The following is a 72,089-nucleotide window of genomic DNA, read 5'->3' on the forward strand; positions in this document are numbered from 1 at the left end:
AAGTGTGTTGTCTTTAACACAATAAATGAATAAGTTAAAGTACAATATGCTGTAACATGCTCCGTTCAAAGACCCACTTGAACAAATGCTATTAGCATATGCTGTGCATTCAACAAAAGAATGGTCTATAAAAGACCATTGTACATTAGTGGTTGGGACAATGCTCTGGTAGCTATCTTTATCTTAAAGAGTTGGTGGGCGGGTAAATGGGTAACTAGCTTAGCATTAAGAACGTCATTGAAAGAACCCACAAGAGAAGAGGCAATTCTTGATTTAGCCCTAAGTGGAACACAGGATCTGGTCCAAGAGATAACTGTAGCTGAACCACTCAGTAGTAGTGACAATAATTTAATTAAATTTAACATCCTTGTAGGGAGGATAATACACACACACACACACACACACACCCATCACAGTAACATGTAATTTAAAAAGGGGAAATTCCCAAAACTGAGGACACTTGTTAGATGCAAATTAAAGGAGCTGTCGCAAGGGTTAAATGCCTGCAAGCAATATGAAGACTATTTAAAAACAGCATAATAGAGGCTAAGGCTAAATATATACCCCTGTGAAGCTCTGTACTTTGGGGGTGGGGGATGACACCCTTCACCCCCAAGTTCATCCTTATAATATGATTGTGTGGTAGCCAATGCAAAGTTGATCATGTTGGGTGTCTTCGGAAGGCTCATGATGCACTGAGCATTGTTGTTACAGTAGTTGTTACTGTAATTGTTACAGTAATTTTATAGTAATGTTATAGGTTGTAATTTCATGTATATAGTTATGAGGCTGAAAATGTGTCCTCATAGCCTAAAACAAGCCCAGGAAAAACCTCTGCAAAAGCAGAGGGGCAGTTCACACCTCATCAGGGCATGTATGGGACAAACCCAGCCCAGCCTCACAGGCGCAAACGACACTGGCCTAGGCAGCAACAAAGGATCTGTTGGAATCTTGAGTGAGTCACCCCCCACCTCCTCCCCTGGTCCTTTGGTCACTTTGGGACTGTGATGAGGTAATGCTCACCGACTTTGAAGGTGGGGGGAAGGGTAAAACCGAGAGTGAAGAAAGAACCTGATAAAAGGGAGAGACATTTGCCATGCTGTCCCTCTCTTCCACCTCCATCACCCTACACACACCACCACCAAGCAACTGAAGCGCTAATCAAAGGGGAGAGCTTTGCTGAAGGGTGGGCAACCAGTCAACCTGTGGTGAGAAGCATCTAAGTTTGTAAGGGCATTGAAAGTGTGAAGATCAGCTTAGAATATGTTTTGCTTTTATTTCATTTGACCAAATCTGACCTGTTATTCTTTGACTTATAATCACTTAAAATCTACCTTCTGTAGTTAATAAATTTGTTTGTTTATTCTACCCGAAGCAGTGCATTTGGCTTGAAGCGTGTCAGAGACTCACCTTGGGATAACAAACTTGATACATATCAATTTCTTTGTTAAATTGACAAACTCATATAAGCTTGCAGCATCCAGCAGGCACAACTGGACACTGCAAGACAGAGGTTCCGAGGGTTGTGTCTGGGACAAAGAGATATTGGCTAGTGTCATTCGGTTGCACAATTCAAACAGCTTACATGCCAGAGGCTGTGCATGGACAGCCCAGGAGTGGGGGTTCTCACAGCAGAGCAGGGTAAGCCTGGCTCCCAGAGTCGAGAATTGCAGTGACTATTAGATCACCAGTCCAGATAACACCAGGGGAACGTCACACCCCTCAAATCAGAAAAGACAGTAAGAGGACCAAAAGAATGTCACCATGACTAAACAGCAGAATAATGGAGGCCATTGGGGGCAAAACAGCATCCTTTCAAAATTTGGAAGTCAAATCCTAGTGAGAATAATAGGAAGGTGTGCAGACCTTTTACACTTCACCTGTAAAAAAACAAAAAGCAGGCCAAGAAAGAATTTGAGAAGACACTAGTTAAAGACAACAAAAAATAGTAGGAATTTTCTTAAAGTACATCAGAAGCAGCAAGCCTGGCAAACAGGTAGTGAGGCCAGCTGCTAGATGACTATGGTGTTAAGGAAACACTCAAGGAAGACATGGCTGTTGCAGAAAAGCTAAATGAATTCTTTGCATTGGTCTTTACTACAGAGGATGTCAGGGAGATCCCCTCATCTGAGCCATACTTTTTAGGTGGCAAATCTCCAGAACTGTCCCAGATTGAGGTGTCAATAGAGGTGGTTTTGGAAAAAATTGATAAATAGTAATAAGTGACCAGGACCAGCTGGTATTCACCCAAGAGTTGTGAAGGAACTCAAATATGAAACTGCGGAATTACTAACTGTGGTATGCAACCTATTGCTGAAACAAGCCACTCTAGCAGATGACTGGAAGGGAACTAATGTAACACCAATTTTTTAAAAGGGCATCAGATGAGATCACAGCAAGAACAGACTGGTGAGCCTACCTTGTGTACCTGGCAAACTGGTAGAAACTATAGCAAAGAGCATAATTATCAGACACACACATTAACATGATTTGTTAGGAAGAGTCAACAAGGGTTTTGCAAAGGGAAGCCATGCCTTGTCAATCTATTCGAATTCTCTGTGGATGTCAATAAGGGTGATCCAGTCAATATAGTGTACTTGGATTTTTAAAAAGCTTTTGACAAGGTCCCTCACAAAAGGCTCTTAAGGAAACTAAGTAGTAATGGGGTAACAGAGAAAGTTCTCTCCTGAATCAGTAAGTGGTTAAAAACAGGAAACAAATGGTTGGAATAAATGGTCAGTTTTCACAATGAAGAGAAGTAAACAGGATATATACTGGGACCTGTACTGTTCAATTATCTGGAAAAGGGCATAAATAGTGAAGTGGCAAAGTTTGCAGATGATACAAAATTATTCAAGATAGTTACGTCTAAATCTCACTGCAAAGAGTTAAAAGGGATCTCATAAAACTCGGTGACTGGGCAACAAAATGGCAATTGGAATTCAACATTGATAAGTGCAAAGTAGTGCACACTGGAAGAAATAATCCCAATTTTACACACACAGTGAGGGGTTCTAAATGAGCTGTTCCACTCAAGAAAGAGATGTTGGAATTGCTGTGTATAGTTCTTTGAAAACTTTGGCTCAATGCTCAGCAGCAATCAAAAAGGTGAACAGAATGTTATGAACTATGAGAAAAGGGATAGAAAATAAGACAGAAAATATTATTATGCCATTGTTCAGTTTACAAAAGAGACAACTAAGTGTACATATGATAGAGGTCTATAAAATCATGAATAGCGTGGAAAAATGCATACAGAAGTGTTTTTACCCTTTCCCACGATATGAAATTCAGGGGTCATCTGATAAAATTAAGAGGCAGCCAGTTTAATATGAAAAAAACAAAGTACTTTTTCACACAGTGCATGCTTAATCTCTGGAACTCATTGTCATGGGATGTCCAAAAGTGCCCCTGGGTTCAAAAAAGAACTACATATAGTCATGGAAGATGGATCCATCAATGGCTATCAGCCAAGATGATCAGGGATGCAACTACATGCTCAGAGTGACCCTAAATGTCTGACTGCCAGAAGCTGTGTGGGGAGGGGTCACTCCAACTATATGCTCCCCCGAAAGCTCTAGTAGCGGCCACTGTCAGAGAAAGGCTAGTTGGTTTAGCTGGACCATTGGTCTGACCCAGGATGGCTGATCTTATGTAACTGATTGAGTGAATTTTGGAAGAACAAGAAGGATTTAGGAGAGAAGTGAAGGAAAACAATTATTTAGAGTGGATGGAAAAAGGGGAATAACACTTGCTAAAGGCTCGTATATCCAAGTGCTGTCCGAGAGAGACATGAGCTTATTGGAATATGCCATTAAAGAGGCTATTCCAGGAAAGCTATATTTGTATTGGTAGACTCTGTTGCCACAAAACCAACTTTTAAACAAAAAACTGGGACAAAGGACAGTGAAGAAGTCTCCAGTAGAGCTAAAACTCAGGATTTCTTGCTTCATGGGAAATCTCAATATTTCACAATTTGGCTCCATTCTCAGTCAGAACTAAATCACATTTTCCAAAATTTCTCACAAACTGGAAATCCTGGAAAAAAAAAATTCACTTCAGAAACACTGACACATGCTGCAGATCCTGGAAGCTGTCCCAGGCCCTTCTGGCAGGGAGCCTGGAAGCCCTGAGAACACTGCTGCTAAGCCAGAACTCCCAGGACTTTTGGACTCCCAGGTCTGCGGCAGACTGCTTCAGGGTCTCAGATCCTGGAAGTCCAGGGTCCTCTGCCTGGGGGCAGTCCACAGAAGCTTGCAAAATGTAGGTGCCTGTGTATAAAGGAAGCATTCTGAAGGAATGCTAAGTTACGGCAAAAGTTGTTGCATTTATTAGCCCCATCTGGAGACAACGGCTGCTGCTTATAGGACAAAGCACATTTAAAGTTATGTCAGGAACAGTGTGTAAGACCAGCACAAACTTGCTGTCAGAAATAACTCAGCTTTGAGGAAAAAGTCTCTCAAGAGAGAACTTTTAGGAGGGGTTAGGTTTAAAATAATTGCCATTTATAAATGAATTTCACAACCTTTTGGAGCCTGGCTTACTAATGTTTCAAGGCCTGATTGAATCAGTTTCTAAAGGGTGGGCAGTGATTTCCTGGTCTGACTGCCAAAAAAAAAAAAATTGGCAGTGTCAAAAGAACAAAGAAACACTCTTTAGAGATTCAGTTTAGGACAGTGATTGCTCTGTAAGCCATAAACTAATTTTGTGGCTGGCACATCACAGGCCTACTCTTATGTGAGTCCAATCTTCCTAAGTCACCACACTCAAAGGAAAACTTATTGGAAACAAAGCTCCAATTCCTTAAAAAAAACAAAACATAGAAGATTAGGGTTGGAAAGGACCTCAGGATGTCATCTAGTCCAACCCCCTGCTCAAAGCAGGGTTAATCCCCTGGTAGATTGTTCCCTCAGTGGCCCCCTCAAGGATTGAACTCACAACCTTGGGTACTGCTTTGTTACATTTCTATTGAGGCAAATCAAGAAAAGCTTTTATGAGCCTGAACCAAAATCCACTGAAGTCAATGGAAAGACTCCTATTTACTTCAATGAACTTGGATCAGGCCCTGTAAGAACAGATGCTGTATGTCTAAGAGCTTCTCTTAGCTTAAAGTTGTTCTTGTGCATCTGGCAATGCAGGACTATTGCAGTTTTCATTTTTGTGTATCATATTTTAGGATACAATGTTAGCTGGGCTGGTATCTGGGGATCTGATCCTCCTCCCACTGAGGCAAATGGAAAAGCTCCCAGCTGTCAGTGGATGCAGGATTTGGACTTGAAATAAGCTGCTGCTCCTGGTTTGAAAGTAGGGCAAGGGATTGCCAAGGAAGAAAGAGATTTTGCAAGTGTTATGGTGCTGCTGGCCACAGGCTCAGGCTGTGCTATACCATGGCACCAAGTGATTTCTCAAAGAACTTGCCACAGTTCTATGGCTTGGAAATTCTCTGGCCAAGATCTTTCGCCCACCTCTTCCTTGACATTTTATAGCCTGCCTTACTCTGTTGAGTTGCATTAAACCCTTACTTCTATTGCTCATTGGAAATCAGTTTACTACTGATCCTAGAGTTACCTTCACTGGTGGTAATTAATTTTTTTCTGATAAAACTACGTACAAGATTTTGTTACTCTTTTTAAATGCATTGTTCCTTGAATACAAGATGGCAAGGCAGTTCCCTCTTCACTAGAGAAATTCTTGCTACTGATTGTAGGGGGCAGACATATTTAATTTGTTTAATTATCAAGTAAAGTCACAGACTGAAAATTTTTTAGATAGAAAGAGGTTAAAGAAAAACTGTTGGAAACAGATTGCTGATCAGCCTTCTGGGTCTAGGCGAACAGTACTTTCTCCTTACTGGAACCCAGCCATGGTGTAGCAATAGACTGAAGTCATAGAAAAGGGCTGCACAATTGCTTTTACTGTATATTAAAACATTTCTGCTGTGATAACATCTGGGCCTACAGCTAAATTTGCCTTCAGATTATTTTAAAACGTTTCCACTTAAGAGTGAATGGTACACTTACTGTTTTGTGTCAGGAGTGATAATGGGAAAGTGAATTCACTGTCATGGATCTGATTTTCACAAGATCAGGCATGTAACTGAACATGCAAAAATGGGAGTATATTTGCATGTCTAATTTATGCCTATAATACCCTGTTTTAATCTACACTCATAGTAATCTACACACACAATTGATGCTTGGAGCTGCTCACAAGCTGGGGGGTGGCAGCTTTGCAAATGCCAGCTGGTGAAAACGTAGGCACATACGGGCTTAGGTGGCAGCTGGGTTTTGAGACCATCAGTGGTGCCTATGTCAAGTGGATGTAGACACTTACTTATCTTTGGCCCTAACTCTATAATAATGCTCCCTCACCGTGCAGGGGTGTTACAAGGGCAGTTAATCCTCTATCAACACAACTGCAAAGGTACAAATGCCTTGAGTTAAACCATAATTTCTAGGGAAAAGAGATTTTTCAATGCAAACATGAGGATTTAACTAAATGAAGATTTACTTGAAGCCAGATGTTGTCCGCCTTCAATAGAGTTGCAAGTGAAATACAGGTATTTTGACTGTTTTGAAAATTGTATTGGGATTGTATTGGGGGGAAAAGTGAAAAATACACAATAGTTGAGTCATATCTGAGGGCTTTTCTGTCTTTAAAAAAAAAAAGGGATTTGTTAGAGGACTATGTTAATGCAAACCTAGGTGCCAGCAGCGTACTCACAGGGCACTTAGAGGGCAAGTCTTTGGTGTGCTTCGCAGTTCATACCTGTGTAGTCTGCACTACAGTGCAGTGTAGACACTGCCTTACATGCCAATTGCCATCTCTCAACCCAGCAAAGATTAAAAATTGTGCTATGCAATTGGGAGTTAAAGAAATGAAGACATAAAAGAAAGGGGAGCTTTCATCTCTTTAATGCTATCTATTGCTTCTTTCCATCCCATATAACATCAAATTAATTGGCAATCATAATAGTAACATCATGGTAGCAAACCGATCACATAATTCAATTCAGAGAAGATCATTTTTATGGCATTAATATAGCCCCGCAAGGACAGTCTTAAATGTTTCCATCCATCTCATATAATTTGTATAGTCTTTATCAGCAGGATCTGTGTTATCTGCCAGTATACGAGTCCACCTAGTTGTGACCAAGATGGCTTAGTATTTAATTTTTCTTTATGGCTGCCATGGAAAATTCCTCAAAGACCAAAATGCATTAATAAGATTTATTCATCTCTTAACTCGGGTCATTCAAGAAATGTTATAACACTTAAGTGAAGACTTCACAGCATAGCAAATACCCCAATGTGATGTGTCTGAGTCAGATGGAAACAAACCCTGCATGTGTTGTGCTGCCTCTCTCTGGTATCATGCTAGGAAGCCAGGGCTTCTGTGAATCCTCCTTTCATCTCCACTCTGAAGCCTCTTCACTTTCTGTGAGAGCTGAGCTGTTTGCACACCACTCCACTCTTTCAGGAGGAGCTTTCTCTCAGCCATTAGTATTTGTCACTGTATTTGCAGTCAGGGTAGCGGTAGGCAAAATGGGAATCGCAAGATTGCAAAGATTTCAAGAGCTCTATCAACTTGCCAGCGGAATCACTGACTTCCTGGTCTGCTCTGAAGCTGTCTGCACAGAGCCTTAGGAACCTGTCTATTTTCTCCTGAACAGGTTGGAGGAATTTTCCCTTTAGGAGCTTAGGCAGTAGCTCTTGACACACCATGATGAGGCTCTGCTTCTCTGTGACTGAATTGCAGGAGGGAAATGCAGACTGGCAGTCCGAAGCCAAACAGCTAAATATGTCTTTATACTCCTGTTGCCCATCAGTCAGCTGGAGACCTAATAAAGGCAATAAAAACATTTGTTAGAAATGTACAAATCTTTTATAGTCATATATGCTTGTCATTTTGGTAAGAAAATGTCATTTAAAATAGTGTATACCTATGTTAATAATAACCCAGGTTAATTTAGCACCTTTTGTCCCAAAGCACTTTGTAGGCTGTATGTATAGGGTCATTTTCCACACTTCTGAAATGCATATATGTCTCTGAAAAGTTGAGGTGAAAAGAACTCATTGCTACCCCGCAGTGTTTTATAGACGGAGGAGAAGAATAATGCATTCCATTAAAATAGCAGAGGAACTTGAGTACAACCTAAATACTGAGCTGAAACTTGAAGTCCCTATAGAAATTGCCGCAAGTACTTAAGGCCTCAATTTTTAATTTCATCCCAAACCAGTAAGACTCAACAAGAGGTGATCTGATTGGAGCTGGACCAATAATGCGAAAGAGATAGAACTGAAGGTTTCACTAGAAGATTTTCACAAAATCAGTATAAATTTGTAACTACTTCAGAATTATTCAGATGACTGCATAAGCTGAATACATTTTTTTAAGTATGGGGAAAAAAAGAAAAAAGTGAAATATGTTAAGTTTATTAGACGAATACTATTTGCCCAGCTCTAGTTTTGATGGTGTCTAACTTCACAGTTTGCCTGGTGAAAGGCAGAGCTTGAACTGAAGACAAACTGACAGAAAGGGGTTTTCCTTTGTTAATAATTCTAAAGTCAATGGGATAAAATGGCCTGGAAGGATCTAAGGGATTTGGCCAAATATTTAAAACTGAGATAGGCCTGTGAAGTTTCTGTCTGCAAATTAATTTTTTGTGACACCAGTTTTTAAAGAAAGAAGTGGAAGCTGTTGAATATTAGCATTCAAATATTGCTGTGTCGTCCACTGTCGCTAGGCACAGATATTACCATTGTGTAGCTGTGTAGTGCTACAAAAACTGTTCCAACGCTCTTTAATGTAGTGGTAGTCACAGCACCATTTACAGTACCAGTGAAAGGTCTGTAATATAGAGCTAAGCACTGCAGGAGCTGGTTCTGTTTTTATTGGCAGTAAATTTCTCCTCTTGAACTTCTAATTATCCAATTTACTGAGCAATTTTTGATGTTTTAAATAAAACTAGCATAGCAGGTGAAAGATGTTTTTTCTCCTGTCTTGCTAAATCCTCCTATGACAGATGCTTATTCAGAGATCATACTGAGTACCTTCCTGCTTGTCAATGATTCCCAATGTGCTGGCATCCCGGATGAACAGAAGCCCATTGTTAAAAATGCCAAATGTGCCAGCATCAACACTGACGAAATAAAAGAAATAGTTCATGTCATTGTTCCTCATGGAATTGACAATAGAGAGGAGCTGGAGAGCCAGATCTGCTGCCACCTCAGGAGGAGAGCTGTAGAACTCCTTTAAAGGTCTGGTGCTGGCAGTGACAATCAGCCGGCCACAGGACCCCAAATACTTTGGAAATGGCCATCCCTCCGCTTCTGGGAAAATCTGTGGGAAGAGAAGGAAAATAATGGATCTAGTCACTGTAAATTCTGAGGTGTGTATGCGGTGACGCACACATACAGAGTCTCCAGGAATATGCAGTAAAGTGTGTGTGTGTGTGTGTGTTCGCGCAGTGAGGTAGTCACCCTGCTCCAGTTAGGAATGGGTTAAAAGCAGTCAAGGGAGGCTCTTTGGGGAGTCAGTCATAGGTGTGGTTGCACCAAAGTAGAACACAGCTTGCCCTGATAAAAGAGCAGGCAGAGAGAGTGGGAGACAAGACTCTTGCTCCAGCTGGGGAGCAGGGAGGACCAGGCTGCCTGGGAGACCAAGCAGAGTACCTGAGGAAGAGCAGAGCTGGGGAAAGGCAGGCGGAGCTGAGGAGCTCTGTCCTGGTGAGTCCCTAGGCTGAGGCCTTGCTAAAGGCCAGGGAAGGTACTAGGGCTGCAGCAGAGCTGGCCTTACCATGAGGCAAACTGAGGTGGCCACCTCAGGTGCCAGACTGTTAGGGGTGTGTGCACCACTAGGATCCAGAGTGTAGAAAATTGTCTGCTGCTGGTGCATATGTATTCTCTCTGCTCTAGATGCACAGGGATGGTGGAGTGCTGTGCTGGAGGAAGGAGGACACGAGACATTAACAGACACGCAGGAGAAAAAGTGAGAGGGAATGACAGAAAGCAGCAGGAGCTGCAGGGAGAGAGAAGGGGAGGAGCCTCTTCTGTACCTGAAAAAAGTGTAGATCAGAGAAGAATGTGGTGGAGGAGCAAGAAACAGCTGCTGCTGAGTTTAGACCTTAAGTCTAGATGATCCAGGACTGTGGACCTACTTGGGCAGTAGCCTGAGGGACTTCCTTGTACTGCATGGGCCACAGCAAGTGAAAAACTTCATGTTCCCCAAAGACAATGAAAATAGAAATGTCCATCCAACACATTACTGGTGTGAAATCCCCAATGGTGACAAAGTGGAGAGGCTGTGGCTTATGTACTCAAAAACCCAGAATGCTGCATACTGTTTTTGTTGCAAACTCCTCCTAATGTTCCAGCCATATTGGGTTCTACAGGAACAAAGGACAGGAAAAATCTGGCTAGAAATCTGGCATGCCATGAAAAGGCAGCAAATCACCAGAGAGCATTCCATAGGTGGAAAGAGCTGGAGATGAGATTAGAGTTAAAGGCCACTGTAGATGATCAGCATCAAGAGAAGGTTGCATTAGAGTCTCTTTACTGGCAAAATGTTCTGAAAAGGCTCATTGCCATTGTGAGAATGCTTGCTACCCAAAATCTAGCACTGTGAGGCACTTCAGATCAGCTGTATGTGCCAAACAATGGAAACTTCCTTAAAATTGTGGAGCTGATGACTGAGTTTGATGCTGTACTCCAGGAGCATCTAAGAGGAGTCACCACCCAAGAAATGTACACACATCACTACCTTGGAAAAACAATTCAAAATGAGATCATAGAGTTACTGGCAACAAAAGTCAAACAGAAGATTGTGGCAGATCTGAAGTCAGCAAGATATTACTCTGTTATTCTGGACTGCACACCTGACATCAGCCATATGGAACAAATGACTTTAATGGTGCATTTTGTAACAAAAACAGAACCTAGTGAAAATGTCCCTGCAATGGTGACTGTCAGAGAGCATTTTCTAGAATGTATTGACACTGATGATATTACAGGAGCTGGTACAACAAATGTGCTTCTTAAAAAGCTAGAAGATATGGGAATTGTGATAGCTGACATGAGAGATCAGGGCTACGATAATGGTGCCAACATGAGAGGAAAGAACAGCGGAGTGCAGACAGAGATCTAAGAGTTAAACCCTCAAGCTTTTTTTGTCCCATGCAGTTCTCATTCATTTAATTTGGTGGTCAGTGATGCAGCATCAGCCTCTAGTGAGGCTGCTGAATTTTAAATGTAATTCAAAGCATCTCTGTATTTTTCTCTGCATCAACTCATTGATTGCAAATTTTGAAGCAACATCTGGGAACATCCTCTCTGACACTGAAACCACTGAGTGCCACACCATGGGAAAGTCGAGTGGAGGCGATAAAGCCTATCAAAACACCAAATTGGGAAGATAGATGATGCCATAATTTCCATTGTGGAGGATAATGCTATGACAGGAACTGTTCGTGGGAGAACAGTGGCAGAGGGAAATGGAATCACCAGAAACATACATAACTTCAAATTTCTGTGTGGCTTAGTGTTGTGGCATGACATACTGTTTGAAATAAATGTTGTAAGCAAGAGACTCCAAGGTGTTGATCTTGATATATCTGGAGCAATGGAACAACTGGACAAAGCAAAGTCATATCTACAATCTTACCGGTCAGATGAGAGATTTCAAAATGTTTTGAAGAGTGCACAGAAGTTGGCAGAGGAACTTCACACTGAAGCTATTTTCCCACCCATTCAAGAACACAAGAATCACTGAAGAAGACGACATTTTGATTACGTGGCAAGGGATAATCCCATAAGAGACCCCAAACAACAATTCAAAGTTGAATTCTTTAACCAGGTGCTAGATTGTGCAATACAGTCAGCTGAAGAACGTTTCATGCAGCTCAAGGAACACAGCAGTATATTTGGGAATTAAAATGCAAGTTTTTACTATGCAGACAAGAAAAGTTACATTTGCTATTCAGGCATTTGAAAGTTAAGTGTTACTTAAATTTTTGAACAAGGCATTTTAAGTTATTAGTTCTCTTTTATTGGGGTAGGTAGCAGAGCATTACCGTGAGAGGAGTAGAACAGGAAGAAGGCAGAATTGAGACCTTTCAAAGTTTTGCCCCAAGCGAGGGGACATGGGGGCATCATTTAAGCTGCCTGCCTCAGGTGCCAAAATGTTGTGGGCCAGCCCTGGGCTGCAGGGAGGCAGCTAGGGCTAGAAAGGCAGGTCCAACCCCCCTTGCTGATGATGAGTGGCCACTTCAGACTGCAGTTTGCCCCTGAGTGATGGGGCTAGATGAGGACTGGCAGTGGGTCACTGAGGCAAGGTGGGCTTAGGGGATTGGGGTTCCTTGGGGATGGGAGACCCAGAGTGTGGGAGCATTGCTGTGGGGCAGCACCCCAAAGTAAAGGGGCACCAGGGTCCAGGAGGGACACGGGGCCTGAAGTGTTATAAGTGGGTGGAGACCAGGGAGAAGCAGGCACCGGTAGGAAGACGCCGGTTAGCAGGAGGTGCTGGAACTGAGTTAATTCCCAGATGACCAGCAGGAAGCGCCGTGGTGGTGATTGCCCGCCGTGCTACCGTGTGTGAGAGAGAGGGAGAGAGTTTGTATGGTTTCACGTGGGTGGTGTGGCACGGAGAGGCCAGCGAATGGAAATTGAAAGAGTTTTTGGGTGGTGCACTGTCTTTTGCTAAATTAGCAGCCTCTGCTGTGGGGGCTTTGATTGCATTAAAGGATTATTGGATTCTTTAAGAAATTGTATTCTAAACTCATGATTTTTATCAGGAATCTTGCAATCTGGGGAGTTTTCTTAAAGCCCCTAATTGGTGGGATTGTGTTATTACCTGAAAGTTGACTGACTTGTATTTTTTTAGAAAAGCAATTTCTAGCCCTGATGGCAGCAATGAAATATCTCAAGACAACTAAAAATAACCCCACATTTATTATTTTTAAATATCTCATAAATGTGAAGCCAGTGTAATGTTTGGTGGGGGCGGGGCGTGATTCCATATTATTGAACACTTGAGATTGACAATACTGTGGTCTCATCATAGTGTTGCCAAGTTTTGTTATAAGTGGTGTTTCTTCTTAAAACACCAGCTCCTGGAGTCACGGGAATAGGTGAGGGCCTTGGCTGTCACTTTTTAAAAATAGTTCCTAGTGCTCATGGTTTAATAGAAAAGCATGAAAATATGACTCCACTGCACTTTAAAGACTAAACACTGAGATGCAAATAAGAACCCAAAATGTATTATTTTTTTAATCATGACTTTTGGGGCCTGTCTAATGATTTTTGAACATGTAGCATTTGGATGGCAATACCAGATATATGTCTGATGCTACAATATATAGTCAGCACACGTGCGCATGTACACACATACAATGCTCCTGAGATAAAGAGCAATTGCAGCACTATTTGATAAACGGCGGAAGCCTACAATATATTTATCATGTACCTTTGGCCATATTACTTCACCTCTGCCTGCTGATCCATCTTCCACCCCCAGACCACTTCCACCATTCCAAAGCCGTGAGCTGTTTCAAACCACTGCTCTTGTTCTTTGAAATCAATCTGCTGCTGTTTTCTGTTTTTCATCCCCTAGTGTGGAGTTACTCTTCTAAAATTACCTGGAACTGAGGCCCAGGGATGGGCTTGGACCAGCTGCAATTTTTTGTGTGTCATGAATGTAAAGTCTGAGATCTCATGACCCAGAAGTTTTATACCATTAGGAAAGGGAAACTCAGAACTCTCTGGAAAGGCCAAGATAATGATATACTTTAAAGTCATGACATTTTTAGGCATAGAAAAGCTATTTTTAGGTTATTTTTGGATGGCTCGTGTTGAGCCCCATGCAGTTGGAGCTGTGGTAATTCAGGTAAGGTGAGAGGTGTGGGGAGGGGCAGAAATAGTTAACATTTTTCACAGATTTTCTAAACCTTTTATAAAATAGTTTCCTGTAGCATCCCCAGAATACATGGCTATGTGATATAGCTTAAAGATTCTGTCTGCATTCATGAGGCTGGACTCGCCTCTCACAAGCAATGCAGTTATCATACCACATCACATCAAGAGGGAATCTCTTTCTTTTTTAACCTCACAAACCCAAAGGTTTTGGTTAGATTATTACTTTTCAAAAGTAACTTTCTTTTAGGCTCCCTAATGCATTTTGAAACAGGCACTGCAGAGACAGAACTTCTTCTTTTGATTAAGCAGACGTCCTGGTATGCCAGGTCTGTGTTCCTGAACTTTATTAAAGGCTGCCGTTCCCTTTTCTGGAAAGACATTTAGGAAATGAAATCTATCCAGAAAGATGTAATTTTTCTTTTTGTAAAGTGATTTTTTTAGCTATTAAATTTTGAAGTGGACTAATGAGCATTGTCGAGATAAAAGCTTACCCTAAATGCTCCCTAGTGTACACCATCATAGTGACCTAGCAGGCTGAGGTAAGCAGATCTCCATGATGACATAAGCAAAGTTTGCTGAGAATGTCAGAGATGATCTGAACATACGCCACTGGCAGAGTGAAGAATAAGACAAGTGTCTTTGTGAGTGACCAGGAACCAGATTTCAGAAGAACTTGGCACCCAGTCAACAGCTCCCAGGTAGTTGCAGAGTTTCAAAACTGCCCAATATCTGCCACCTCCCACTGAGAGCAATAGGAGCAGATGGGAACCGAGCATATTTGAAAGTCTGGTCCTGGCGATCAGTCTCAAACCTGCAGTCTACCCAGATTTTAGAGGTCACTTCTGGGCATGAGTGAGAGTGTGGGACAGTGCTGGGAAGGTGTATGGATCTGAGACAACTGACAAGGATGGGGAGTCAAAAAATAGCCTCTCTCGGGAAGGGTGCTGTAGGAAAAGGGACAATATAGGGGTTGATATGAGTTGGCCATGAGGAGTAGGAAAGAGGTGGACAGTGCTGTGGAGGGGGAACAGAGGTTCTCTCTGAAATGGCTCTTAGGAAGAGGAAAGAGGATGATGCTAATCCAAACGTAGCACTCAATTTTGATTCAGTCCTACTGTGTCTGATGTATGTAAAACATGAATATTAATGCAGTATTAAGGCTGAGGAATCACATAGCAGGAATCAACCATAACTCTGACCCCTGGTGCTAATCCATTAGTCTGGGTCTCTCTGTTTAGATGATCAATTATTTGGGATTTAATGCAATATATTAACAATACAAATGGAACATGACCCCCATTTTGTTGTTTTTGTTGCATTCCAATCCACACAGGTTCTGATTCAGAGGTGTTGAGCCACTGCAGCTTTCTCTGCCTTCAAAGGTAGTTTCAAGTGCTCTGCATTTATACAAATCAGGCCCAGATTCTTCAGAGTTGACTTAATTTTTTTGCCTCAGTGAGGTACAAGGAACAATGGCAGTCCATAAAGCTTAGCATGATAGTGAAAGAACCTGCTGGATGTCCTGAGCAACTGGAGAACATCATACTTGAGATTGATTTCAGGATATTTCACCATAGGAAGAGGCACCATACCTGTAACAGGATGGGATGTGCATTCACTGACAGTGTGTAGAGGAGGCGTAGTTTGTCCCGATCTGTGAGGTGATCCATGTAGATACTGCCAGCATCTGGTACCTCAGCATAGCGGCGCACTATTCTGTCTAAGAGCCGCTGTGAGGGACAGCGCAGCATTGGACTAGGTAACCCCTGGGAGGAAAGAACAAAGGTACTTGGGATGACTATACTTGGCAGCTGTAAGAGTTCATAATATTTCAGCCTAGTAGGATCTGCTCTATATGCTATTTGAGAACTCTGCCAGCAGGTTTGTACCAGATCCCCCTTACAGCTATCTTTATAACAGATTCCTCTCAATTACTGTTAGAAACGTGGAGCGGTTTAGGGGTATTTTACAGTAGATTCTTCTTTAAACACTGAACTGTCTTGGCTACAGTCCCATGTTTTAGACTTTCTCTAAGCTGTGTATTCATGAAGATATCTCAAAAAGCGACACAGTTTCTGAAAAATCCAATCCAACCTGGAGGTATCACTCCTGTCTGCCTCTGTGTCAGTATATTGAACTAATTTTGCTTTTAGGGTCTGTGTCCCTCTGTGCAAATCTCTGTAGTGAGTGGTGCTCATTCACTGGTATTCTCCATCTTTCTGGAGCCCACTTCCTTCTTTCAAAGAGCATCTTCCAAGCACATCCTTGTTCACCTTAGCCTATGGCTGATCTTTTTCTATAATATTATTCACTAGGGATGCTAGATAAAATTTAAAAACTCATATATGCATATTGTATGTAGGTGCCTGTATAAGATGTATTCTCTTTCTGATAAGGTTTACATATAGGTTTAAATAATTTGCATATAGGTTTAATGTCTTGCTTATACTTGCAGATACCAGCAACAAATGATTCTCAGATTTATGGATTCATCACATGGTAAGCTGCATTTTCTATATTTGAATATCTGAGTTATAAAAGTACCTAAAAATCTGCAGCTGGTATAAATGTCAATGTTTATTTACACTGATGTACTTCGACATAGCTTAATTTTTAAAACACATGCACTTTACTTTGTCAGTTATGGAGAAATGACACGGAGAATTAACTCTGACAGTATCTAAATGTTACTAGTCCTCTTATATTTCTCTCTTCCAGAACAGCATTAGCAAGAAGATATTTATTCTTTGTCTAACACAAAATTAAGCAGAAAAATGGCAATTCTGTCTTACAGTTCTCTCATGCATGTTATTGCTGACTTCGAGTCACTTTTCCTTTGGAAGAGGAGTGAGGGGGGAAAAAAGAGCCAAGCAGAATTATATTAAATGGTTGATAAGTGGTGACAAAGTTCTCTTGCAGCTGAGAGTGTATGCAAATATTTGCAGCCAAAGTTAGAAATCCTTGCTGCCTGCAGGAGTTTGTAATGCAAACATTGAGACCCATAACTACATGCTGTAGGAGTAAAAATGGTGATACCTTTTTTTTTATTGCTTTAAAGTAACTTCCAACTTCATAGCTCATCCTATTATATGAACTTGGCAAGGTGATCAAGGCTGTTCACTTCCCATGGAATTATTTTTGGGATTTCCTAATTAAAACTGTGACTGGCACTTTTTCCAGTACAAAGATCAGAATCCTATAGCTGTCTTATTCACACCACTCAGGAGGGAGCAGATAAGTGAACCTGAAATATAGGTCAGTATGAACATGCAGGAGTATCCAATGTATGTTTGTCATTAATTTGGGAGCCAGGAACACACCCACTTGAGTTAAATGATCTTCAGACTGTGCTCATTCATACTTTCTGACTTGAGGCAAGTGCTATTATTGGCATAGAAACAGAATGAACAAGAGTGAGGCTGGAAGCTGAATAGGTGAAATCCCTGTTTCCCACATTTATATCAACAATTAATACAATTTCTTTATATTTTACTTACTTACCAAAGACCACAGTCCAGCAAAGCACTATTCAGGTAAATAGGCTTCATTAGCTTCAATAGGTGTACTAACATGCTTAAAGTTTAGCACATCTTAAGTGCTTCACTGGAGTGGGGTCAACATTTTTAGGGGGAAAGAACAGTGCCATCTCTGCTGCTGAAAAGAGAGCCAATTAAAAAATTTAAATCTAAAGTTGTAAAATTGTCAGACAGAATCCACTGACTGGACACACACCTGAAGATCTTGCAATTCAAAGCGCTACAGATAATTGGTTTATGTACAGAATGCTTAAATCCCTTGCAATGTCTTCTCACTCTAGAAACTAAGGCTAAGTCTACACTGGAGGGTGGGGGTCGACCTAAGATATGCAACTTCAGCTTTGCGGATAGCGTAGCTGAAGTCAGCGTATCTTAGGTTAATTTATCTGGCCATGAGGATGGTGGTGAGTCGACCACTGCTGCTCCCCCGGTGACTTTGCTTCCACCTCTCGCCGCGGTGGAGTTCTGGAGTCGATGGCAGAGCAATCGGGGATCGATTTTATCGCGTCTACTGTAGACGCGATAAAATCAATCCCTGATAGATCGATCACTACCCGCCCAGTGATCCAGCGGGTAGTGCAGATGTACCCTAAGGCTACATCTACACTACAGCCTATGTCAGCATAACTTATGGTGCTCAAGATGTGAAAAACCACCTCCCTGAGCGGCATAAGTTACGCTGACATAAGCATTCCTGTGCACAGCGGTATGTAGGTAGGAGAGCTTCTCCCGCTGACATAGCTTCTGCTGCTTGTGGAGGCGGTTTTATTATGCCGATGGGAGAGCTCTCTCCTGTTGGCACAGAGCATCTACATGAGATGCACTGCAGTGGCGCAGCTATATCACTGTACATAAAGCCTTAGACATGCCAAGTCATCTGACAGCATGTTTTGGCGCTGAGTCGCAGTACTTGGTTTGGCTTAAAAAAAAAATCCCATGTTTGTGTCTAATAAAGGACTGACCCAACTATATCAACTTTCACTCAAATGGAATTTTTTCCTAGTCCATGACATGCAGCGGAATACAAATTGGTGTGTGTGTGTGCGCGCATGCTTATTTGTGCAAACAGACTCAGAGCTCTTCCTGACACAGAAGTGACTTCTGCGACACAACCGTCCTGTCTTTATACTGTCACAATCACAAAGTACTACCAAACATTCAAGGAAGGGATAAACTCAATCCTGAATCACTGCCATCTGCAGTTCATACTAAGGATTGACTGCTATGTGTATTATGTGAATTAATACAATTAGAAATGAATCCAGGCTGCAAAAAATTTGAATCTGGATTTCAAACCACCCACAGATTTTGGGTGTTTGAATCTGAGACTTTGGTTCAGCCTATGGTGGAGATGGAGGACTATTGCAAAAATCAGGATCTTGTTCCAGCTTCAGATACCAGCATTATCCTTCTCCAGTTAAAGTTCAGGTCTGTTCAGACCTGGAAGTTTGGTTCAGGCACATCTCTAGTAACAAGGCAATAAGTAAAAAAGAGTTTTTGGTCTGGGAGATGGCTACGGATCAAAAATACTTTCCTACAAAGGACTAGGCATTAGATGAATGAACCACTTGCTGACATTTAATGAGCAAAGTGAGGCTTTAAAGGTTGCTCCTCGGGCCAGATACCCAAATATGGTGGTTATGTGGTGGAAGCTGGATTATCAGGCTGATTAACAGCTTCACATTATAATTTATATGTGCAAAATCGGCAAGTTAAAAAATGAGGGGGTTTTCTTGTACCTATATTGTTCACAACTTTGTGCCTCAAGCCTTTTCTTTGCTGTTCTTGGTTGTTAGAATTAGAAATTTGCCCTGCAGGAGATCTCTGCTGAAACTCATCTACTTTTTTATTGTTCACCTCACACCGAAAAAACCAAGCAGCACGTGGTCTGAACTCTGACGCTGCAAGTGATGAACTCTGGAGCTTGAAACAGACAAAACAGCATGTTGCTATTACTACTGTACAGGCTAATACGTGCAATCCAGTGCTGCACACAAACACAGAGTTAAATCAGGATCGTCTCTGAGGCAAGCAAGATTTCAGTACTGATGCATTTGTAGCTTGCAATAAAGATTTTCACTGTGGCAGATGAAATAATCATTGTGGCAGGCAGCCCAATTGATAGTTGGGTCAGGCAGGGCAGTCAGTGAAAAGTGAAAAATATTATTTCATGGTCTGTCATTTTGATTCAAGTATGTTAAGGTTTGTCATAATTTTCTGTTCTATAAAAGAAAATTACTTAAGCCCAATAGTTTCTGTCAGATCTCGTATATATCCAAAGCTACAGGGAGGCTGGTGCAGCCACCAGCTTAGTGACCATAGTTTGATGGGGAATACTGCTACCTTGACTACATCAGTAGAACCCTGAGCATTACCAAAAATGCCAATCACTGAATAGTTCTTGTGTTAAGTGTTTGCAGTCGTTTATCATCTCACGAAACAAAGCATTCACCCCGACATTAATTTGTACTTCAAATACCATACCACTGAAATCACAGCTCAGAGGGGACACCTCTGGAGCTCTTCCTGTTTAAATCTCAGGAGGGGTATCTGAGAGATCTCCAACCTCCTGCAGCTGAACAGGTCAGAGAAATGCACAGAAAACCCGTCATCCATTTTACAGTAGGACTAAACCAGAAAACCTGGCTCTGAATTTCAAATACCTCACATTTCAGGGATGTTTGGTTCAGCCCATTATAAAGAATGGACATTAGTAAAATTTGGATCCACGTTTGGCTTTTAGGGGAAGTATTTACAATCTGGGGTATTGGTTTGGGCCCACCTTTACTGAGAATTAAAAGTGAGGGGAAAACAACTGCACTTCTAAAGGAGAGCAAGTTTATATTTCATTCAAACCAAGTGATGTCAGTTTATGCTAGTCTGCTTCATTTTCAGATTCAAAGACCCATGCAGCTGTGAAAGCTGCAATCCTAGATCAGTGTGTGAGGTGTGTTTTGTTGATTGCAGAGCACGGTGCCCTGCTTTAACTGACAGGACCAGAAAGGTTTGAAAACTTGCTGAAATTTGCTCAGTGAGTTTGTTCTTGAGTTTGAATGATGCCCTGGCCTTGGCACCAGCAATTTGGCTCTCGGGCACGAGGGAGCCTACATAAGTTCAGCATTCTCAGATGTGCACAGAGGAAATTCTAGACTGTAGGAGGAAGTAGGGTGCAATGCCAGGGGGTGCACAAACAGAATTCACCTTGTGCTGGGATTTTGTTTCATGTGACGTGTGTTTGTGACACAGTCCAGCCCAACTGAAACAGGGTTTCAGAGAAACTGAGGAAGTGTGGGAGGACCAAGGGGGCTTTATGTAGTGGCAAGAGCCTTTGATAAGACAGGGACCCCAGGGAGAGGAGTAGGAGGTGAATAATTAAACATCTCTATAGCAGATCTCAGGAAGAATTTCTCCATTTTGAAACATACAGGTTTCCTGAGTTCAGTAGATAGATATTTTAAGCACGTCAGTTTGTTTAGCCATTGATTTAAAGTAATTCTGCCCCACTGTCATGACAATGCCCAATTTTATACACAACCTCTCATGAAACTTGCTCACCAGATGGGTTTCACCATCTTGCCCAGCTATACTGTTGGGTTTCCCACCTCAGCACCAGTAAAACACTCCACACTGCCATCTTGTGGAGAGAGACTGCATTAATGCACGTGGAAAACCATTCACGACAGGATTTCAAAAGAGACATTCATGTAATGCAGCTGATGAGAAAATGTGAATCTTAGATAAGGAATTTTTTTTGAACATTTGCTGTAACCCCCAGTTGCCTTTCCTTCTCCTCTTTTATACGACTGTTAGATGAAGTACAATATATCTTCCAAAAAGTGTGTAGCCTTTTCCCAAAGAGATGTTCTGTTCTGTCCCGGGTTTATTTTGTCTTCCAGCTCAAATGTGCTCATTTTTCTAGCTGCCAGCTCTGAGAGTCACACTGGGCTCCTTCCACCTTGTTGCCAGTAATAAAGGTTCTGCTCAACCAATTAGTCCCACAGTGACACCTGGGTAACTCTTGTGCTGTCAGTGGTTTGCACAGGTGCCCCTTATCGCAATTTAGTCAACAACCCTGTTACTGATGATGCCTATGGATTTGCAGCTCACGCCGTCTCAGCTGTGCTTGCTCTGCAGACTAGCAGGAGTAAAAAGCAGCAGAAACTCCTTATTGCTAGGAGTCAGCAGAGCTGAGTGAATGTGCCCAGGGAGCGGATCTGGTGGGTTACAGGCTGACATTTTTATGAGGTTCCTTTTCAAAGCAGATCCCCACTTTAGAGAGTGACCCTTTCTAGCACAAACACTCAGCTGAATGATCTTCCTTCCATCATAGTCACCAACCCACTCCTTTCCCTCCTTTTTTAGCAGTCATTACAACCCTTTGCTCATGGGGTGAGTGGTGTCGGTCTCTTGTCTGAAAGCCATCTTCAGCAAAAGGCAGCACCCTGCCCCTTGGCTGGAGTGGGAACGGCGCCTTCCTCACACACACTGCAGCAGGAGCTCAGTGCTTCTCCAGAGCTGGTTTGTTTAAAACCTGCTCCTGCCTTTTCTGCTTCCTGGTTATCAGCTTGCACCATATGCTTTTTATCTCTCTCATCTTCTCCTCCCTCTCCCTAGTGGCAGTAACCACCCAGCGGCTTCCCTGAAGCTGTGACTGACACACCGGTCTCTCCTTGCTTACCCTGTGACATTTAAGGATTCCAATAAAAAGCCTGCAAACTTCCTCTTGCATGACACATGTTGCTATTGATGGCCTAGAGATTAAGAAATAGGAATCCTAGTCCGGTGCCTCTGGGCTACTTCCAGGCCTGTGGAGTGAGTCCTGCAGTGCCCCGGAGTTAGGATGCATGTGCTTTGCCTCTGAGGGAATCTTGGGTCCCCCTTAGTGTGGTGCTTTCCTCTCATGCACTCACAGTGCGCACTGGGATCAGCTGAGAAGGCAGGTGTTTCCTGACCATCCGGGAGGGAGGGAGTTAGTGGTGACAGACAGAGAATGACAGAGAATGATGCTGTCCTCCCCAAGGGCTGCTGAATGCTATAAATCCCCTCTCCAGGAGTGGAGGGAAGGCTGACCTTTCAGAGGAAAGAAATAACTGAATAGGCTTTTTAAAAAAACTGCTTGTCATTTATCCAGTGACAAGGGGAACAGATAAATAATCATTGAAGCAGGGTTCTGTGCTGGCAACTTTCTTAAAGTCCCAGCTCTTAGAGTCAGGTGATTTACATGAGAATCTCTACTTTCATTGGAGAAAACAAAATTTCTAGCCCTCATGGTTAAACAGAAAAGCTTGAAAGTATGCCCTTTAAAGCTCAAACCTGGTGGTGGTGGTTGTGGTGGTAGCTGTTAAAAAACATTATTATTATAATTATTATTATTATTATTTATTTTATTTTAAATCTCAGGATTTTGGGAGGCTTGACTCGTGATTTTTTAATGCATGAGGTTTGACATATTGGAATGTTCAACAAGTAGATGGCTCAGAAAGGATCCCAGTTTGGATCCCAGATTTCCTATTTCTCTAAAAGGTCTAATCTGATCCCTGAATTAAAGCACTCCAAACAGTGGGAAGATTCAGATTTTGAGCCCTTGCAATTAGGGATGTTTGTATCTGGACTTTAGAGTCTGTTCCATTATGGGCCAAGTCACAGCCTGGAGAGTAGAAACTTGTAAAATCAGCATGTTTCTTAAAAGTTTGCTGCACATCTGTGTTCCCTGCTCACTTTTCATAGTCCTGGTGGTGTCCCAACTCTCCTTTACTTTAAAAACAATCCTAGTTTTAAAGTCTTAGTTGGTTCATTCTACCTCTCCTCCCTGGGGCTTAATTTTGTTCTCTCCAGCCATTCTCCACTAGCACTTCCTGGCAATCGTTTCCTGTGGGATGCTTCCTAAGGGGTTGATGGACCAGTAGCAATCAGCAGAGAAGGCAGAATGGAACTGAAGGAGCTTTGTAAAAAGCTACCAGTTCTAGTCTTGATCATTACAAAAGAAAATTAAAATGGACTGGTTTGGATATTAACCTCTGATTAGTTTTTATGTGGGAATCATCCACGTGGTGCTGAAGACACTTTCCCCCTCTTCTTGTGTCCCCACTACAGTGCTCTGAGAGGGTCAAAATCCTATTTCTTGTGGAGCCCCACAAGCTTAGAGCTTACGCAGCTCCAGTGAGTCACAGTCCTTGATTCTTTATGAAGTTTAAAAAATAAACAAAGGAAGCAATCAGAGAGTCCGCACAGACTCTGTTACAGGAGGTAACTGCAGTAGCTGCCAAATTGGTGTGCTCCTCATAAACAGGACCTTGCATACTCACCTGCACAAGGTCTGGTGTGAGGCGCTTTGCTTTCAGCCACTTTTGGAATCTCTCCGTCTTCCTCAAGACATGCTCGATGCTGCAGCTTTTTGCCTTGGAAAGGGAAGCACAGATTCTCTTGTCAGCTTGGTCATGCTGGTATTTGGTAGTTAGCCTGGAGATCTCAACCAGCCGCCAGCTTTTAGCATCATCTGTGTAGTTCCCGGAGTAACTGGGAAGGTAGTTGGGAGGCAGTTTTAAATGAGAAGCGAGCCAGTTGTCAAACCTGTCAAAGCAAAGTAAGTTCCCAGCAGAGACTCTGTTAATAAACCACATGATGCTGGACAATTCAAGCACAATTTCCAGTTTTCTTATTTAAACTCCAGGGGCTAGAAAAAGTATTTGATCATTTCTAAAATGTTTTAAATTGCAGAGGGGAATGGTGAAAAGGACACTAGTAAGTTTAGGGGGCTCCACATTTGTTCTAGTGCTCTCTCCCCACTCCTCAGACCTGTTGGCAAACCTTTCGGAAATTCATGTGTGCTCGCATATTGTGTTTTGTTGAACAACAAAAACTCAACCAGTAGCCTTGTACTTATGAGCAGCCCTACGCTAACAAAAGTGTGCACATTCAATAGAGGAAAGACACTTCTGGTAACTAAGTAGATTCTCATTTCATGCTTACAGCTGGTAGTTACAAACAGTGGAGGAAAATGAGAGTTGTTATAGTGCTAGGAATTGGGTAGTAGCCCTTTAAAATAGTTTAGGAGCACTCTAGTAGCCAACCTGCCCTCTAATGCAGAAGCCACCAGAGCCCTGCCAGAGTAGCAGTGTACATATGTAGTTAGGCCTGGTATGGTTTTGTGTAGTTAGTAAACACTGTTATTTGGAACCCAGCTGGGTCCTTGTAGCTTCATCCTCTCATAATGCTGTGCAGAGAACATAGATGCTACAGTTATAAACGATTAAAAGGTTTAAAGCACCCAAGGATTGCGCTGTACCTCAGTGTATGGTGCTGCTGTGGAAAACAAAAGTAAAACTCTAGAGTCTCAAGGTACCTGTGGAAGAACACGTAAGTCTGTAAGTCTGTGTCACTGTCCAATGGTGTTGATACCAGGGATATGAGAGAGACAAGGTGAGTGAGGTAATACCTGTTACTGGACCGACTTTTGTTGGTGAGAGTAACAGGCTTTTCGAGCTGACACAGAGCTCTTCTTCACGGCTGGCCCAGATCTCTATTATCCCCTCCATTCAAACTTGCTACAGGAGCTTTAATTTGCGCTGAAAAGGCAGCATGGACCTTTCTCTAATATCTCATTAGAAGGATTCAATGTCTCATTAGAAGGATTCAATGTATCAGCCCCCTGTCGTGTTGCGCTTTTGGGCCCAAACTTTCAAAGCTATGTACCCCAGTGCCATGGGTGCATGTGTAAGTCATCTGTTACACACGGCCAGTTAGACCCCTTACTTTTGTATATACACAAATATCTGATTTGCACGTCTAATTGTGTTATGTGTGTTATTAAGCCCCACGTATCTTTGATGTCAGCCTTGGATATGAACCCAAATCTGAGTTCAGGTTGTGAACCCATGATCACTTGTCCAGAAATGAGGAGCATTGCCAATTAAATGCTTTTTTGTGGACTTCCTGCATTATCATTGCATCACCAGTGTCTCGCGGTTGTCTCATCACTACAATTCGTACGGGGAGTAGCGGTTGTCACTGCTGGTAGCAGAATGGATATGTCCAAGTTCCGTTCCAGATATTCCTACTGTTATGATACCATATGATCGGCCATGCTGCATCGGGTGGTGATTTTGTAAAGTGAACAAATACTCGCTGAGGACTGAATTGTGTTTTTCCACCCAGAGGACAAGTGTATTAAACAGCACCAATCAGTTCCTATTTGAATGGCTAATTAACTGTCTTTGCGCCCCTGTTTTCTTTCCCCACAAAACTCTGTGATGGTGTGTGTGAAAATGGATAGTGCAGAGGATTCCCCAGCAATCTTGATCCACGGTGTGTAGAGTGGAGGGAACAAAATCTGCAGCAGATGCCACAGTGGGGCCCTCTAGATGGAGAAAAGGACTATGCAGCAGAGCTGGTCAAAACTCAGAGTTTCCATTCCGTGGGAAATTCTGACATTTTGACCTTTCTTTTCATCCTGAAATGGGAAGAAAAGTCAAAAATTCCCACAAAAAACATTCTGAAATGTTGGGTTGGAAATACAGAAGTGTCTTTATTGAAATCACCTGATGAAGCATGCCTGATCACATGGCATCACTTTTCATTTAGGCATGGTTGAAGCACTTCATTTTTACTATACTTCTGAGGGTTTTTTAAATTTTCGCTGAATGAGTATTTTCCGACAGATAACTGTTCCATTGAAAAATTCCAACCAGCTCTGTTCTGCTCCCTGCTCTGGGTAGCTGTTTTTCTGCCATGAGCCTATGGGTCACCCAAGAAAAATGAACAGCCAGAAGAGGGCAGAGCCATGCTAAGTAGCTGGCTTCCCCACCCTCAAATGAGGAAAGCTTCCTGAAAAATTAATGTTGCTTGGGAAGAAATTAACACAAACTGTGCCCTGGGAGTCTTCTCCACAGCATTACAGGGCACAGCTGGAGTCTGGCAGCCAGTGACAGCATGGCTACTGGTCCTGCTGTGCTATCATAGCCAGGGCAGGGTGCCTCATGGGAGCGTGAAGGGGAATCCTTTCACAAAGTTGGACAGGAGTTGGAGGACTGGGTGCCTGACGTCCCCACTTCTTTGGGAGCAGGGAAGTGAGGGGAAATGTTCTGGGTATGCAGCTTCAGTGTAGCCATGGAGATTTTTCACTAACTTGTTCCCCTACACACAATATTGCACAGGAGGGGAGCATATGGGCTGTGTAATTAGATTCTGGAGATTTTTCTACTATCAGCCCCCTCAGCCCTGCCCACACACACATTTCATATGTAATAATTTAGGGGCACAGCTGAGTATTTTGCAAGTAACACACTCAAATAATGTGGCTTGAACTCTAAATTTTTCCTAGCCTAATATCAAACATGCGGTGCCAATAAAAATGTCCTAATTATAATCAGGCCTGGAAGCATTGGAAAGCATTTCCTAATTGCATTTCCACATAAATTAATGTCAATAATTTGAAGCTAAAATAGGATTGGCAAGAGACTCCATTGAGGGTTGGGTGAAATAGATGAAATGACATTAACAAAATAAAGTAAGTTTGAAAGCTACAGAGGAAACCTTCTTGACTTTCAGTCAGGAAAACAGCACAGAGAAATAATATGGGAATTAATTAGATTGTCTCTGCTCTAGGATCCTACTTCAAATGTTAGTATAATCCATTCCTGGTTGGTGATTTCTAGAGTTGAGAGAATAATTTGCCACATAAAGAATTATACCAGAATATTAGCCTTTTTCTCCAGTAAAATTCCCTCATTTTATTGTTTCAAGCAGTGCCATCTTCCCTCCTTGCCCCCCACAAAATAAAGTTTTGCTTTTGTACAAACTTTTGCAAGAACTCATTTAAACTGAGAATATAGAATGGGAAGGGACCTTCTGGGCCACTGATCTAGTCCCCTGCTGCTGCTACAGGTGTACAATCACAGTCATCAAGCTCCATTTTAAAACTACTTAAGTTGGAGTGTGTGAATGCTCACAAACCAAAGTGTCACTCACCAGCAATGGTTCCATTCAAGATGTGCAAGTCAAATTAGATCACTGCTACTGAGATTGGAGGCTTTTAGGCCTTGGCTTCATACATGTTCACTTGGAGTATATTAGTGCTATATTATTGAACCATAGGGTAGAAGGGAGCACAAGGGTCATCTGGTCTAACCCCCTGCCAAGATGCAGGATTTTGTTGGGTCTAAACCATACACAACAGATGGCTATCCCTATCCAGCCTCCTTTTGAAAACCTCCAGTGAAGGAGCTTTCACAACCTCCATAGGCGTCTGTTCCATTGGCCTACTGTTCTGATAGCTAGGAAGTTTTTCCTGAGATTCAATCTAAATCTGCTGTGCTTTAGTTTGAACCCACTGCCTTTTGTCTTGCCCTCTGTGGCTAGAGTGAACAACTTTTCTCCATCTTTTTTATGGCAGCCTTTCAAGTATTTGAAGACCACTATACATCCCCCCTTAATCTCCTCTTTTCCAAACTAAACATACTCAGTTCCTTCAGCCTTTGCTCACGTGGCTTGTGTTCCATCCCTTTGATCATCTTTGTCATTCACCTCTGGATCCTTTCCAGTTTCTCTGCCTCCTTTCTATACATGGACAATGCACTCCAGCTGAGGCCTGATCAGTGCCGAGTAGAGCGGTACTGTCACCTCTCATGATTTGTATGCTATGCCTCTGTTAATGCAACCTAAAACTGCATTTGCATTTTTATTTATTTTTTTTGCAACAGCATCACATTACTGACTCATGTTGAGATTGTGATCCGCCATAACTCCCAGATCCTTCTCCAAGCCAGTTATCTCCCATTCTGTACTTGTGCATTTGGTTTTTCTTCCCTAAGTGTAACATCTTATATTTGTCTTTGCTGAATTTCATTTTGTTTTCTACAGGCCAGTTCTTCAATTTGTCAAGATCCCTCTGAATTTTAGCTCTATCCTTCTAACTGTTGGCAACCTCTCCCCCTGCCCTATGGCTTTGCATTTTCTGCAAATTTGATCAATGTGCTCTCTATTCCTACACCCAGGTCATTAATAAAGATATTAAAGAACACTGGACCCAGAACACATCCCTGTGGGACCTCACTTGAGACCTCCCTCCAATCTGACATCATTCCATTAATAGTTACTCTTTGTTTGTGGTTGTTGAACCAATTATGTATCCACCTAAAGGTAGTTCCACTGAGCCTGCATTTCTCCAGCTCACTTATAAGAATATTATGTGGGACTGTGTCAAAAGCCTTGCTGAAGTTCAGGTATATTATGTCCATTGCCTCCTATCCAACAAACCAGTTACCCCGCTGAAGAAGGAAATCAAGCTGGTTTGTTCTTAGTAAATCCATGCTAGCTGCAAGAGATTACCCCTTCATCCTCCAGGTACTTGCACACTGAATGTCTTATACATTGCTCGAGTAGCTGACTGGTTTATAGTTTCTGGCTCCTCCTTTCCCCCCTTTTAAAAGATGGGCACTACATTAGCCCTTCTCCAGTCTTCTGGGACCTCTCCTGTCATCCATGAGTTTGAAAATATTATTGACAATGGCTATGAGATTTCTTCAGCTAGTTCCTTCAGTACCCTCAGGTGAATAGAATTAGGCCCCCCAGACTTGAATACATTCAAATTGGTCAGAAGATCTCCGATATGTTCTTTATTTATCCCAATCGGCATCCTTTCCCCTTTATTGCCTATGGTAACTGGATGAGTCATCTGGTCACATGTTTTTTGTGAGAAGACTGAAGCAAAGTAGGTATTGAGCAGCTCTGCCTTCCCATCATCTTCCATTACCAGTTCACCTTCTCCACTGAGCAGCAGACCCACACCATCCCCGATCTTTCTTTTTGTCTGATGTATTTGAAGAACCACTTCTTGTCTCTAATGTTCCTTTCCAACTGTAACTCATTCTTTGCCTTGGTTTTGCTGATTTTGTCCCTACATGCTCACGCTATTCCCATGTATACTTCTTTGGTGACATGCCTCTCCTTCCATTCCCTGTGTCTGGCCTGCCTTGTCAAATGTCATGGCTTAAACAAACACTAGCCTTTTCCCCACAGTTGCTCAGGTGTGGTTAGTTAACACAAGATTCTAACCAGAGGCCTACTTAGAAAGATTAGCATTAGAGGTGGAGTTTGGCTGGAACTTGAGTGTTCTAAACTCTTATGCTTGTAGGGCTTTAGGTTCAGGGAAATGTGGAATCTAAACTTGGTCTATGTTAGGGATTTTTGTCAAATATGAAATCAAATCTCCATCTGTACCTCAAATCCCCAATCAATACGCAGCCCCATTGTGCGAGGCACTGCACAAACACAGACACAAGCCCTGCCTTAGACAGTACACAATAAGTAACTCCTCACTTAAAGTCATCCCGGTTAATGTTGTTTCATTGTTATGTTGCTGATCAATTAGGGAACATGCTCATTGAAAGTTGTGCAATGCTCCCTTCTAACGTAGTTTGGCAGCCGCTTGCTTTGTCTACTGCTTGCAGGAAGAGCAGCCCATTGGAGCTAGCTGGTGGGGCTTGGAACCAGGGTGGGCCGGCAGCCCCCCATTAGCTCCCCGCTACCCTAAGTTCCCTGTGCAGCAGCTGAGCAGCAGGCTAGCAATTGTAGCTGTCCGTCCTCCCACTGCCATGTGCTGCTCCTGCCCTCTGCCTTGGAGATGCTCCCCGAGCCTCCTGCTTGATGGGCGGGGGGGAAGGAGGAGGATAATGTCAGGGTGTCCCCCTTCCCCCTGCTCCTACACCCTGCTCACCTCTTCTTCTCCATATGGATGGAGAGAGATAGAGAGAGCCTGGTGCAGCAGCTGCTGTCTCAACTTCCTGATCCACTTAAAAAGACAATGCACTTAAGAGTGGGTCAGCTTACTTAAAGGGACAGTGTGTATTTCTCTCTCTCTTCCACACACAGGGTGTGTGTCTCTATCTCTGTCTGCTATGCTGTCTCCCCTTCCCTTCACTCCTGCTGCCTCGTCGAGTGTGAGGCTACATTAACAACATGATAACCCTTGAGGGCTCAGCTGAGTGCTAGTTCATCATTTAACACAGTGATTCTCAAACTGGGGGTTGAGACACCTTGGGAGGTCATGAGGTTATTACATGGGGGGTTGTGAGCTGTCAGCCTCCACCCCAAACCCTGCTTTGCCTCCAGCATTTATAATGGTGTTAAATATATTAAAAAAGTATTTTTAATTTATATTGGGGAGGGGGTTGCACTCAGAGGCTTGCTATGTGAAAGGAGTCACCAGTACAAAACTTTGAGAACCACTGATTTAGCAGCAAGGCATTCCCTGGGAAATATCCCACCCTCTTCCACCCTCTAACTTCACCACCTCAACCAAGCTTCACAATCATCATAGCATATTAAATTATTTAATACATATACTGTGTATATATCTATATAATTTATAGTTTTTTGTCTGGTGACAAAAATTTCCCTGGAACCTCACCCCCTCCCCTTTACATTAATTCTTATGGGGAAATTGGATTCGCTTAACATCATTTTGCTTAAAGTCGCATTTTTCAGGAGCATAACTACAACGTTAAGTGAGGAGTTACTGTACATGCTAACACAGCCACAATTGGCAGTAATTTTTTTAAATTTTTGAGCATGGGTGTGGTTTGTGATTTGAATAATTCAAATATGCATGTGCATTGGATCTGGTGCCCAAAGGATCATGCAGATACACCTCTACCCCAATATAACGTGACCCAATAGAACATGAATTTGGATAAAACGCAGTAAAGCAGCACTCCAGGGGGGTGGGGCTGTGCACTCCGGCAGATCAAAGCAAGTTCGAAATAATGCGGTTTCACCTATAACACGGTAAGATTTTTTTGGCTCCCGAGGACAGCGTTATATCAGGGTAGAGATGTATAATTAAATGGCTGCCTCGTCAACTGAGCAATATACAGGCACATGAAGTCCAATACTGATCATTAGTTTGAGTATGAATGAATGAAAGGTTCCTTAGCAAATCTTAAGGCACAGTAACACAATTCTGGGGAATCTGACTTTGTTTTAAGTACTCCTGTATTTGGCATCATGTATAGCCAGCACACTGATGGCATAATGTACTTTCCAGTTATAAAGTTTCATCAGTGCGTGGGGCCACAATAATAATTTGCTTGCCTATAATGCCTTTCTGCTGAGGATCTGAAAGTGCTTGTCAAACTAATTAAGCCTTTCAACATACTTGGCAGGCAGGGATTAGTACGTTCATTACAGACAGATCCATTTAGGCAAAGCTAGGTTTAGTGACTAGCACAAGACCAAGCCGTGAGTCAGTAGCAGTGCTGGGAAGAAAACTCAGGCATCCTGTTTCCCATCCTCACACACAGATCACATTTCCTTGATGGTTAATCCAGCATGCAGGCAGGCAGTAGCTCCCCAGACTGATGGAAAAAATGAACTAAGCATGCTGTAACTGAAATACATACATTGCTTCGCTGATGATGCTGTATAGCTTATATATAGGGGGGGGGATTTTCAGAAGCACCTAAAAGATTTAGGACCACAAGTCCCATCGACAGTCTCCCCCTATTTCTCTTAAGAATAGCATTTCTGTGTTGGGAATTAGTTACAGGACTAGATTGCAGCTAGTTGTTTAAAAAACCTTGTGTCTAGGAAGCCAAGTGGAGTGGCAGTGTTAACCACTGCAGAAAAAAAAATGGTTAAAGCTAACCAGAGTTTTAGATTTAAATGTTTGTTCTTTTCAAAATGCTCCCAGCACAAACATGTCTTGTTACCACTTTGCAGCGCTGAATTGAACAAACTGTAACTGCCCCAGAGAAGTTAGTAATTTTTGCTTTGCTACTTTTAGCGAGACAACCCCGCCCTTGCCAAGCCAGCAATGAACTCCTTTAAAGAATAGCCACCATGCTACTTAGAGATTTGCAGCGGGTTCATAGGAGGAGAGCTCTGACATTATGGATCCTCCATATAGTTCTCAAAGGCAAGGTGGAGAGTGAAAATGCCAGTTACAACTCTGCTTAGGTGCCTCTGTGCTAAACTGTCCAGGAGGAGAGGGTGTGAGCACATTGCCAACCCTCTACTCCTATTACTACTAATAACCCAGAGGAGTAAAGCAAATGTGTAAAACTCCTTTGGCAGGCTGCACAGCTGAGCAATCTTGTACTAAGGTACCAACTGGGCTGTCGCACAAATATCTTGAGCTTACGCCTGCTTAAGCTGCTCCAGGCAGTGCTGGTCTTAAAAGGGGTGCATGGGAAACTGTTCTGGCCCCTCATACCAACATTCTCTGTCCCCTGGGGTAATTACTAATACTCCCACTCCAATGGCTGCAGAGTGCCAATGCTATTACTAACACATAGGTTTAGAGTGTGGGTGCTGGTGGTGGCCTGTGAGCTACAGGTGGTCAGACTAGATTATCCGGTGGTCCCTTCCAGCCTTAAACTCCATGGCTGTATGTGTGGAAAAGGCAGAACAGTCTCCATGTGATTGTCCAGCCTTAGTGCCGGATTAATCATCTGTGCTTCTTGGACATTCTGAGACCTGCTGGTGTTATCCTAGGGGCCATACCCTCAGCTGATGCCAATCAACGTTACTTCATTGAAATCAGTGTGGCCGTGCTGATTTATACCAGCTGTGGATCTAGCCATATGTATTGTACATTCTCTCTGCTTTTGGGGGCAGGGACTGTACTTCATTTGTCAGCTGCCTCCCACAATAGGGTATGGTCCTTGTGGGGGCTGCTCTGCCCTACTTTAGTACAAATAATTGGACAAGAAGGCTCCTTTCTGCTACTCTGACATCGAGTAGAACCTTATTCTGCTTGTGGTCCCACTGACTTGCTGTGTTGGGAGCTAATCAAAGTAGGAATGCCAGACTGATTAGGATTGTAAACTCTTCAGGGCAGGGAGCATCTTTTTGTTATGTGTTTGAACAGCACCTTTCACAGTGGGGCCTTTCACCATTACCACAGGGCAAATAATAATCATCAATGATCTTATAGCATTGCTAAACTTGTCTGAGAAAAATCCTAATGGTTTTACTATAGCACATTTTATAAAATAGCTTAAAAATAAAAATAGTAATTTGTCTAGCATTACTACACTTATATTCCTGTATTAAAACCACAATTTTACTACAATGATTTCCTCCACACCTGGGGCTCTTAGATCTATAAAAGAGACTGTGCTTATAAATCATAATAAAAACAATAAACCTTTCCCCTGTAAATCTTTTTTTTCTCCTCCTCTACCATAATAACATTTTTTCCTAGTGTCATATGGTGTGTTATGCTTTTGAACCTGAAAATTGTAAGATCAATCTGATAACTGCTTGGGTGCATGTTTAATTCATCTAAACATATGTGCAATATCTGCAGTTGTCCTCAAGTTCTTAATGAAAACTCCAGATGCAATTGGCCCTGATGTGCAGAAGTACCTGTTTGTCTTTGTGCTTGCAGATTTAGATCTTGGTTGTACTTAACTAACAGGTGCATGAAATTCTACATATTTCATGTGGTACATATGGTGCTAACATTTCAAATATGTAACTCTTAATGTTTATGTCATGTTTACAGTGACTCAATGCAGTCTACCAGTAGCTTAAATTTGTAAAGACAAATTCTCTTTGGTCAGCTGCTTAGCAGAAAATAATTCCAGAGACAGCTAAGTAAACTGGAATACTATTTCTCCCCCTTCCCCCACTCCCACTATTCTCTTGAATTGATTCAATGCCAACTTATCAGCAGAAAGTTAAAGTTGAGAAATGTTACTTTAAAAATCATATTCAGGGCTCAAATCTGGTGGTGATTGTGTCATCTTAAAAATACTAATATACATTATTTATAATAACTTGACACTGTAATGGAAACCTGGGGATAAGTTACATTTTGAGGAGTTTTTCACTAAAGTACTTGGAATTGTTAACAGTCAGTTTTCATGTTACTAGGCAGAATGTTTTCAAAATTATTGTGCTGAGTTTCTGACCTTATTTCTTCTTTAAAGAATTTCTTGCAAATCGATGTTCCGATACAGGCATTGCATTTATCGAGTCCCAGGAAAGTCCGGCCAAAACTGTAGCTGGGTTTGACATGGGGCACAGAAGAAGGAAAAACTGTTGCTTCTAAGGAAGGACTCCAGTTCAGGGTCAAAAACTGAAGCAGTATCAATAAACCTAGAACATTAGAGCAAAAGTAATACATCCAGCGCCCCATCTATGGTACTTGCAAGCTCTGCCTTCTTTGATGCTATCCCACCCTTCGCTCTTTGTGCTTTAGATGATCTCAGTTTGCAATTGTGAGTCTCTAAACACAGAGAGAGGGTCTTGGTCCATGAGAGCCAGGAACTGTCCCCATCCTGCCAGCTGGTTGCTGATTCTATAAGTTTGTGTTCTGGGTGGGAAAGAATATGGTGTGTGGGGGAATGGGGGGGGGGTGAGGAAATGCATGGAGGATGCAGATAACTTGGGTTGCCATAGTTACCTTTCCTCTGCTTGGTGCAGCTGTTTCAGGCCCCAACACCCCACCCATCACCACATTAGAAAGTAACAGCAAGAAGTTCTCATCTGTACATTATGCAGACAAATGAAGGATATCCGTAGCACAGGCGTAGGGTATACAAAGGACACTTACATTGGAACTGCCTCAGCTGGAACAACAGTGCACCAGAGGCATGAATTTTAACGTGAACAAAAGGTTTAAACATTGTTTTGTTCGTTCAGTGTGTGCGCATGGGGAAGGCACACATCATAGGCCGTTGCCGAGTTCTAGATTGTCGTTTCTTACAAATCCACTCTGCTCACCTTTCCCCTTCTAACAGTGGAGCTTCAGTGGGGGTTGAACAGAAGAATTGCCCTTTTATTGTTTCTCAGTAATTGAAAATCTGCAACCTGGTAATCTTTTAAATGACACAAACTGTCCTAGAAGTGAATGTTTTGTGGTAAGTAGGATAGATGCTTTTGAAAATGTTACCCCTTTTTTTTAAAATTGCCCAGATCCTCAAAGGGCTCTAGGCACCTAACTCCCATTTGGAAAAGGGCCTAAGTTCCTAAGTCACATAGGGTATGTCTACATTTCAATTAAACACGGGTGGCTGGCCCATGTCAGCTGATTCAGGCTTGTGGGGCTCATGCTGTGGGGCTATAAAATTGCAGTGTAGACATTTGGGATTGGCCTGGAGCCCAAGCACTGGGACCCTGCAAGAAGGAGATTCCCAGAGCCCAGGCTCCAGCCCAAGACCACACATCTTCATTGCAATTTTATGGCCCCACAGTCTGAGGCCCATGAGCCTGAACCAGCTGACAAGGGCCAGATGCTGGTGTTTAATTATAGTGTAGACATACCCCTAGATTGTCAATGAGACTTAAGAGCTTAAGTGCCTAATTCAGTTAGATGCTTTTGGAAATTTTACCAATAGCCTCACCCAAAATGGAGAAAGACCAGGGGAAAAATTGGGAACTAGCAATGGTTTTAAAATGCAATTATACTGATTACTTCCGTTTTATCCAAAACCCTATTATCCAAATCACCGCATTATCCGAATTCCTGGCTTGTCCCCCAGAATGAGATAGGTACAAGCCGAAGCATGTACCTCATGCTGGGGGACAACCCAGGGATTCAGATAATGCAGAGACGCCTGGCCAGAATTGCAAGGAAGGAACCCCTGGCTGCAAGGGAGGCTACCCAACTGCTAAACGGCTTCTGCCCCCTGAAGTATCTGAACTCATGATTATCCAAATGAAATCTGTCTCCTGCATGCTTTTCTGATGATTGGGCTGACATTGTAATTCATATTACATACAGTGAGCGATATTACAATAATGCTATTGAAGTTTACTCCACTGCTCAGCTTTTCCCACTACTAGAACTTTACTTCTTCTCCACTTACAGAAAACAGTCCCTTTCACTCCTTCCGGGCAATACCTCTTCAGTGGTACATTGGTCCCGTGTTAGCCTCACCCCTTAACCAGCTATTCCCCATGCTATATACATTAAATCCCATCTCTCTGTCTGTCTTTCATCCTCTAGTTCCTTTTATCATTTTAGTTGCTTGTCTTTGAACCCTAAATTGTCACTGTCCTTTTGACAGTAGAGACTCAAAATTCTTGACTCCCTGGTGCATGCTTTAACCCAGAAACCATTTAGTCTGTGGGAACAGAGAGGATTTCATTTCCCAGGGCTGTCAATTTGGCCTTTTCTGCAAGCGCTATATTCATTTACATTTATTAAGTTAAAATATCTATACACTAATAATATTTCTCTTCTGTGGCTGACTACATTAACATTTGTATTGCTTTTGCACCATTGCCTAGGTTAGGAGTAAAGAGAGCAAAGATTATTTTTGCAAAGTAATATTACATGTATATGTTCTTTATTACTGCATACTACAGTTGCATCACTTTGCAGTGTCATAAAAGCATGAATTCTTTGACTGGGGGAATGGGAAGAATACATCTGCCAGCTTGCTACTGCCATTTTGCATTTACTTCTTGGATTTGTGCCCCTTACGCTGCTTTTAAATTTCCATGGGTTTTTTTGTTCAAACTCATGCTGTACTCGAATGGAGACAATGTGAAGAGGTATCATTAAATTATGCCGACAAAACTGAAAAGTAAACTTTTTAAATTCACGCTTACTCAGGGTAGCTGTAGAATGGCAGCCAGGGATCTCTAGCTCCCCAAAATTCCCTGAAGAGAATTCTCCCTTTTTCAAGATGTAGGAAATGTCAAACATGCTCTTTTTCAGTAATTTGATACTTCAGGTATTGCAATACTTTGGTTTAAAGTCAGTCTCCAGGGATATTTTTAAATGGTTCACATTAGGTCTGATGGTCAGAGGGGCTGTGCGCTCTCATCTCCCATGGACTTCAGTTGCAGCTCCAGGAACCGAATTCTTCAGATCTGGCCTAGTAACTTTACATTGCCTCCACACAACCTGGCCAGACACGTTACATCATAAAATTAACTAAACAAGTGCAAATGCTTCATTGAGTCAGTGGAAAGTCTCATTAAATTAAACATGATAATGAAACCCCAGACAAATCCAAATGCCTGGGTGACAGTATCAAAGTCACACTGAAATGACAGAGGGAATTGTTCGCCCTGCTGCACCCTTTTGGTGTCACTCAGGTGCTGCAAAGGGAGCAGAAACCTCCCACAGTGCCCTCATTGGGGACAACCTCCTTAGCATGGAGGAATCCCCACAGAGTCAGCGGAATAGCTCCTGTGCTGCCCATCAGCCCCTGTGCAGGGAGAGAAGCTTATGAGGCAGTGAGGGTGAGGGGAGCTGCTGGAGCACAGTGTAACCCAGCAGTCCCCAGGATGCTCTAAGTTGTACTGTGGCAGAGCATCACTGAACTCTAATTGGGTCCCTGACTGACTGCTCGGTTGAAGCTGGGTGCAGCAGAGACTCTGCCTTACAATGCTGTGTCTTCCCTGGGGCGGTGGGCAAGAAAGGAGTAAAATAATGTGGTGTTGAATGGTTTGGTGTGCAAGTGAGCACTGACCATTTCAGGTTTTTTTTTACCGTTGTGCCCAGTCTGGCAGCAATTTGTATATGTCAATCAACAGGGAATGCAGTGTGATGACAGCCCTGGAGAGAACATGAATGGTGGATTGTGAACATTGTCCCTCTTTCTTTCCTGTGCGATTTCATCTCAGAGCTGAGTTTTGCTTTTGTTCCTTTACTGAATGCTGGGACAGGTACAATCCACTAGTGTCATCCTTTACTCAGCTGTTATCAGTACGTATTGCAGCAGCCCAGGGCATGGTCTGACCTGCCATCACCAAGTTACACTTTATATGGGAATTCACATCTTCCAAGTACTACAAGCACTAATGTATTATCTCAGCACCCATAGCAGACAAGTAACTATTCTTCCAGACCCCACCTTCCCAAATACCAAAAAATACCAGAGGAGCCCTACAGGCTGTCTTGAAGATCAATAGATTCAGGCTGTTTTGAACTGAGATGTGGCCCATACAGGGTGGCTAGACAGCAAGTGTGAAAAATCAGGATGGGGTTGGGGGAGGGTAACAGGAACCTATATAAGAAAAAGCCCCAAATATCGTGAGTGTCCCTATAAAATTGAGACATCTGGTCACCCCACACCCGTAGTGGAGGGGCCCTCATGGTGTCAGGAATCTCAGATCTGTTCTATCAAAGTGAGCCTGGCTTGAGTGTCATTCGACCCTGCTGCTTTCTGTAGCTCAAGAACTGTGGCAGATAAATGTTCTTCATTTCATCTGTGAATTGGAAATGAAGTTGCATAGCAGGAAATAGACAAATCCCCACCTGCTCTTCATAAACCGCTTGTAAGTAAGGATGGACAATACAAGTTCAGAGTAATAAAGGAGGTTGCTTCCCATACCACAGTCCCTCTCCTTCCAAACAGGAGCAAACACCCTGTCCTTTGATCAGATCAATCAACTATATTTCTAGGAAGACCATTAGCCTACTATCTCAGTGCCAAATGACCTGTTATTGAGGCTAGCTCAGTAGGTCTCAAACTTCTGTACTGGTGACCCCTTTCACAAAGCAAGCCTCTGAGTGAGACCCCCCCCTTATAAATTAAAAACACTTTTAAATATATTTAATGCCATTATAAATGTTGGAGGCAGAGGGGGTTTGGGGTGGAGGTTGACAGCTTGTGACCCCCCATGTAATAGCCTTGTGACCTCCTGGGAGGTCCTGACCTGTACTTCTCCTATAGTTCTCTTCCAGGGCCAAAACAAGCAGAGGACTGGCTTGTTGGGCAAAATAAGGTTCACTTGGTGGGCTACAACGTTGCTGCATCTCCTGCAACATACATGTACCAAAAACCAAATAAATATAAAGCTGGACCATTGCTGTTGGGTAGTGAGGTGCTGCTCTGGGTCCACTGCCCCTGTCTATGTCCACACCTCCATCCCCCACCTTACCACCTGGGCCTTGCTGCCTGAATGACCACTGCAAGGCCCTGGGAGATGAAAGCCACAGCTGGTGCCCCAGGGCTTTTAAATCTTGAGAGGCCACGCCTCTTCTGGATGAGGCCACACCCCTTCTAGATGAGGCCACACCCCCTCAGGACTCCGGCAGTACTGGTAAGTCCTGTAAGTTACTTTCACCCCTGAGTACCACTCAATATCAGACTGCTTCACACTTCCTTTGTGATTCAGGCATGACATATGGGTTAATAATTCGAGCTGATTGACAATCTTTTTGAGTTTGTCAATGAAAAATGGTTTTTTGAGTACTATGAAAATGGGAACATTTTGAATGCTATAAACATTTTTAATGAAAATTTTTTTCAAATTTTTTGGACTAAGTGTTTCTAAATGAATTGATCTGAAGCAGATACATTTGTTCTAATTTGCGCTGAAATAAAAAAAAGTTTTACATTTTTTGTCATCCCTTCCCCCAGTATTTCTTTTCACTTTTTCCCCCATAAAAGGGAGGGGAAAAGATGAAAGGGAGAGTGAGAAGAGGAAAACAAACCAAAAAAGGAAAAGAGAGAGGAGAGGAGAGGGGAAATCCAAAAATGAAAAACGTGAAATTCAGAACAGTTTTTTTTCATTTTGAATCACTGAGTGGGAAAATCAGACAAATCACAAAACATTTCCAACAGAGCAAAAATTCTTCATTTTTGTTTAAAAATTTTTTCAGGAAATATTTTTTGTTGTTTGGCCATATTTATGCATAATTCCTCAATGGTATTAATAGGGAGGGAAACAAGATGACAATAGTTGTTGTTCTGTGTCTCCTGGTTAATTGACACCCATATCCTGTCATTCCTCCTTCAGCTTATCTTGACATCCAGCTGCTTCTGCTGCTGAAGGGGAAACCTGCTGTTTTGAACTCCTCTGCTGGAAGCAGCTAAAGGAAGAAGTCAGATGCTGGGGACATTGTGTGGCCAATGAAGGCCAATTTTAGTCTGCAGGAGACTGAAAGACTGGTACAAAAGGCCACCAAAGACTCTCAGCTACTGTTTTGTCTGCAGCTTCCAAAGGAGAGCCTGCCAAGAAGCTTAAAGTGTGGAATTGGATCCTGCATTTGCCTACGTCAGTGCCCTTAGAGACTGAAAGTGGGATATAGGGATCTCAGGTCCAGGGGACAGTGGAAAAGGATAGTGAAAAGCAAGTTGGCAGAACATCCGACAGCTGTTCGAGCAACTGTTTGGGAGTCAATGCAACCACTTATGCACTCAGGCTTACTGGTAACTACCAGTCCTTGAACAAGCCATACAAGGTAAGAGGCAGAGAGATGATATATTGAAAGAAAAACTCAGTTTAGCATCAAGGGAAATTTGCAATACCAGTGGGCAATAGGCTGTTCACAAACAACACTAGCATGTATTCTAGTGAACCAGACATTTAACAGTGCAGTTATTCGTTTGTAATTATAGTTACAGACATCTTGTACGTATACATGATCACAGCTGAAACAACTGCATACCCATGGATTAATTCATTGAACAGTGTTATGACAAGGCAGTTAACAAATCACTGGATCCCTTCCCAAGCGAAAATATATTTTAAAAAAACAAACAAAAAAACCTACTTCAAGATAAAACAAGAAGCATGTTCCCTGCGTAATATTCCAGAGGAAAAGATGTTCCATAATATTTTTCTTGGAACTATAGAATCAACTCCGTGTCCCAACAGTTCAAAGGATTAAAAAGAAAAATTGGAGCCTTGGTTTTTTGGCATCGGAACTTCAGATTTTATTTCGCAGTCATCCTTAAGGCAGAAGCAGGGCAAAACAAATGGGCCCCCCTACCATGAAAATAGTATGGGGGGACTCCCCATGACAACCAGGCCAGTTAATGGAATAGAACTGTTACAGGAATGTATTTCTTCTTGGAAATGGGGCTACATATAGGCTACTACATGCAGAACTAAAAGGAAGCCTTCTAAAGCAATGACTTGTGAAAGGAACAAACTATAATAAAAATAAGACTCTTAACCTTGTGACAGGAACACTGAACTTCGTTGAGTCATTTAGGCTCCAGATGTGAGCTATCTAATAATAATAATTTGGTAGACAACATCTGCCAGACTGTAAATCTCTGTTTAGTTTTTTTGTGGGGGAGGGTTAACCCACAATTACTATTGATTTCACTGCCATCTGTCTGTGAGTGCAAGGGGATGCCTGGTGGTGTCCGAGGTGAGAGAGAAGAATTAGTGAGAAAAAAGCTACTCTCACTTATCCCAGAAGACTGACCCAGTGCTTAGCTGAGGGCTGGAGGGATTCAAAAGTGAGCTTTCACCCCAGATTTGCACTCCAGATAGCACTGTGTGTTCCTGCACTGTACCAAAGGATCAGGCTCTATGTTGCTGCATCGGCTTTTAGCATTGTCAGCTGATGTTTACCAGTAACTCTGAGGAGGCCCCTTTTCCAGATGCAATGACTAGTCTTGATGATCATTCATGAGTTCCCATCGGTGCAGAACGAAAGTCGATGTATTCTTGTATCTAGTGTAAACAAAAATATCTTGAAATTTGGCTTATTTGAATAGTGTAATAATTGGATGTGGAAATCTATGTGGATACTAAATATATCTATTTTCTTTTATATCTTTCACGTCTCTCCCAAAACCTGAGATCTCTTGTCTCAGAATTTATTCCTTTCACTCACTGAAATCATTACACAAATGCTAAGGCAAAGCATTTAAACATGTGCTTAAAGTTAAGCAAGTGTATAAGTGCCATTGACTTCAGTGGGGGACTTATACACATGCTTACATGCTTTGCTAACCCAGGGTCTAAATCTCTAAACCAAGATTTTCAAAAACAGGTGATTAAAGTTAGGCTCCTGCATCCAACAACTGAAATTAGATCAAAGTATTATGGCCCACGGGAGACCAGACTCTTATGTGTCACAGGCAGATAACAGGAGACACCGAGTTGCACCAAGACCCCCACAATGGCAGGGAAATAATTGAGATATGCCCAGATAATTCTGGCAAGTGACCCACATTGTGGAGAGAAAGGTGGAACCGCCTCCCCCACCCCACCCAAGGTCACTGCCAATCTGACATGAGAGAAAATTCCTATTGTAACCCCACATACAGACAAACTGTACCGTTAAGTTTTTTGGATGTACTAGTATTCCCACTAGAAGCTTATACATGGAGGATGAAATCCTGGCCCCACTGAAGTCAGTGACAAAACACTCAAATCAGCATCACCAGGATTTCACCCAGATGATTTTAGGTCTCCGCAATCCCCTGTAATGCCATATGGAAGACTTTTTCTTACATCTTTTCTGCTCGCTATAGCCTGCTCTAATTGCGCTAAAGTGACAAGTGGTAGCTTGACTTTCTCAGTGGAAGAAAAAGTCAAGTAGTTTGGGGACAAGACAATGGATTCTTTTAAAGAATACTACTACTGACAGAAGGCATTTGGCAGGTATGGTGGATGATGTTTTAGGTGGCAGTTAGGGATCTGCTAGTGGGTTCCTCAGCTCAAATTTCAGGAGGAACTCGTTGAGAATTTGAAAGTAGAAGGAAGCTTGGGTGAAAGCGATCATGAAATCATAGAGTTTGCAATTCTAAGGAAGGGTAGAAGGGAGTATGGCAAAATAGAGACAATGGATTTCAGGAAGGCGGATTTTGGTAAGCTCAGGGAGCTGATAGGTAAGGTCCCATGGGAATCAAGACTGAGGGGGAAAAACAACTGAGGAGAGTTGGCAGTTTTTCAAAGGGACACTATTAAGGGCCCAAAAGCAAGCTATTCCGATGGTTAGGAAAGATAGAAAATGTGGCAAAAGACCACCCTGGCTTAACCACAAGATCTTGCGTGACCTACAAAATAAAAAGGCGTCATATAAAAAATGGAAACTAGGTCAGATTACAAGGGCGAATATAGGCAAATAACATAGGAATGCAGAGGCAAGATTAAAAAGGCAAAGGCACAAAATGAGCTCAAACTAGCTACGGGAATAAAGGGAAACAAGAAGACTTTTTATCAATACATTAGAAGCAAGAGGAAGGCCAAGGACAGGGTAGGCCCACTGCTCAGTGAGGAGGGGGAAATAGTAACGGGAGACTTGGAAATGGCAGAGATGCTTAATGACTTCTTTGTTTCAGTCTTCACTGAGAAGTCTGAAGGAATGTCTAATATAGTGAATGCTTACGGAAAGAGGGTAGGTTTAGAAGATAAAATAAAAAAAGAGCAAGTAAGAAATCACTTAGAAAAGTTAGATGCCTGCAAGTCACCAGGGCCTGATGAAATGCATCCTAGAATACTCAAGGAGTTAATGGAGGAGATATCTGAGCCTCTAGCTATTATCTTTGGGAAATCATGGGAGACGGGGGAGATTCCAGAAGACTGGAAAAGGGCAAATATAGTGCCCATCTATAAAAAGGGAAATAAAAACAACCCAGGAAACTATAGACCAGTTAGTTTAACTTCTGTGCCAAGGAAGATAATGGAGCAAGTAATTAAAGAAATCATCTGCAAACACTTGGAAGGCGGTAAGGTGATAGGGAATAGCCAGCATGGATTTGTAAAGAACAAATCATGTCAAACTAATCTGATAGCATTCTTTGATAGGATAACGAGCCTTGTGGATAAGGGAGAAGCGGTGGATGTGATATACCTAGACTTTAGTAAGGCATTTGATACTGTCTCGCATGATATTCTTATAGATAAACTAGGAAAGTACAATTTAGATGGGGCTACTATAAGGTGGGTGCATAACTGGCTGAATAACCGTACTCAGAGAGTAGTTATTAATGGCTCCTAATCCTGCTGGAAAGGTATAACAAGTGGGGTTCCGCAGGGGTCTGTTTCGGGACCGGCTCTGTTCAATATCTTCATCAACGATTTAGATGTTGGCATAGAAAGCACGCTTGTTAAGTTTGCGGATGATACCAAACTGGAAGGGATTGCAACTGCTTTGGAGGACAGGGTCATAATTCAAAATGATCTGGACAAATTGGAGAAATGGTCTGTGGTAAACAGGATGAAGTTCAATAAAGATAAATGCAAAGTGCTCCACTTAGGAAGGAACAATCAGTTTCACACAAGAGACTGTCTAGGAAGGAGTATGGCAGAAAGAGATCTAGGGGTCATAGTGGACCACAAGCTTAATATGAGTCAACAGTGTGATACTGTTGCAAAAAAAGCAAACGTGATTCTGGGATGCATTAACAGGTGTGTTGTAAACAAGACACGAGAAGTCATTCTTCCGCTCTACTCTGCACTGGTTAGGCCTCAACTGGAGTATTGTGTCCAGTTCTGGGCACCGCATTTCAAGAAAGATGTGGAGAAATTGGAGAAGGTCCAGAGAAGAGCAACAAGAATGATTAAAGGTCTTGAGAACGTGACCTATGAAGGAAGGCTGAAGGAATTGGGTTTGTTTAGTTTGGAAAAGAGAAGACTGAGAGGGGACATGATAGCAGTTTTCAGGTATCTAAAAGGGTGTCATCAGGAGGAGGGAGAAAACTTGTTCACCTTAGCCTCCAATGATAGAACAAGAAGCAATGGGCTTAAACTGCAGCAAGGGAGATTTAGGTTGGACATTAGGAAAAAGTTCCTAACTCTCAGGGTAGTTAAACACTGGAATAGATTGCCTAGGGAAGTTGTGGAATCTCCATCTCTGGAGATATTTAAGAGTAGGTTAGATAAATGTCTATTAGGGATGGTCTAGACAGTATTTGGTCCTGCCATGAGGGCAAGGGACTGGACTCGATGACCTCTTGAGGTCCCTTCCAGTCCTAGAGTCTATAAGTCCTATTTAGTTCTTTTGCAAATTAGAATGTTAAACTTTTTTATTGCAATTTATTTTTCTTCCAGCAGTCATGTTGCTTTACTGTTTCTCATCATGCCTACAGTAACAACAGTATCTAGTTAACATCCTGACTCAGGGTAAGTAAAGCAACCTGATTTTTTGTCACCAAGAGGCGTGAAAAACAGTATAAATAAAATAAAAAAAAAACTAATTTTTTTTCTAAAATAGCCTTTCTGTGAAATGTAATATAATCGAAATATGCGGTGGCGTATTGCGGTAAAATGTTTCTATTGGCTGTTCTTTGGCATAGTCTGCATAACTCACCCCAGGTTCCACCATCCCATGAGTAGTGTTGTCTTCCGCCAATAAAAACTTTACATCATGCCTTAACATGCCCTGCATATATTAAACAGTGTATGTTATGAAGCACTGTCACTCCATGACAGGTGCGCTGTAAATCAATAAATAAATTAGAAAAACTTCACGTCCCCCCATCTGACTTTGAATAGGTTTTCAGCCAAAATTTCACTGATATTTGACCCAGGATGAATAATTTTTCCAAATACCCACGAGAAGCCAAATAGGAGGAGGTGCCATTTCCTCCAACTGAGCTACTTTTCAGCATGGCCAGCTTGCTTACTATTTCTGTCTGAATCCTCATGGTTCATTCATCCCAAGAAAATAAACAGACCTACTCCTTCCTTGTGCAGCACATTCATTCCTGCTTCCTTCCACCTCTGCTCTCTTCTGCTGCTATCTCCATTCTCCCTCTTCCCACTGGGAAATGCAATCACAAAACAACAGCCTAAACCTTGGGCTGGGGTCAGTGAGACTAATTGCAGAAGAAGGGCCCCACCTGCCTGGATCCCATTGTAGGACTGGGTTTTGGAGGCATATGACTGACCAACTTGAGAACACTGTGGCCTCTCTTGTCCTGGATCCCAGTGGTGATCAAGTGATAGAACACAAAGGTTGGTCCTTGTTTTCACTCTCGGCGGTTGGGTTTTGGGTGCTACTGGCATCAGCAAGAACCAGAAAGTGAAACTAAAGTCGAGATTAATGTCTTTACAACATCATATTTTAAAACCTGTGCCTTGTTTTCACTGGTCTTGCATCCATTTCCATGGAAATGGGAGCAGAACAAGCCAAACAGCGCTAGAACCAATTTCAGTTGCTGGCTTCCAGTTCTTGCTTCTGGTTCCAGGGATACCAAATCAGCAAAAACAAGGCAACTGTTTTTAAATGCTTCCATTTTAGATGATTGTCCTTATTTAACCTTCATCAGAAAGTCTTCTGGTAGGAATGGCCAGTCAGCAAACACCAGTGACAACTCTCACTGGCTGTGTTCAGCCTGTGGAAATCTGCCAAGACAGGACTTATAAGCCAGCTGTAGATTTTAGGAGCCTTTTGTAACATTCCCCAGTGATGCCAAAATCATGAGCTTGCTCCTCCTTTCCAAAATCTTGACCTTTTTAAAAAAAAGTTTATAGTGTTTTGTTTTCAGGCTGTCTTTTGATTTTTGAGCTCCCCTGTCCGTCCCCAGTACATTTGTGTGATAATTGGAGTCATGCACACTCCTAAATGTACCAGGTAAGGGGATCTTGGGCCTTGCTGCAGGAGCTCTCACTCCCACATCTGCCTGCCCCCTGCCCAGCTGTTAATCCTTCCCCCATCATTTGTTCCCATCCAGCACCCACCATCAGTTTGGCTCCCCCAGTCTTCCCAAAAGTCCCCACTTCAATTTAGCCCCCAACCAGCCTCTCCCCTGCTCCTCCTAGGCTTCTTCACCCTCCTCCCCCAGGCCTGAGGGGGGGACTCCAGTGCTGTTCCCTCTCCCCATTTTAGCCTAGGAGGGGAGCTGCAGGGACTCCCCAGCTCCCCTTTGCCCCTTCCCAGGCTGGGTGCTGCAGGGGGCAGGAGCAGAGGTAATATCCTGTCCCTGTTTCTCACAGGAGGAGGAGGAAGCAGAGCTGTTTTGAGCTGCTGGGGTCTTTGCTCCCTTCTTGGCCTCTCCTGCTGTGAGAATGGCAGATGGAGGGGAGAATTTCTGCCAGCTTCCTTCTGGTGGGGCTGAATTTTGCAAGAGGGCTGGAGCTACTCGCAGCAGAGTGAGACAAGCTCCCAAACCCTCTGAGTGACAACCAGGCATTTGTGGGGGAGGAAGGGAGAATCCCTCTATTCCTCTTGTGGGGAGGGAAGGGCAGGTAGGTTTTTATTTGCTTGGATGAGAACAATGATTTTTTTTGAGGGAAAACTGACTAACAAATTCTGCTCTGTAGGGTCACGCCAGTTAATTGCCCCTTTAGAATCTTGATCCCATCAGGCCCTCGTTCTGAAAGCCCCAACATCTGAACTAGAGCTGGTTGAAAAACTTGTGGTGGTGGCGAATTCAGGATGATTTTTCAAAAACTTACCTCCCCCGTGCCCCTACTTTTGCAATTCAGAACTTCACTGATTTTTGTTTACAGTGGACTAATAGCTCTGCTATTGGTAGGAAAATGTGGAAAAACATTAGGGAAAACGTTATAAACAATTTTTTTGTTAATTTCAAAATGGGAAATTATGTCAAAATCTGATGATTTCTGAGCAATTCCAGTAGAAACCTATTTTAAAGGAAGGAACCAGCTTTCCCTTAACCATGGAGACACGGATGTGGGAGAAAATCATAGGGGCAGAAAGGAGCTTTACTTTGTGGGAATGTGTATGCGGGGGAAGCACTGCAATTCCCTTCCTCAGTGCTGACTATCTTTTTTGAGCTGCTCGTAGGTTGGATCATGTCCAGAGTCCGGCCAGTTAACTGCATGCTCCCCTAGCATGTCTTTAACTGTCTGCAAACCTCTCTATCTCCACCACCACCCCGAGTCGCCCCCTGACAGAGGATCACATCACAGGTCCTCTACAGGCCTTTTCTAGCATTGTAGCACTGGATACCAGCAGTATCAGATATTTAAATAAAAACAAAAAAACAAACAAACCAAACCCCAAACTGCTGTCATGTCATAAGAAGTAAAGGTAATAACAAATGAGGCTTAAAACTTCACTCGCATTATTCTACTATTAATATCATCCTTTTTTAAAAATAACACAAGCTCTGATCCTGCAAAGTTTTACACATACGGTCTTAACTTGATGCCCTGAGAGTCGTCTCCTTGATTTTAATGGCATTACTCACAGGGCATCAAGTTAAGCATGTGTGTGTAAAACTCTGCAGAATCAGGGCTGCAGTGTTCAGCTGTTCAGTCATAAGAAACATCCCCATTTTGGGATGGCTTCCTGTTGACATTCTTTGACAGAGGTCCCCAAATCATCATAACCTTTATGAAAATGGCCCAAAGACTTCTTTTTTAAAAAAATACATTTTTTGCATGTGACAATGTTTTAAAATTCAAGGACCTCAATCTTCTTTGCATTAATGGACTTTTGCTGCTGTTGACTGATTAGTTTTCAGTTATTCAGTAGAACCTCAGAGTTATGAACTGACCAGTCAACCACTCACCTCATTTGGAACAGGAAGCATGCAATCAGGCAGGGGGTTCGAAAGAGGGGAAGCAAATGCAGCACAGTACTGAGTTAAACTGCTAAACAAAAAAAGGGAAAGCAGCATTTTTCTTCTGCACAGTAAAGTTTCAAATCTGTATTAAAGTCAGTGTTCAGTTGTAAACTTTTGAAAGAACAACCATAATGTTTTGTTGAGAGTTACGAACATTTCAGAGTTACAAACAACCTCCATTCCCCAGGTGTTCGCAACTCTGAGGTTCTATGGTATTGGAAGGATTCCATTCCTGCTTTCAGTCAGAATTCCCATGCAGCCTTAACTGTGGTGCCGCCATCATATTTTCCAGTGCAGAGACTTACTCTCTATTTGAACTAAGGTAAAATAATGTTTCAAGAAAACAACAGCATGAATTTTAAAGGGGGTTGAGGGATCCACCCTTCCCCCAAGTATGTTTGTAATTAAAAACCCTGTGTCGTTTCTGCCCCTCCATTGTAGACTCTGTCAAATAATTTAGGCTTGTAACTATGTCTCAGGCCCTCTGTTCCTAACTCTTGGAAAAATCAAAACATTTGGACAAGTTTTAAATGTGGTTTTGACATTCAGTGGTTAACGATGGAGTTTAAAAGGAGTGATCTGCCTGACTTTTCTGTAAACAGCTCCTAGCACCATAGCATGACTCAAGGGAGCATGAGAAAAAGCTACATGATGTAGCTCTACAATTTTATGGCAGGGTCTGACTTGTGAGCCTCACAGCAATATGACACGCCTGCACTTGCTGAGAGTTTCCAAACATTTGCAAAGCAGCCTAAAAGCTTTTGCTTCATCAGGACATTCACTGGCGTGCTGACAGTATGGACTTTCGCTTTCTAATATCATACCTTAGGGTACCTCAACTCTACTGTACATACAGTCCCATTGACATCCATGAGATTTATGCACAGGGATGCAGGGCATAGTCTGACAGCAAGACAGCCATTACTAAAAGTGTGAGTAAGCTAACAACGGTGCCAAACCTCAGCCTTTCCTTCAAATCAAACTCAACGCTTCCTATGGGTCACATCAGAACCAAATTTCTCTCTTCTAACCGCCAGCCACATGCAGCCCCCCATACCTGCATTGATCTTCTTGTGAGGTCTGATTCTTTCTGTTGTGACTGATCTGATGCTCTAGTCAAATTTAGCATGCTCCAAGGCTTCCCGGGCAGCTTATCAAACAGGTGCTTGGGGCGGCAACGCTGGAGCAGGGCAGCAGTTTTAGGTATTCAGCGTCAATTCAGCGGAGGGTCCCTCGCTCCTGCTTGGAGTGAAGGACCTCCCGCTGAACTGCTGCAGATCACGATCACGGCTTTTTATTTTGGCTGCTTGGGGCGGCAAACCCCCTGGAGCCAGCCCTGTTCCCAGGGACCACAGTGGAGCTGGGAGGGGTGTGTTCTATTATATAGACTACAGGACAGGGAGTTTGGAGACCAGGGGTCTATTGCTGGCTCTGCAATGGAGCCACTGTGTGACCTTGGGCCAGTCATTTAATATTGCCAGCCTCTCTTATCTCCTGCTCTTGGTCTGTTTTATTTAGACAGTAAGCTCAGTGGGGCAAACATTTTCTCTCACACGTGCTTGTAGGGCATCTAGCCTAGTGGGGCCGCAATCCCAACTGAGACTGCTTAGTACAAGTGTAATGCTAATGAATAATAGTAATGCACAATAACACAAATGCGTCTCAGGAAGCTGCGTGGACTCTGTCCAAATCAATCTTGACTGAAATTTGAGCTTTATCCAGGACCTCGTCAGTAGAACTTCCTCTGAGAACTGCCTGTAGAAAGAAAGTTTTTGTGATTTTTCTCTTTTCTGTCTGGATACCTGCAGATTTTTCAGACTACTGCTGAGGTGTATTTTGTGTATTAGCCTGGTTCACTGGCTTAGTCACAGGATAAAAGGACCACATGGTTTTTCTCCTGTGTCCCTGATTGGATGAGGCTATCCCACGTGTGGCTATGTGGCAGGGAGGGCTGCTCTGTAGCACCTCCTGCAGGGCCAAATGTGACACTGCAGCCTTAGTCTTGGTGGTAACCTGTTCTAAGTGGGTTTTCCTGAGTAGGGGATGTCAGGGTGTTGATGCCATAGGCTGTAGACTCCATCACAGGCTGATATTATCAACTTGCCCAGGATTAATTTTTCATTATATGTACTGATGATTTTTATTCTACATTTTTTTCTGCTTCAAAAATTAGACTGTACTTTTCAAAGCACAGATGGAGTTGAAAATACCATAATCACAGAACAGGATACATTGTCCATGTGTGAGTAAATTAGACTTTTTCCAGGAAGCTGTTAAATGCATTATTTAGCATTTACAAAGAAAGTGATAATTAGAAAATATGCAAAGGAGGTTTTATTCCTATAATTATTTTCAAAGTTGGAAGTTCCCACATGGTCATGCTGGATTAAAGAATTATGGGGCTCTTCCTTAAACTACATAGAGCATGTGATACAGTCTGTAACTATAAGAACTCTATTATTATTGGAGTTAGATCTTTCTCAGTAGAAAACACTGAAGCACTACTGACAGGGAAAAGATTCTGTGTTCTAATGCCAGAAGCTGGGAATGAGCGATTAGGGGATGGCTCACTTGATGATTACCTGTTCTGTTCATTTCCTCTGGGGCACCTGGCATAGACGCCAACTTTCTCTGGCACCGGTGGGTGCCTGTGCCCCCTGGCTCCGCCTCAACTCCACCTAATCCCCACCCTGGCTCCGCCTCCACTCCAACCCCAACCCCAAAGTCCCCACCCTAACTCCATCCCCTCCCTGCTCCTATTGGATCCCTTCCCCAAATCTCCAGCCCCATCTCTTCCCCCAATACACTGCATTCCCCCTCCTCCCCCTCTCTCCCTTCGCCGCAAATCAGCTGTTTCGCAGCGCAAGCACTAGGAGGGATGGGGGAGAAGCAGGATGTGGTGACGCGCTCGCGGAGAGTTGGAGGTGGAGGTGAGTTGGAGCAGGGGGCCGGGGTGGGGCCATGGGGAGGTGCTGGTGGGTGCTGAGCACCTACCAATTTTTTTTCCATGAGTGCTCCAGCCCCGGAGCACTCACCGAGTCAGCGCCTATGACACCTGGCATTGGCCACTGTCAGAAGACACGATACTGGGCTAGATGGACTTTTGGTCTGACCTAGTACGGCCATTCTTATGTTCTTATTGCATTTTGAGTATGGGAGAGTACAAGCAGAGTCTGAATATAAGAATAAAAGTTGTATAAGCCCCAGTGAGTGAGAAAAAGCATTACAGTATTCTGAAATAGAAGAAAATGTGTGTTTGTGTTTTGGGTTTTTTTTTGTTAACGTTACAACCACAGTTCTCAATTTTTTCCTATTTTTTAATTCACATTGTTACATTTTTTTCAGCAAACATGATTGTTTTTTATAGAATGCTTCAGAACATAACATGTACCTTGTGTTCTTAATTTAAATTGGGTTATTCAATTTTCAAATAAGTCATTAAATCCAAACAATTAATATGGACACATTAATAAACAACAAAGAATGGCCTTAATTACAGTTCTACAGAGGCATCTTCCAAGATTGAAGGCTAGTAGAATACTCTGATTACGTCACTAAATCCAGGTTTTGCAATAAGGCACTCTCCTGTGAGGCAAGGCACTAGGTTCTGGACTGCCTCATCATTGAGCTTTTAATTCTGCTTATCTGTGAGAATGACTGACTGTTCTGCCTCAGCATTTGTGACTGTCAATTTAGGCAAATCTGAAGAGGGATGTCCACATTGGTGACTTTTCAACTACTTTAATTGGCTCACTGATGATTCGCACTCTTCATTTTTTTTGCAAATGAACGAAACTTTTCAAACTCTTCTTCAAAAGTTGCTTCAAGATCAGATAGATATCTAGAGCAGAGAGAGGTGAGCTTACATACATGTTCCTGAGAGCGATCTCTGTTTTGCTGCTCCTTTCAAAGATAATCTGTTTTCTATTTATTAACTCGGGATAGGGCCTATTCTGAATTTTATTAGCTTTCATAGAGACCTTTCATACATGACTTTAATTAAGGGCTATTTGTGATAATTCCTAATGCACTAGTGCCTTTTACTGGTGGTGCTGGTACCTTTTGAGTATGTATTTCTTAATACATTCATTTAGTTTTTCTGTGAAGGAGCTTCCCTTTTCTTTTTCTATTATTTGCTGCCCTCTAGATCACAATTTCTTTGCATGTTCTTTTCTAATATGCTTTTAGGGCAATTGGTGCTGCATAAAGCCTTCTCGGAGCAGCTCTTAGTAATGAGGAAATGAAAACAAAATAATTTGGATACGTGTCTTGAAGACACATCTTGTGCAAGTGATCATGACGTTCTTTGCTTTCCCATATAATGTGTAGCATTAAAGCATCATTTTTCAAGTTCTGATTTGCATTTTTGCTGCCTTTTCCAGGTTCCTCTATGGCTGTCATTACGAGATGTAATTGGTGCGAACAAAAAGAATGCAAATTTTGTCCCTTTTTTGGTTGTTGAAATTTTAAAGTTTCAACAAAAGTTGTTAAATCTTTGCATTTCAAAGTTTTTTGACCAGCTGGTCAGAACATGGGATGACATTTTTTGCACAAATTTTCATTAAAAATTTCAGTTAGCTTTTCTATCCAAATTGAAAACTGGCAACATTTTAAATCAAAATCGCAAATTTTGAAAGTTTTTGCCCATCTATAGCGTTAAGAAGTAAATTGCTAAATCAGTGGTTCTCAAACTTTTTGCACTGGTGATCTCTTTCACGTAGCAAAACTCTGAATGCCCTCCCCCTCCCAAATTAAGAACACAATTTTTATATTTAACACTATTTGAAAGTGATATTTGTATGTTTGTTAATATCACTTTTCACAGCAGATTTACTAGCTAGCTGGAAGGCATGTCCTAGCAACTCTCACGGAGTAATCTTGTGTGATCCCCAGTTTGAGAACCTCTGTGCTAAATCCTGTTGAGTTACTGCACGGTGCCTGCTCTCTGATCTTAGGGAAAACAGAGCAATTCTCATCATGTCCAAGGAAGGAGGCCTGCTTTCCTCTGTGCAGCACCCTCTATGCAATGTTCCAAAGCAGAAGTCTGGCTGGTACCTAAGCAGCAGTTTTTCCCAGTGAACCAACTCACTGTTCAATTGTAGTGAAATCTCTTACTCATTAAGAGCCTGATTCTGCCCTCCTGTTGAAGAGCACCTTACCCCATGCTTAGTCACATTGACTACTTCCGGAGTAAAGTATGGTTCCTTGTGAGTTAAGCATATCAGAATCTGGCTCTAAGCTACTTTTCCTTTGGTTTGGTTGCCTTTCTGTAATGAGAGAAACATATTTTTCTTCTTCGAGTGATTGCTCGTGTCTATTTCACAATAGGTGTGCATGGTCACCACATGCACCGGTGCCAGAAGTTTTTCCCCTAGCAGTACCCATGGGGTGGAGCGCCCCTTGAAGTGGTACCTGCCTGGTGCAGTATACGGGGAGCTGTGCACTCCCCCCACCCTCAGTTCCTTCTTGCCACCAGTGAAGGTGCGTCAGAACTGCTCAGCTCCAGCCTTGCTGCAGCTTGTCCCCAGAACTGTTCGTTCAGTAGTATCTGTAGTCAGTTTAGTTAGTTAGTGAGCCCAGGCCGAGGCATGCCACAAGCCCCGGGAGTTAAGCTGTGCAACTCCTGAAGGTGTTCTGTGCCAAGGAGTGACCTGCAGACACCACTGCTACTCCCAGTCCGGAGGCAGCAGCGTGCCTTACACCAGCCTGTCCTCTGCTCACAGTCGCCCATCTGCAGGCCAGGCTAGCCAGCCCAATCGACCAGCCCTGCCAGTGCCTCAGCAAGTGCAATGGCATCGTGGCTGGCTCAGTGGTACCAATGGGTACCGTGGCCTCTGACGCAGCCCGCAGTGGGGGCTCGCTCGGTGGCTGGGGTGTCGGAAGCACCATCAGCCTCCATTCCTAGGCCACCAAGAAGAGGGTCAACGGGCCCTTCTTCCTCGGTGCCGTGCCCAAAGTCCAACCAGGTGGTGGATCCTCTGGGCAGCCGACACCCAAAGCATCGCATCGGCCTCCTTGCCCCATCCTGAGGAGCTGATTGTGGCCCCACCTCCGTCCGTCCCGCAAGAGGACTACCGGGCCCATTAGGACTTACTAAAAAGGGTAGCACCATGCCTCCATCTCCAGGCTGAGGAAATGAAAGAGCCCTCAGACTCCCTGTTCAATATGCTGTCCCCCTTGGCACCGGGTAGGGTGGCCTTGCCACTCCATGAAGGGGTGGCAAAAATTTCGAAGTCCCTGTGGCAAACACCAGCCTTGTTGGCTCCCATCTCTAAAAAGGTGGAGCGCAAGTACTTTGTACCCACTAAGGGGCATGAGTATCTGTATGCCCACCCAGTGCCCAAATCCTTGGTGGTCGAGTTTGTTAACCACAGAGAGTGACAGGGGCAGCCAGTCCCGACCCCAAAGAACAAAGACTCTCGGAGGCTGGATGCTTTCGGGAGAAAAATGTATTCATCATCAAGCTTCCAGCTGAGAGTAGCAAACCATCAGGCTCTCCTGGGTCGCTACTAGTTTAATCTCTGGGGATTCCTCCCTAAATTTGAGGACTCCCTCCGGGAGCATGATAGAAAGGAGTTTAAGGCGCTCTTGGAAGAAGGGACAGCCGCCATGAGGACATCTCTGCTGACTACTTCGGATGCAGCGGAAACAGCCACACAGTCCATGGCCTCGGCGGTTTCCATGAGACGGGCATCCTGGCTCCTGCTATCTGGGCTGTTCAGCGAAGCACAGTCGTTGATGCAAGATCTCCCTTTTGACGGGAAGGTGCTGTTTGTGAAGGAAAGAGACACAAGGCTGCATGGCATGAAGGACTCCCGCAGGACCCTCCAGTCCCTGGGCCTCTATATCCCTGCTCCGGCAAAGCCCAAGTTTAAGCCACAGCAGGCTCCTGCCCAGGCTGCCCTCCCAAAATACGAGGCCGCCCACAAGAAGCAACGGGACTATAAGAAATGCCTGCAAAGACAATACCGGCCTGCCCCCCAGCCTGGATCCTCAGAGGGCAAGCAGGGGGGTAAAAGACGGTTTTGACGGGACGCCTGGGGGCATCTCGCCAGTTTTCAGCAGGGATCCATCCCCAATAAAGCTTCCCTTCTCCAACCGGTTGTGTGCGTTCCTCCCAGAATGGTCGCGGCTGACCTTGGACCGTAGGGTCCTCAACACTATCTCCCGAGGTTACACCCTCCAGTTCGCCTCCTACCTATCCAACCACCTCCTGCCCCCATCCCTCTTGGGGGACCCATTGCATGAGGCTGTTCTCGAGCAGGAGGTCGGGAGGCTCCTGAACTAGGAGCGATACAGGCAGTGCCCAAGGAGTTCCTGGGCAAGGGGTATTACTCCCATTACTTCCTTATCCCGAAGGCCAAAGTGGGTCTCAGACCTGACCACCATACTGGACCTGCAAGATCTGAACCAGTACTTGGTAAAACTCAAATTTCGCATGGTTTCCCTGGCCTTCATCATCCCCTCCCTGGATCCAGGGGATTGGTATGTGGCCCTCGATCTACAGGACATGTACTTCCACATCCACATATTCAAGGGGTACAGGCACTTCCTCTATTTTGTGGTGGGACAAAATCATTACCAGTTCAAGGTCCTCCCATTTGGTAACTGGTATGGAAAAGGTAACTGTCTTATCTTTCCGCAAGTCCCTTGAGTATAGTTATCATTCAACACTAAACCTATTACTTAAATCGTGAATATTTTTCAATTAGTATTAACAAATTACCTTGTTACTGTGCTGTTTTGTGTTAAGCAGCATAGAGGTCTTCAGAAAGATGAATTTGCCCAAGCACTGGAGGCTTGTTCCAACCCCTTAGAAAAAATATGCTGTTCAGAAGTAATGTATTGACTTTCAAGAGACTTCAGTCTCTGAGACACAAGGTGGGTGAGGGTAATACTAATATGTTTATTGGACCAACTTCTGTTGGTGAAAGAAACAAGTATTTGAGCCCAAAGAAGAGCTGTGTGGCTCAAAAGCTTGTGTCTCTCACCAAGAAACGTTGGTCCAATAAAAGATATTACCTCACTCACCTTGTCTTTCCAATATCCTGGGACTGACACGGCTACAGCTACACTTCAGTCTGTGATACCCACTCAGTCCTGATACACAGACATAGCCTGTGTCATTGCTCCCTGAACTAGAAATGGCCAATAAAGTATCTTCTTTTACAGCCAGCTATTGTACTGAAAAACAAATCTGGCTTTTTCCTTTAAAATGGTTATTACCCAGCTGGGGGCAGATTACTTTTTTTCCTAGATCTTAATTTAACTGTAATGTTTCTGGGATTTCCCATGTAGGTAACTAAAAAGTTCGTATATCTTCCTTACACTTTCTGGGGGCGGGAGTGGGGAATAACTAATGTATAAAGATTTCAGAATCTTGATTACTTCTCTGTTGCTCTGCAGTGTAGGAAACATTCTAATTCAATGTTAGTTCTCTTGTTTGTGGTGCTGCCAGTATATGTTTGATGAGGGCCCCTGGTTTCCTGTGGCCCCTCATCCTTTTGTGCATTTTATTGCTGCCACAGCTTGGTACACACCCTATCCCAAACCAACTGCCAGCTGGCAGTTGTAACAGGAAGAACAAAGAATGGTTTAACTGCAGCTTAGTCACACATCTTAAGTATTATAAATAATACCACACTGTTCATCCAGTGTCCTGAAATAGTCAATAACTAATGTCTCGACAATGCTGCAGAAGGAAAATTCTTTTCTACCTACCTGCATCAGTTTATACCTTGAAAGCTCTTCCTTTACTTTAACAAATACAGATCATGTAATGCAATCTATTTCACTTTAATGTTTTAAATACTTATTTTTCAAAAGGTGTGTCTGACTTTGGTTTGGTATCTTTTGTTATTGCTAGTGTTGTCTTTGAAGTTAAATTCAGACGAAAGACACATCATCTTCTTAAAGGCAAGCGCTATGATTTTCAGAAGTGAGTAGTGATTTTGGATGCCTAACTCGAAGAGGTCATATTTGATTTTCAGAGGGTAGGGACTAGAACTTGTTGAAAATCAGGCAGCTTCAAGGCATCTCAAGTAGAATACCCCCAAACTGAGCACTCAGTATTGCTCCTCACTTTTGGCCAAGAATGATATTTTTAAGTAGATAATTTGCCATTATACACTACCGAGCAGAGCCAGACAATCTGTATTTTGGTTCTATTTCATGCTGTTTTTTAAATGCCACCATATTTAAGGGTTTGAGAACTTTATGTTTTTTCTCTCTAACAATTTCAAAAGCATTACAGAGGTTCATTCAATCATCAGAATTGCTCTGAAACATAGTATACCTCAAGATGGCACTCTTGAACTACAAAGCTTTTAAGGGAAGCTGAATAAGAATTTCTTACAGAACTTTCAAAGACTGAATTCAGCGGAGCGGTGGAACCTATGCAGGAGTACCAAAGCAATGATAGAATAGCGCAGCTACTCCAGACCTGGCCAGTAAGACCTACTGAAATGTATAGGGTTATATTGCCTCCAAAATTCACTTGAAATCATCCATTACAATGCACGTCTGATTACTGATAAAAGCTACATTTAGCTAACATATCACTCTACAAATGAGATCTTTCATCTTAATTCTGTGCTTCTCATCCCCAGTATTTTATCATCGAATTCCTGATATAACATGAAGGAAGCCTTGAAGCTTCCTTATTGTTTGTCCCAAGTCTGTTTAAGTATTTTCAGGATGAGTTTAGGATTGGGATGAAACCTGAATGACTACTATGGGTACTCTTAGAGTTATAGGTAAATTTTTAACCCGTATATGTAAGAGCTGGAGCTATTTTTCTCTCCCCCATTTATCCTTTTCGGGACGGCTCTTCATCTGTCTGTAAGATTCTGGGAGTGCTGTGCCCCCAGTACAATTCCCCTTTCTTCCTGGGACCCTGTGGTAGCCCCTCTGCTGGGACTGCATGGAATGGGGGCAACAAAGGAGATTAGCTGCTTTTTCTTTGCTGCACCTTCCCTAGGTCCCTGCCACAACTGTCACTGAGCAGCTACATAGCAATCAGCCAACAGCAGCTGGGAGTGACAGGCATGCACGGGGGTAGCTCCTGCTGAGATGGGTCTTGGGGTCCCTTCCCCAATGGTTCTTGGAGGTGGGAGGCCTTATACCCTGCAAACTTCATAGCTGTCAAATCCTTCCTCCTGGAGAAAAGGCATTACAGGAGATTAGGAAGGCAACCTTCCTGCCTCTCTGCTCCCTTTCTGAGAGCTTCTTGAGGACAAGGGATGACCTAGCCCTGAGTTTTGTGGATCCCCAATATCTCACCTTCCTAGGTGCTGTCTGATCAAAAACCAATCTAAATAATTTTTTACCACTCAAACCATGGGATAACCAATGATACTCATTTACAGTCAGTCACAGATAAGTGTGACAGTAAATACAAGAAGAGAAAAAATGGTCATCTAAAATGGTTGTCACTTATAAGAGTGGTTGCCAGCCACTGATGCGTGTGTTTCACTATGGCTTTTGCGTGTGGTGCTTTAAGTGCCTCCTCTCTGTGGGCAAGATGGCTGCTCACCCTACGCTCCCACTGAGGGGAGTAAAGGCTGAAAAACATTTCCTTTTTCCCATGTGCAAGCTAGCCACCTTATGGGTCACATATCTCATTGTGAATGGGGGAGGGCATTCTCCACAGGGCCTTTACTTCTCTTTCCATGCAGGTGGGTTGTCAGTACAGTGACCAGATAGCAAGTGTGAAAAATTGGGACTTAGGGGTGGGGGAAATAGGGTCCTATTGGGGGGAGGGAATGATAGGGCCCAGATAAGAGACAGTCCCTAATATTGGGACAGTCCCGATAATATCGGGATGTCTGGTCAACCTAGTTGTGACTCTGCTCCCCAATGTGCTGGCCAGAGTACCTGAGCCAGCCTGGTAAAGAAACTAAATCGCTACTGGTATATAGCAGTAGTAGATTATGTTCCCTTTGCAATATGTAGGGGAGCCAGGGAGAGAACTGTGGCTTTCAGACCCACAGTTAATTTCCCAGCAGGCTCCTGGGGCAATGCAGTATTGTGCTACCCCTGCTCTGGGCTGCAAGAACTTTAGCAATCTAGTCCTGTATTAGTAAATCTAGGACTCAGACTCTGTGCTGTGCTCCTGTGTGTCACTGCTGCCTTAAGTACTTTCCTTGCAGATGTTCATGCTCTAAGCCACAGTGGCACTTGGGCAGTATGAGATTGCGGTCTGGTGCAGGCCAAGTTCTGTTGTGGATTAGCAAATGCACAGTTGAAGGGGAAGCAGCAGAAGCCAGCTGGTATAGATATGGTCTTATTCTGGTTGGTACAGTTCCTCAAAGCAGATGAAACGCTGTTTGCCCACTTGCATACTGCACATTTCTAGGGACATTCCTAATGAAAATTCTACACTGTTAAGAGATTCAAACTATTCAAACTATTAAGCATTGGTGGTCAAATTTATGATAGATTCTATCTCCCTAAACTCCAGATGTGTTGGCCTGTCCCTTACGCCCTTGCAAACAATGGGAAAACCATATGGATTATTCAGTTCAGGCGCGCTCTTAGCAATGAATTAAAATGAACAGATGCTGTTCATACAGACAGCACATCACCTGATCTGAAATGTTGCTATTTCTTACATTGTAATAATTATCAAAAATAGTAATGACAGTACACTTAGAAAAGTGAAAAATCACATCCTAAAAATCATATCACATCTCATCTCTTAAGCTGTATGGAGAAGAACCATTGAAAAAGGCCAATAATTTAAAATATCAAGCAGTGCTCATCTAAGGGCAGTGAGAGAAACTTTCAAACACAACAGCAGAGAGGACATTTTCAAGTCCCTATGGCTTGCACTTTACCCCAGTAGAATTTCTGTGTAACTTTGAGGTATCCAGCCTTTGAGGAGTTACAGGCCAACTCCAGACATGAGTTTGGGTCTCCTACTTTACTATCTCATTTGAATAGTTTCATATACTTGCTACTGTTGCCACAGTGTATCTCTGAAATGCTTTGCATATACTTACGATTGCAAAAATGTTAAAAAGCAGCCCATTATGAGTGAAATGAGAAAGTTAATCACTTGCACAAAATATTTTGTGAAAATCGCAGCAGAATCCAGTCGCTTTTGAAGCTTTCTGTTGAACCTCTGAAAGCTTAGAAACAAAAGGCCACCCAGTCTTTTGAGTGTAAAGTGCAAAGCGATATTTTCCCTGAGTTCTGTAATCCCAGTTATTAAAGTACGGTGCAATCTTATGTAAATTTGGATACATTTTGTCCATGCAAAACCTTGCAAAATATCCTCATAAGTTTTCCTGGAATGTCCTAATGTCCCTAATAACAGGATCATCTTTAATGAAGGAAAGGGAAATGTTTCTCCTTTGCTTTGGCATGTGAATGATTTGAAGAATTGCTTACTCTCTGTGTCTTAGGGATTTTAAAGCATGCTCTTCTTGTTAAATAGGAGTCAACGAGAGTCTGAGTAAAGTCAAGATAAGGATCTCAATCACGGTTTAGTCAAACTATAGATCTGCTTAGTTCTTTTAGTATTCTCCTAGATCTCCCGTCTTCCAGTCTCCTTAATCATGTTTGTTACTCATCTCTGAATCCCTTCCAGTTTACATTATTACTTAGGGCATAGTGAAAATAATTTTTGTGCCCAATTTATTTAATGCAAGTTGACAGTCTTCACAACACTGCTTTTCACAAAACTTTATGCTCTCCAAAAATTGTATGACGCAGGCCAGGAAATAAGTTCCCCAAACTAATGTCAAGGACGGGTGTTCTGAGTTGCTCCTATCATGACTCCCATTGAGTACTAACTCACTCCTTGAGTACACTGTGTATATCACTGGGATGGCAGCGTCCCTGATAGGTTGGGGAGCACCCTGTCTATTATCAGTCTCCCCTGGCTGACTTCTCTGGGTCCCTCTGGTATCAGGCAATGCTCAAGGGCAGCAGTTAAAGCTGTCTCAGCTGCCAGATAGTTCTTCGTCAATTGAACGGTATTGGTAAGTGACTCAGGTTGATGTCTGAGCACCCAGTCCCTACCCTTTTTTGGGAGGATTTGGGCAAACTGCTCCACCAGGTTGAGTGCAGCCACTCTGGTCTGAGTCACCTCCAACATAGGTCTTGCAGTTTCTGGGTGATGACATGGGGTTGGGCCCCAGGAGTGCACCTCTTCCCCCAGGACCTCTGGAGAAAGGTCTCCTTGGTGATGTCGGGGTAGGCCAAGATGGCCAGTCTGACCTGGAGGTAGTCCTGGGTGGACTCCTCATCCTGTCCCCAGTATGCAGCCTGTGCTGACCCTGTCAAGATGGCTGCAAGGATGCTAGCAAGATGGCTCACCGGTCAAGGGACCATTGGGCAGCTGTCCGTCACCACATTCCACTCACATGTCAGGAAAGCCTTGGGGTCATCCTCAGAGCCCATCTTTGTGAACTTTATGGGTACAGATGGGGCTCCTGGGCTTGGGCACAGGCCCCCTGATGGAGAAGCTCCAGGGGTTCTCCTGGGGCTGCATCAACATCACAACTTGTTGAACTAACCTTTGCTGCTGGTCCTGTTGCTGGGTCCCCTAAGTCCTGAACCTGTTGCTGCTGCTGGGCATCCATTTGCTGCTATTTCTGCTGCTGCTGCATTGCCTGCTGGTGGTGGTGGTTCTCGGTCATCCATTTCAGCAACTGTTCTAACTCCATCACTGCTGTCCTAGCAGCCTACGTTGTTTCCAGTTAGGCTGTTTGGCCACCTAGATCAGTCAGTCAGTCTTCCCTTCTCTTAGAACTGGGGCAATACCCTCATTCTCCACCAATTTGTAACTGTCTGCACACGAGTTTTGGTAGGGAAGCATGGCCTAGTGGTCAAGGTCATAACCTGTGACCAGGAGGGGGCTTGTGAGGACGGGAGCCCGGGTTCTCCCACTCCACTGGGCTCTGACCTAGGGCACTTTGGGTTACCAATAGTCTGGCAACCAAGGCTGCTTAAAGCTGCCCTCCCTGGGCCACTTCATCCCATTACCCTCCTCCTGCATGTCAGCTTAGTCCAGGGCTTTCCCTTGTTGGGGAAGTCCAAATCAAATAAGTAAGAGAGGATTATCAATGTCCAAGGCCACAGGTGGTGGAGGGGTACTCCCCTTCTCTGGTTGTTTCTGAGCTGGGTCCTCTCATCCCTCAGGGAGGCCCGTTTAGGGCAGCAGCTGTGCCAGAGACTCTAGGCCTCCTTCTGCTCTATGCTGGTGGAGCTGTGGGCTGCAGGTCTGCTCTCTTCCAGCTCTGCCACCCAAAATAACTGTTTCCTTGTCTTTTAATTCCTCCACCAGATGGAGCATTTGCTGTAGGTGGGGCTGGCTGGGCCCAAAACAATCCGTTAAACCCTTGTTGCCCAGTATGGGGGTTGTACACATCAACACAGAATTCCATTAATATCACTGGGATGGTCACAGGGTATGGCATTGTTCAGTGTGAGTAAGGGCCACATTCTCCCATTCTATCTGCAGAAAAGTGCCATTAAATCATTTTGGACCAATCTGTGACACCCTGACTCATGATGAGCAGTGTGACAAATACGGCAATTTCCTGCAGTATCTTTGCAAGATCTTATTGAATTAAGTTTAAGTAGCTGTGAAGTCCATTGTATTATAAATGCAAATTTTATGTATTAGTGTGGAAATATATATAACTTCTCTGAGGGGGAGACAGGACCAATGTAAACCCTGGGAAGTGTTAGGAGCTTCCAAGGTCTATTTTAAACAACATGCCAAACAAGAAGATACTTTTGGGATGAACAAAGTTAGGTGGGTTTCCTAGGAAATACCTGCGGGGAAGGAAATGCAAATTCCCATCTCCAGACCCAACTTTTTGAAGCTACACCTGGAGGGGAGAACCATTGTCTGGCTGATTACCTACTCTGCAGGTCAAAGGCCCAAGAAGGGACTCTCAGATTCATGGGAGTGCTTGCTCTGAGCTAACTACTGTTATGAACTAGTGATCTCAGAAATCCTTTGTGTAGTTTGAAGGACTGATCACTTGTCAGAGCCCTCGTAGGAACTGGAGAGAGCTAGTAAGCTTATGTCAAGGTCTTATTCCCACTTTGAACTTTAGCATCCAGAAAGTGGGGACCTGCATGTACCCCTCTAAACTTAATTCCTAGCTTAGATTTGATAATGCTGCCACCAACCAAAATATAGTGTTTGGTACACCTTCTGTCCCCCAAAAACCTTCCCTGGGGAACCCAAGACCCAAATCCCTTGGGTCTTAAAACAAAGAGGAATAAACCATTCCCACTCCTTCCTTCCCCCACCCCACCTAGCTTTGGTGAGTTTACTGTGATTCAAACTCCTTGAATCTTAAAACAGAGAGGAATTCACCTTCACCCCCCTCCTCCTTTCCCCCACCAATCCCTGGTGATTTCAGACCCAGTCCCCTTGGGTCTTACACAAGGAAAAAACCAATCAGGTTCTTAAAAAGAAAAACTTGTAATTAAAGAAAGAAAAAGTAAAAGTTATCTCTGTAAAATCAAGATGGAAAATGTTTACAGGGTCTCAGCTTTACATAGACCAGAGGGACTCCCTCCCCCCTAGTCTAAGTATAAGTTACAGCAAACAGAGGTAAAATATCCTTCCAGCAAAATACACATTTGCAAATAAAGAAAACAAACAAAAAGACTATTCCGTCTTCTAGCTATTACTTACTGTGTTGAACATGAGAGACTGTTTCAGAAAGATTGGAGAAAACTGGTTGCACGTCTGGCTCCTCTTAATCCAAAGAGAGAACAAAGAACAACCCAAAAAGCACAAACAAAGACTTCCCTCCACCAAGATTTGAAAGTATCTTGTCCCCCGATTGGTCCTTGGGTCAGGTGTCAGCCAGGTTCACTGACCTTGTTAACCGTTTACAGGTAAAAGAGACATTAACCCTTAACTATCTGTTTATGACAGCTTATTAGCATGTATAGGTTTTTATTTTTTGTAATGTTTTCTCTCTGTAAGGATTTCACCTTAAGAATAAATGTGCTTACTTAGAAAGGGCTATGTGGCAACTTTATAACTATGGGCAATTACGCTGGTTATAGCCTCTGAGGAGAAGGCAGAACAGGCTTGCTCTGGCAGTCTGACCTGCTGGGGAACTCAGTGTAGTCAGAGAACTGTGCAGCCTGGAAAAATCCCCGTTAGGAGGGAGCAGGGGCATCCTTAGGCATACGTGGCTATGTAGAGCACCTGAAAATTTGGGGCACACCTGGGTCTTAGTGTCCATCCACCCACCTCTTCCTATCCCTGTTCTGACCCTTCCTGCAGGCTCCCACCACAGCTGGCTGCTGCAGCCTGTTGAGTCTTCCTCCGGAGGAAGAACAGGAGTACTTGTGGCACCTTAGAGAATAACAAATTTATTTCAGCATAGCAAAAGTAAGTGTTTTACAATTTCGCCCCATTCGAAAACCATCAGAGAGAACCTGGAAAGAATCCATGGTCATTAAGTCTCCAACACTATTGTCAGGTACTCTGCAGCCATCTTGGAGGCCCTATCTTGTTCATCTGGAAATGATTGTAGCATCTGTCTGGTTGGTCTGCATTTTACTCCTGTCTTATGACCACAAAGGAACAGATATTCCTATGGAGAAATCTTCCCTTTGTAAGTTGTCATCTGTGGATCCCTGCAGAAGATCCTACCTTAAATCCAAACCACAAGGTGGCTCTTCTATAACAAATGGCTGGATGCTTGTTTTCCTTGTGTTATACCAATACATAATATCTATTCTATAACTGGCCTTTAGATTCCCCTTATTATGAGTGCACATAATGGAAACTACTGGAGAAATTTTCCATTCAGAATTGCCGATGGACTATTAAACTAAGATTCCACCTCACACTCAGCTCACTTTTGTTCAAATCTTCTAAAGATGTACATAGCGGATAGAAATGTGTTTATCTAATCTATTAATTATACTGTTTTATTATTTTATTACAGTAGTGCCTTGAAGCCCTACCCAAGATCAAAACCCCTTGTGCTATCTTCCACACAAACAGATAGTAAGAGACAGGCCCAAGAATTTATAATCTCCTGGAAACAGACAAGACAGATGAAAGGTGGGAGAAGGACAGTATTATTATTCTCATTTTACAAATAGGGAACTGAAGCACAGAGAAAGATGTTGTTGTGCCAATTATATTAGACCAGTAAAACCAGCAGGATCTTATAAAGGGGACAAGAGAAAGATGCCACATTTATTATGATAACAATTTGACTAATAACTAATATCTTAATTCTTATACACACACATTATACCTATTACCTATACACACACACACACACACACACACCCACATTCACATTATACCTAATACCTATACACACATACATACACACATTCACACACATACACCCACATTCATCAGGTGTTCTGCAGCTGCTGCATAGTTACCAGTCCTGAAGATAGCTTAAGTTCATGGCTTGATTTTGCAGCTTGGGTTCATAGCTTGTGGCAGCTAACTGGCCAGGAAAGCTGGGCAGAAGGCTGAGCTGGATCTCTGTTGGGCAGGCACCGATGTTCTTCCATGTTGGCTGCAGAATGTTACCCAGAGTCTCTTATCTCACCCTTCTTTTTTATAGGCTTTTAGTTTGGATTCAAAGTATATAGGTCTTGCTGTGTCACGCTGCCTCTGGGTTTAGATTGATCACCCATCAATTGCAGGCGTGACTTTCAGCCTTGGACCTGGCTTTGATCTTCCTTCTGTTGTTCTGTTGTCCTTTTCTTTTTAGGGTGGATGCTTCTTACTTTGTTTAGGGCTGTTGTCTAGGTCTTCAGCCTTTGGTATTTGAACTTTATCTCATCAGAACAGGCTGGGGCTGGAGGTTGATTCCATCATTCATACATACCTCATTCACACATCTAAACTAAACTAATAAGATTACAGCAGGATTTGCAAAAATGAAGGTTGGAGGAAGCTTTTACAAAATGGAGTGAGTGTTTTAAAATGGGGTTTGAATTACAATATGGAACAGAAGTTACAGTGTAGGCAAGTGTAGTGAATGGTGAACAGAAGTTACATTAATAAAGTGAACAATTAAAAAATTATCAGTTCTACAATGTGACTTGTCCAGGGTCACAGAGGAAGTCTCTGGCAGAGCCAGGAATTGAATCAATCCCAAGGTCTTAACTATAAGACCTACATTTCTCACCGAGGAAGTAATTTTCTAAATAACTTCCAAAGAATCATGTATGTTCAAGTTCTCTCTTCCTTGCTCAGGCAATACACCCACTGAATTAAATGGACAACTTGCTTGAGTAAGGGCTACATGATTCTCTCCAGATGTTGCATAAATAGAAAGAAAGACCAACAAGTATATTCCATGTCCAAATATATCGCCATGGCAACTAAAATGTGCTGTTAAAAATCAGCAGTTGCTGCTGTAGGTGGTTGCTTTTGCTGTGGCTTTCACTTTGTACCTAATGATACATTTTGCCAGGTTTTTTGGGGGGCCAAATAAGCAAGTACTGGAAATAGACAACTGAAGAGTGCTCTAAAAACATAAAGCAAAAGAGCCTTCTCACCCATCCTTCTTAAATCAGCTCTGAATGATGAACAAGAAAGCACTTTAAATATATTACTGTCAAAACAAAGAGCTCTGCAGCTAGAGAGAGATGACTACTTTGGCCAAGGTTTTTAAAAGCAACTAGTAATTTTGTGTGCGTCGGTTTTCCAGCGCCCACACTGAGACACCTTAAACAGATTTGACTTTCAGAGAGTGGATGCTCAGCAGTCTGTGATAATCAGGCTACTTTAATCTGTCTCAGGTTGGACATCCAAACTATGGGGTACTCAGAATCACTAATTGTTTTTGAAAATCTTGGCCAATTTATATCAAAGGCACTGGATTGGAACTCAGGAGATCTGGGTTCAATTCCCAGCTTTACCACAGACTTCTAGTGTGGCCCTTTGGCAAGTCATTCAGATCTCTTTGTGCCTCAGTTCCCCATCTGGAAAACTGAGGTGATAATAGAATTATAGAATCATAGAAATGTAGGACTGGAGGGGACCTCGATAAGTCATCTAGTCCAGCCCCCTGCACTGAGGCAGGACTAAATATTATCTCACCCACCCTTGACAAGTATTTGTCTAACCTGTTCTTAAAAACCTCCAATAATGTAGAATCCACAGCCTTTTTAGGTAATTTGTTCCACTGCTTAACTACTCTGACAGTTAGGAAGCTTTTCCCCAATGGATGACATAAATCAACCTTACAGCAATTTAAGCTCATTACTTCTAGTCCTGTCCTCAGTGGTTGAGGAGAACAAGTTATCACCTCCTCTTTATAACAACCTTTTATGTACTTGAAGAATGTTATGTCCCCCCGCAGTCTTCTCTTCTCCAGAGTAAACAATCACATCTTTTTCAACCTTTCCTCATAGGTCGTATTTTCTAGGTCTTGTCTACACTTGAAATGCTACAGATGCACAGTTACAGCAATGCCACTGTTAGGCTTCAGTGCAGACACTATCTGCCAAGGAGAGGGGTTCTCCCATCAGCATAGGAACTCCACCTTTACTCACCGCAGTGTTGAAATGGACACCTTATCTAAATGGTGATAAGATCAAACTTACACCTAGAGTCTCCAACAATGAATCAGGATGGACGACTTCTTATAATTCATTGCTTCCTTCTGAACTATATTTTAAATGTATTCTATTTATTGAAGCTTAGTGTTAATGCAATATATCAAATGCAGAAAATGACAGCCAGAAAGAAAGTAATCTTGGTTTTCACAACATGGTGTGTGTGTGTGTGTATTGAGGCAGAGCTCCGACCTTGTCCCTGTGGGTCCCGCGTTTCCAGGCAGTTTATGCTAGCCTCAGAGGCTCACTGCGACCCTCCACATAGCCCTTTTCTCTCTAGGGCCAGGGTTACAGTCTACTGAGCCCTTTTCATCATAAGCCAGCAAGGAGGTTGGTGAGAGAACTCCCACAGTCTCTGTTGTCTCTATGGGCTTATTTCAGAACAGTTTAGCCTCCTGTCCTGACAGGGGCCTGTCTTCCCCTCCCAGGAGGTGTTTCTGTTGTGGCAGGTGTGGGGGTGGAGGGGAACTCAGACCCGCCCTCTACTCTGGGTTCCAGCCCAGGGACCCTAATGGTAGTAGCTGTTGGCAGCCGACCTTTCACTGCCAGAGCTGCTACACTTCCCTGGGCCACTTCCCCACAGCTCTCCTGCTTCTCCCTTCTTCACCCTTACCTTAGGTCTCCCTTACTGATGGCTTGAAGGTGTCTTCATTAACCAGCCCTTCAGCCGCACTTCCTCTCCTCTGGCTCCCTGGCTCTCCCCAGCCTGACTGGAATGAGCCCGTTTATAGTATTAAAAGGGCCTTCATTAGAGTCAAGTGTTCACATTACCTTAATGAACTCACCTGACTCTCTGCAGGTTAATTGGAGTCAGGTGTTCTCATTAGTCTGGAGCAGCCTCTGCTCTGGTCAGTCAGGGAACAGAAAACTGCATATCCAGTGGCCAGTATATCTGCCTTTTACTACTTTGTTGTACTCAACTGGGTTTATCACAAAAATAGCAGTTAGAATGACTGCTGAGAAGTTAGTATTTCAACATTTTTTTAGTTCTGTATTGATTCTTCATGAACTTTAGTAAAAAATAAAAAAAAAATCATGGCCAACTGGACAACATGTTAACAAGAAAGCCTTGTTCTAACTTCTAATCTCTGCTTGTCATAGCTCTGATTAATTGAAACAATGACAAATGGGTTTGGAGAGAGGAAAATATAAATTGGCAACTCTTTCAAATTGTTTTTATTTTTCAAGTACTATCATTAGTGGTGGTACTTTCCTGGGTTGGACTCAGCTGCTGTGTTAATGGTGACATGTTGAAAGCAGGGGTTGGAAATAGCTGATATGTGCCAGTCTGCCATATGTCACTTCTTTTTTCTGAAGCTCCTATCTGATTCTCCAGAATCTCAGTTTTCAATTAAACAAAAGGTAGGTTGTGGTTATACAGAAAAACCTCAAATATATGAACTGCAAGTAACTAAGGCTAGGATGTCTATATGAGTTTGCAGAGAGCCTAGGACAATAGATCTGAGAGTTGTGGACTGTCCTGTTCATCAAAATGAGGTGTTAACTCAGATATCCAATGATGATATTCAAATGTCAGTATTAATTATTTCATTCCTCATGTAAGAAAGGAGACGAGGAGGATGTTAGATCTCCACAGTATACTGAGAGTCATGTCTCATTTTGGTGCCACATGTGGGTGGCGTTTGGGAGGTACCACCACTTATTTTTCCCCTCAGTCAAGAAGGACCCAAATCCAAGAAGCCCAGGAAAGGCCATGGGCAGACTGAAGCCCTCCAAAGGGGATCCACGTTCAAGGAGCTCAGAGATCTACATGATCATATTTTGAATTGCTTCACAATCTACAGTCTCATTTTGGAGATTCTGGTTTAAAGTAAAAGAAAACTGATCTACACAGTGGGCAGAGAACAAAAAGGCACAGGAAGGGAAATACCAAGGAGAGAAGCATTTAAAATGTTGATATTAATGAAAGTTTATGAAGCACCTCAATCCACTGGTCAAGTTTTTCACATGCAGTTTAAGTGCTCAAGATTGGTATTGTGTCTCTGGCAGTGTCCAATACCTTATGTTTCAAAGTAATGTGGGGGGAGAATCCACATCACCACCAACACTATAATGCAGCTAGCAATTGCATAATGCTGTGCAAAGTGGAGGTGTATGTAATTGTGTGGAAGTGGTAGTGATGAATGGTGCTGATGACATAATAGAAGCAGATGCTGTTGAACTGAGATGATGTAAAGCAGGAGGAGACTTTCTCCTTTCCCATGCAGTCTCTTGTTTTCTTTTAATACAAATTGTTATGCTGCCAATCAGCAGTGGGAGTAGGAGAAAGATCATCTGAACAAACAGAGTCCAATATTTGATTTGGATGATTATACTGAAAATCTCATCGTGTTTTAGTGGCCAGATGATCAACTCCTCCCGTCTCTCATTCTGTGCATAATGGATTGGTCCCCAACACTCTGGCATGGATCCTTGGGTCTCTGATAAAATTAACACAAAGATCTGATGCTGAGAGTTGTCCCTGGGAGAACTCACTGAAGGAATGAGAGGGGATGCATTAGTTGTTGGCATGGACACTTAGGGGGGTGGGTAAGTGGAATCTGTACTCCCACAGTAAGCTGGGAAGATTTTGTTTGTAGCAAACAGTTTGAAGCTTTTGATACCTCCAATTTCTGTTCCTCTGCCCTTTCTCATTCTATCCTGATCTTTTGTTTCTCCATTTCTTGTCCTGTCCTTTTAAGAAGTTCCCTGCATTTGGAAAAACTCCAATGGAAGGAAACTCTGGCCTCAGGTCTGATACTATCTCAGGTAGGAGAGAAAGGAAGAAAGGATACTCTAATGTACAGGTCTGCTTCTAAGAGCCCCTCAGTGCCCACTGGCAGAAGGCCTATTATACTGTAACTGTGAGGTGTGACATTCAAACTATCTCCCCTCCCTCCCATATGCACTTTTTTCATAATATGTACCCAAAGGTATCTTGTAAGGTATCATCGTAAACTTGTTGCATGCAGGAATATCATTGTGTGTACATGTTGTGTATAATGAGTTGTGTATATGTGCTGGAAATATGTTATTCAAATACGTTTGGAGGCAGTTGATAAACAAGTATGACCTAGACAAAGGAAGGTTGGGTCACCTGTTTTCCTGTATCTCCAATGTAAACTGAGCAAGGTGAGGTCAGAGACAGTCACATTTTACATTTCCATCTGAATCGCCAGTAATTGCAAATTGAGAGGAGGATGAAAAAACCTCATGGCTTGATTACTAACAAAGGACAATGAAAGTACATTCGCATCAAAGGTAAACAAAGTGATCAAGCCAGCTGAAAAGACACATTGAACAGAGGAAGAGCAGCAGAGGAAAGGAACTTTGTCTGGGTTTGCTTTTCAAAAAATGCTTTTCAAAGGTTTCTTGGACTATAAAAAGAAGGGGGAGATAAATCCTTAGGGAACAAAGGGCAGTGGCAAATTAATGCATGGGCCCTGGCCAATTGTCCCCCGCCCTGAAAAATCTCATGATGCTAGGGCAGGATGATTTAGGTGCTGATCTGTTGGACATGCTTGGGGAAAGACTTCTTGGACGAGCCAGTGGGGGCGATCAGCTGGTGAGTGCAGCTGGACCTGCTTGTTGTTTTCTTCACTGCTGCCCATGGCTTCTTGCCGCTGCTGGTTACAGGCTCCCCTTGCATCCTCCTGCACATAGCTGGGTGGCCAGGGCTAGTCAACAAAGGAAGATGGGGATCACTACCTCGTGCTGTGTGTCGTCCAGCCCCATGCTGTGCAGCCCCGAGCTGAGCCATTAGAACCTAGGCTGCAATCTGCAGTCCTTCAGCGACTGACCGGGAGAACATAAAAGACGGTAAGAGGGGTGGGGAGCTCCCTACAGCCAGGAGAGCCAGGGAAATCCCCCAC

The 72,089-nt window shown here is 43.1% G+C and overlaps 1 protein-coding gene and 1 long non-coding RNA gene across 2 annotated transcripts; one reads left to right on the forward strand and one right to left on the reverse strand.

Annotated features, from left to right (window-relative positions):
- Positions 1-6,891: 6,891 nt before the first annotated feature.
- Positions 6,892-34,773, reverse strand: DIPK2B (divergent protein kinase domain 2B). The gene is made up of 5 exons (XM_030576610.1): positions 34,360-34,773; positions 23,752-24,016; positions 15,503-15,676; positions 9,054-9,342; positions 6,892-7,840 (listed from the first exon to the last, which is right to left on the reverse strand). The coding sequence occupies exons 1-5, from the start codon at positions 34,584-34,586 to the stop codon at positions 7,500-7,502; spliced, it is 1,296 nt and encodes a 431-aa protein (XP_030432470.1). The 5' UTR covers positions 34,587-34,773; the 3' UTR covers positions 6,892-7,499.
- Positions 34,774-34,908: 135 nt separating this feature from the next.
- On the forward strand, positions 34,909-41,920 carry LOC115658098. Its single transcript, XR_004002152.1, has 3 exons — positions 34,909-35,055; positions 37,940-38,071; positions 40,151-41,920. It is a non-coding gene; the product is annotated as an uncharacterized LOC115658098 (long non-coding RNA).
- Positions 41,921-72,089: the final 30,169 nt, after the last annotated feature.

Source organism: Gopherus evgoodei, chromosome 1, assembly GCF_007399415.2.
Source record: "Gopherus evgoodei ecotype Sinaloan lineage chromosome 1, rGopEvg1_v1.p, whole genome shotgun sequence".
NCBI classification, from domain to species: domain Eukaryota; kingdom Metazoa; phylum Chordata; order Testudines; family Testudinidae; genus Gopherus; species Gopherus evgoodei.

Excerpts from the sequence above, each read along its gene's own strand:
- DIPK2B (XM_030576610.1), bottom strand. The coding sequence starts at position 34,586 with ATGGGGCGCTGGATGTATTACTTTTGCTCTAATGTTCTAGGTTTATTG. Across the intron at positions 15,677-23,751 it reads TCACACCAGACCTTGTGCAG|GGGTTACCTAGTCCAATGCT; the intron begins GTGAGTATGCAA and ends CTTTCCTCCCAG. Across the intron at positions 9,343-15,502 it reads CACATCCCATCCTGTTACAG|ATTTTCCCAGAAGCGGAGGG; the intron begins GTATGGTGCCTC and ends CTCTTCCCACAG.